The following is a 72,089-nucleotide window of genomic DNA, read 5'->3' as shown; positions in this document are numbered from 1 at the left end:
CCCCAGGCGGTACATCCTCTGACACTAAAAGTGTGAGAGCCTTCGATCGGCAACCTCCTAGCTGTCTGTTTCGATCAGGGGAGTCTTCAGGAATATGGCACAGCCATCTGACCTTGATCCAGTGCAACCACCTTGATCCAGCCATCTAATCTTGATCCAGTGCATCTGCCTTTGCCACTAGTGTTGCCCCCACCTTTATCGCCGCTAAGCTACGATGGTTGGAGCCCATATGGATACCCTTACTACGCGTACCTGGGTTACGCGTCAAACCAACCGAAGGTGTAAGGTGCAGTGGAAGTGAATGTTGAACTTTGCTCAAGATGAGTGCTCCGAGCTGTGCTCAGGGTTCCTTTTACTTACGGAAGGGAGAGCCTTCCGTTCCTTTAGTGAGAGAGTGCAAATGATCACAAACAAAATGGATAGACACTGTGAATGAAGGTGTTGAGACTGAGAGATAGAGAGAGAAGAATACGACACCATAATGTTGTCAAACCCTCCTCCAAGGGCCCCACTCTCTATGGCGAGAGCGGTCTACTATTGATTGAACAAATCTCTACAATGCATTGGTCTTGCCAACGACGATGAGGACGGTGACGAGACGGGATGAAAATTGAAAACACTAAGGACTGAAATCTGCAAATCTTGTATCTGCTGAGTTCTGACTCTATGTCAATGACGATGTCGATGGCAACGATGCAATGACAATGCGCTGAAAACGCAGATATTGAAATCTGCGAATAGCGGAGTGAATCGGCAAACTTTGGCTAATCTACCTGTGCGACAACGGTCTACTGCGGGAAGGTGAGATCTGCGAGGTTTGGGACTTTGTTATGTGGTGTCTATACGCTGAAAATGTAAAACGTTGATGCAAAGGTTGAATCTATCGCCAAGAAACTGCAAAACGCTAGGTGATCTGCAACTCCAAAAATGCTAGGACTGATTGTAATCTGCTGCAAAAACGTTATGGGATCTGCTGGTACCTGCTACCGCCAGGCTGATCTGCAAATGCAAAACGCTGGGGCTAAACTGCAATGCTGAAAAACGATGGTCCTTGTTGGCTAAAAACGCTAGGTTGCCTGTCGGGGGTCTTGTTGAGAAGGTGCTTTGTTGGACACTTGGTCCCTGCTGCCTCTTCTACTAGAAAACACCAGCACTAGCTTTTCTTATACACATCCTTAGCCAATTTGACCTACCCAGTTTCCCAACAAAGTCACTTATTAATAATAAGTAAAAAATGGCTAAAATAGTGAAAAAGAATCTTTACACTGTAAAAATTCTCCTGATGGGTTCTGATGGTAATCTGATAATCCTGTTGTGTGCAACCAGAGGATATGCATCTACTCTAAGTGCTTGGACATGCACGGTCTGCGAATAGACTCACAAAAGTACCAGAACACTTCCTAAGCTAGGCTAACTGAACCCATGTCATGAAGTAACTTGTCTACGTACACATAGGGTTAGATGTGCATGTGACATCGTCTCCTTTTCAAAGTGAGGTACTGGTACTGAACTGTATGGCGTCGAGAGAGATCGCCAACAGCGTCTGGAATCTTGGAAAGGACTCTTCATCGGCCCACTCTGATGCGTGGATCATGCGATACTTGAACTTCATAAAGGTTTGCAACGCTTGCTTCTCCGAGCCGCGCTGAAAGCGACACAAAATCATATGTGTCTCCTTCAATGCTTCAACTTCGTCTATAGTCATGCGTCTACCTTCTTCAAGAATCTCCAAGGATGAAAATTTCTGAAACCACTTCCAACACAAAAATATGAACATGCCCATTCCATGTAAAGTGACTGGAAAAATTCTAGTCTTCTTGAAAGACTGTGCATGCAATGTAGATGAACATATAGACGGAGTGCCAAACCGTTCATCAAACACACACAAACAATGGAATTGAAACTTGTCTTTTTGATATAAATCTATCAACTGTGGCAAATCACAATGGAAATGCCGATGCTTGATGCTCATTCCTTCTTGTGCTCTTTTGGATACTGTGTCATGCCAAGGAAGAGACATGGAATGTGAATTCCTTGATTGCAAACATTTCATCTTTTCATGAGTAATCTGCATACATCCGTGCTCATTCATGAGTGAATCGTGTTCATTGTACCATATGGCATGCCTATGAAAAGGGATCACATAAGGACGGCGACTAAAATACAGGAAACCATCTCAAATGAAACACTCAAACCATGCGTGCTGACTAATCATGCATACACATAATACTTCCTATGGGGGTTCTTTGGACCTTGACTCGAGAGCCAAGATCAGTTCTTCGTGAATGATCGAATTTGCAATGAGGTTAGCTTTACTAGAAAAAGTATCAACTAAACCATCATCCTTGTGAACAATCACATCTTTATCCTGCAAATCATCATGCTCGTGAATAATCACATCTTGATTATGCAAATCATCATGCTCGTGAATAATCATATCTTGATCATGCAAATCATGTGTATCGTGCTTTGGAGAAGAAAAGACTGAGAGAGTCTCCTTCTCCGGATTCTTTTCAATCTGCGCCTGCACATTAGAAAATAGTAGGACCAACTCTTGCATGCGTTGGTCTCTCTGCGCTTCACGCTCTAACCGTCTTTCTTCGCGCTCGCGATCCACTTCAACTTTTCTTTCTTTGTGCTCGCGATCCAATTCTGCTTTTCTTTCTTCGGCCGCCAAGCGTGCTTGTCACGCTCACGCTCTATGGCTGTCATTCTTTCTTTGTGTCACGATCAAATTCTGACTTTCTTTCCTCGTCCGCCAAGCGCGCTTTTTCACGCTCGCGATCCAAGGATGTCTATCTTTCTTCGCGCTCGTGCTCCAAGGCAGCGCATTGCGCTTCTTGTTGTAACTTCATATCCATCAATGTCTTTACCAAAGCCTCCATAGTATTTGGTTCAATCCTTGGCGTAGATGGGGAGGGGGGGGGGGGGGGGGGGGGGGGGGGGGGGGGGGGGGGGGGGGGGGGGGGGGGGGGGGGGGGGGGGGGGGGTTGGAAAAACCACCTAGTGGGGAAAATTCTTTTTTGCCACTTCCATGCAAAGTATCCATTCCGCTTCGGGTGATGACCATACACTGAGATCTTGGGTTCTTAAGTTCACGAGGAACTTGGGTTCTTGAGGGTCTTGGGTTCTTGAGTCCTTGATGTTCTTGAGTTCTTGACGTTCTTGAGGTTCTTGAGTCCTTGAGGGTCTTGAGTTCTTGAGGTGCTTGAGCTTCTTGAGTTCTTTCTTTAGCTTGCAATCTGTGTTAAAGGATCTTCTCTTACCCGAGCTCCACTCTTCCCTGCGGGCACACCCCTTGCTGGCCTGGCGCTCACACCAAGGTTGCTCTTCCCACCTCACGTCGATTGGCCGGCCGCTAAGTGCACGGTCCGCTCTCAATGAGTGAAAAGAGGAACAAGGGGAGGCTGGACAAGCCCTTCTTTCTTGGGTTTCCTGTCACTCTTCAAACACACAATTAGGAATCGACACGCCCAAGTGGACTTGGGTTACAAGCAAAACAAAATTATATGGTTCTTTCTTTGAGTAATACAGAACACTGCCAAAGCTCTGATACCAATGTAAGGTGCAACGGAATGAATGTTGAACTTTGTTTAAGATGAGTGCTCCGAGTTGTGCTCAAGGGTTCCTTTTACTTACGGAAGGGAGAGCCTTTCGTTCCTTTAGTGAGAGAGTGCAAATGATCACAAACAAAGTGGATAAACACTGTGAATGAAAGTGTTGAGACAGAGAGATAGAGAGAGAAGAATACAACACCAAAATGTTGTCAAACCCTCCAAGGGCCCCACTCTCTATGGCAAGAGCAGTCTACTATTGATTGCACAAATCTCTACAATGCAATGGCCTTGCCGACGATGTCGACGACGATGAGGATGGCTAAAAACTGAAAACGGTAAGGGTTGAAATCTGCAAATCTTGTATCTGTTGAATTCTAACTCTATGTCGGTGACGATGTCGATGACGACAATGCGCTGAAAACGCAGATGCTGAAATTTGCAAATAGCGGGCTGAATGTGCAAACTTTAGCTTATCTAACCGTGCGGCAAGGGTCTGTTGCGGGAAGGTGAGATCTGCGAGGTTTGGGACTTGTTCTATGGTGTCTATACGTTGAAAATGCAAAATGTTGATGCAAAGGTTGAATCTGTCGCCAAGGAACTGCAAAACGCTAGGTGATCTGCAACTCCAAAAACGCTAGGGCTGATTTTGATCTGCTGCAAAAACGCTATGAGATTTGTTGGGTCCTGCTAGGCTGATCTGCAAATGCAAAACGCCGCGGTTGATCTGCAATGCTGAAAAACGTTGGTCCTTGTTGGCTAAAGATGCTAGGTTGCCTGTCGGGGGTCTTGCTGAGAAGGTGCTTTGTTGGACACTTGGTCTCTGCTGCCTCTTCTGCCAGAAAACACTATTGCTAGCTTTTCTTATATACATCCTTAGCCAATTTGCCCTATCACTTATTAATAATAAGTGAAAAATGGCTAAAATAGGGAAAAAGGATCAGTGCACTGTAAAAATACTCCTGATGGGTTTTGATGGTAATCTGATGATCATGTTGTGTGCAACCAGAGGATATGCATCTACTCTAAGTGCTTGGACATGCACGGTCTACGAAGAGACTCACAAAAGTGCCAGAACACTTCCTAAGCTAGGCTAACTGAACCCATGTCATGAAGTAGCTTGTCCATGTACACATAGGGTTAGATGTGCACGTGACAGAAGGTTTCAAATATGGCGGCACGCCAATAGAAATTTTCACCTTTTCTAGGGTGAAAGATTGAAAGGAATCACTACAGTTCCTACAACAATTCGACAACATCTATGCTTTGGTAACTATACATAAGAATTCAAGATTTCTCGAGCAGGGATATCTTAAAGATAATGCGATGAAGTGGTGGAGTTCAATCGTGACACAACCGCATGCTCCACGGACCTGTCAAGCTTTCAAGACAATATTTACACACAATTACATGACTTCTCTCTTTGAAGTCCAGATCTTGTCAGAATGTTGCAACTTGAAAATGCTTGCCACGGAGACCATGGAAGACTATAACCAAAGGTTTCTTGACGCCTACCTTCCGTTGTCCTTCTTTAACTTCATTCCCTTGGAGGACCAGTGCGAGCGATACACCATTGGACTACCCTCACCATTGCAAGAATAATGTCTGTCCAAGCAAGTCTCAACCATGGAAGAGCTTATGGACCATGCCGCGGTCTCCTACAAACTGATGAAAGGAAAGCTTGAGTTTACCACACAAGCAACTCCAGCTACTAACCAAAACTCTCGGCAAAAACAAAAAAATCCTCAGGAGTCTCGTGAAACCCAACCTCAAACGCCTTGGGAGACAGTGTCAACAAGAAACCCTATTACAAGAAGGCAGATGCTTTGAATGTTTTCAAACAAGGTGTTCAATGCATGTCCTTAGCAAGCCTCAACATCTTCATAGCAACCTTCCGCTCCGACATCAAAAAGATCATCGGGGCCACAAGAGCTAGACCCGCAATTGGACTATTACGTGATACCCATGGCATAAACCTCGAGAGTACAAATGAATTGTGCAGAGCTTATGGCAAAGTTAACGGTTTAAAGACCGTGATCTTCTTTGACCCCGAAGCTATAGAGAACTTAATCCATCCAGACTTCCTCAAGCAGATGCAATTTGATTATGATGCAAAGGGTGGAGAACTTCAAGCAGAGCTAGCCACGGGGAAAACTCAAAACATGGTACCGCTCATTTGGGCTCTCCCACCAAAGATATCACGGAAAAGCCAATTTCCACATTATGAACTTGGGCAATTGCGACATTCTCTTAGGCATGTCTTGGCATGATAAGAATGATGCGGCTCTCTTGATCCGGAACCGAACCATTACCCTGATATATAGAAGGACAAGCCACTCGTCCTCAAAGTTCGATAATCAATAATCAATTTGATAAAAGTGGGGAGCTTAAAAGCCCACTTATTGTTTTGCTTAGTAACACACTTTTTTTTTTTTAATCTCTAGCGCTTCTAGTATTTTAACTCTAGCTTCACTAATGCTAGCCTTCATCATGGCTGAGTATGCCCATCACCTCCGGAGGGTGATAGAAACTCAGCTGGTTGGTTTCATAGAGTACGTTCAAAGCATGAATGACCTCTATACAAACCTGCACATACTCTTGGGGCACTGACGACGTGAGTAGGGATGTTGTTGTTGTTGTCCAAGATATGCATGATAAAGGTGATAATCTTATTCTTCCTGTTTGGACAAGCAGCGAAGTTGAGGTCACATTTTGTCAAGTTTGGATCTTTGTACTTCTTTGGTTATTTGCAGCCTCTTCTTCGTAGGTTTGTAGTAGTATTCATTTTTCGATTTCGTATTTAACTTTCGTTAAGACTTAAGAATTTGTTCCTTTAGAAGTTTTTGTGAGAAGTTTGGTTTCTAGGATTAAGGTTTTAAGGTGTCGTTTCCTTTTTTGTTTATAGTTGAGTACTTGTTTTAAGTTTTAGCCAAGTAAGCTGCATCAACTTATTTTACGTGTTGCTCTTCTAAAAACATTTTTACGTTAATAATATTTTGTTTTATCTAGTTTTGTTTCAAGCAAAGAAAGTGATTTTATTTTTTTTTCCCTTGAGTCCCTTGCTTTTATAGTTTTATGAGTGCTTTATTCCCTCTTATAATTCATGAGTTCATACTATTTTGAAGTTATGAAGATATACTTGTCCTCAAAGTTTGATTGTCGGAACAAAAAGCTGAATGAATTCTCTAGTTGTTTTCTAGTTCAATACTTTTGAACTCTGTTTGAGAAAGTACTATTTGCAGTTTGTTTGAAATGGATAGTATTTATTTTAAACCTGTCTTGGTGCGGAGTTGAATTTGGTTTTAATATTGGTTTTGATGCTTGGTGATTTACTCCTTGGTGGAGTAGTGAAAAAAATGTTGTTTTGATATTGTCTGAACCTCAGAACGACGCAGATGGGATGTCTGGGGAGCGTTTAGTTGTATGCTTGAAAACCTCAGAACGAAGTAGACGAGATGTTTGGGAAGTGTTTAGTTGTACACCGAAAAACCATCGAACGATGTTGATGGTATGTCTAGGGAGTGTTTGGTTGTATGCTTAAAACCTCCAAGCAACACGGGCTCTAGTTTAGGAATCATTTGGTTGTATCAGTCCTCTGAGCTCATGGCCCGAACCTTTTTGTGTGATTTGCAAGGAGGGTGATGAGGTAGCCACAAACCGTCCGCCTCGAGGGAATGCTTAGCGGCGCTGTTTGTTGTGTCTTGTAACATGCATATGTGAGCATTTGTGTTGCATTGTGGTGTGTCAACCACTTAATATTCCTAATTGGGTGGGATTGTCTGGGTATGTAATTTTAGTAGATTGAGACACCCGTTCAAGATCAGCGTTGTCTGGGTGTGATGGCTAATTTGGCTACGCCATAATCAAGAGCTCCACTTTGGAATGAGAATAGATTCCTTATTAAATGAGATTTTTTGGGAATTTAATGACACATGATATCAAGAGCTCATATCTGTAATGAGAAAATTGATTGTCCCTCTGAATGTCCCTCGAAATTTTTTGAGCTAACTTGAGTTGTTTTGCAGATATACGGTAATCACGGACGATTATTGTTCTTTCGAGACGGAGGGATGTCACAAACTACTGAACGTGTCAAGCCACTGAAGACCTGCACAAACTTGCACATCTAGGCCAAGGGACCTAAACCCTAACAAGTAGCAGTGCAAGAAGCAATAGAAGAAGCAGAAGTCTTACCAACTTACAGATCCTTGCCGAGTGGGGTTACACGTAAAAGAAGTCTTTACCAACTTATGCGACCCCATTCAATGGGACCCAAGTGACGGCCCAAGTGACTCAAAGACCATAAATAAGGCAGCCCAAACACACTAGCGATCAACTAATGACATGGCAAGCATGTATGGACTCCCCAATAAATTGCTAACATGCTGACATGTCATTGTACACCGAATTCCTATTTTTGCACTGGACAGCTTTTGGCGCAAGTGCTTTTGAGACCAGATGATTTTCAAGTGGAGATGCAGAGTAGAGACATGGGAGTTGTACCCTATTGAAGCAATATAAAGAAATACCGAAAGGGGTACCAAGGTTTGGGGTCATTGCTCGCTCTCGGGGTGGAACTCCGCCACTCCCCGTCTCGTGTGTTGTGCATCTCTTTGAGTTCAGTGTTATTTAAAGTGCTTAAAGTTATTCAGTTTGTTCTTTTCCATTGGCACATGGTGCCCTCCTGTCACATTTTCAATCATGGGCATAACTCTTAGGGACCCCAACAAAGTGGACCCACCCAACATATCATCATCAAAAGAATGAAGCCAGGTAAATCCACCTGAAATACATGTAACCCCTAGTGAATAAAGTAAGTTGTCACAAATGTTGTGTATTGATTTGTCTCTAGATGAGCGCATACAATATCTCAAGATGTTGAAGGGCTTTCCAAGGCTCTTCACAGATGTCTATGCTAAGATCGTACGTATCTCCGTGGTGGAACACCATATCCAACTCAAAGAAGGAAGGAAGCATGAAACACAAAAACTATAACGACTTAGGGTGATTTAACAAGAAGCTTTCCTTAGTGAGGTAAGGAAACTACTTGAGATAGGTTTCATTTATCTAGTAGAAGATTCAGTTCAACAGTAGTCACACCCAAAAAGAGTGGAAAATGGTGTATGTGTGTGGACTATAAGCCTCTTCATGTGGCAACCAAGAGGGACCACTTCTCTCTCCACTTTAGTAGATGTGCGACCACTTCTCTCTCCACTTCAGTAGATGTGTCAAGTGTCCAATACAAAAGATAATATAACTAGTGTTAAAAAATAAGAAATGGAACAAAAAGAAGAAACCAGCTCAAAGAAGAATATTCCAAGTTTGATCTTATGTGGCAACCATCACATGAAATCTCTCATGGGCCTCTGCATCATGGTGTCAATCTCCTTCTATGTAAATAACCTCGTAGGAACTACTCTATTCCTCTCAATAATGGCTTAAATACACCGATGGTAGATAAGACGTCGAGTGCAGTCTCCGAGAAGGACACGGGCGTCGAAATATTCTAATCTCTCTAGCTCGGACTAATAGAATTCCATATGATGAAGAGCACTATGTCTTGTGGTTAGCCATCTTAGATGTGCTACTGTGGAAGAAATATGTCACTAATCTCTGGGTGGGCCCTTGCCTAAAGCATGGCGCCTTGTGTAGTAGAACCTGTCTGTGTCTCAATACCTCAAGCAACAAAAGCGCGAGGCATCTCTGATCAATGTAATCCATCACCCTACACAAAGGTCCAAAGATATCTTTGAAGAGACGATGAATCTTCTACGGATCTCGTAATACACTAGGCATAAGCATAAGTAGTGCTCTAGCTTTAAAACACATAGCTCACAATTCCTCTTGTCACAAACTATTGACGTGTCAAACCACTGAAGAATGGAGCCGACCTTCAGATCCCGGCCAAGGGGCCAAAACTTGCTTACCTTGTTGTGGGTGCACTTAGTTCATACAAAATTTAACCATTGCCCAACACAAAGGGCACTTGTGGTTAAGGTGCAAAATAGATTTAATAGTTCATCCTGCATTAGGAGACATCAAGGTGATCAACACCATTCTTACCTTGAACTTGTTGTGAATGATGAAGAAATACTAGGTCAATAGGTTTAGAAGACTCATTGCTCCAAAGCACAGCCTTTACAAAGATGTGGACCATTTGCGTTGTTCACATTATCCACAACGATGTTCAAGTAAGGTTTGCCTCGCTTAGCCTAGAGCTCATCAGAAATCAAGATTAACCGATTTTAATGAGGATAAAATGAAGAAAATGAATTAAAAGTAGGATCAAGCATCCTACAAAGCTGCAAATTCTACAAGTATCTCCAGTTTGCATCTTTGCAAAATAAAGGAAGTTTGGCTTTCTAGAGAAAATACTTTCTGAAACATGGTCCACAATGATCAATTCAACCAATGAACCAAATGGACTTTGGACTTCTCAACAAAAGTGTGTAGGTCCCCAAAGAAAACACAACATATATAAATGCCTCAAGATCACACTTCAAGCCATGCTTGAAATAGCAAATGTATAGTACAAAACTGTGCAAGTGCCCCAAAGAAAACATAACATATCTAATTACACTTGCAAGACATGCTTGAAATAGAAAATGTATAGTGAAAAAAGTTAACAAGCATTAAGATTAGATGTGCCCTACAATTAGTTGATGTTTTAGTTGGTGCTTTTCTGTTCTGGATTGTCAAGACCCCCTCTTTCATGCAAATGAGAAAACTTTTGGTTATAGAAAGGGGGGTTATCTCTAGGGTAAATAACACGTAAATGTACTAGATATACTTATACATTAGGCAGTCCCCTGCCTCGAATCGTACCTAGCTAAGTATATGGTGCCGCCCTCACAGAAGCTCATGATGTTGAGGTAAGTCTCAATGTGGGAAATATTGTGAGAATTTGTCCAAAACTTCTTGTGCAACTAGCTATGACAAGTCTTCTTTTTTAAATGAGAGAAGAGGATAAGAAGAGTAACTCGCTCCTAATGTGCTTCAAACACCTTAGTCATTCAATCTCTAATCACCTTCACAATTCACTCAACCCCCTTAATACCAAGAATGTGTATTTTGTTGTAAGCTCCACCCTACATGAGCTAGGTGATGTAACACCCTCAAAAGCTTAGGGAGTCATACAGAGAATTCCTTTCAACCACGATGCTCAAATCCCTTAAGATTTCAACTTCAATCTATGCGCAGGGGTAGGGAAGATTTTTGTGTGAACAAGATCAAGAATGATGGGTTACTTTCCCAATACTTTAATAAACTTGATTTGAGTGTCTAGTACAAGGGTCTGTTTTGACCATGCCAAGTGTCCACGGGAGGACCTTATTGTTAGGTTGGGCTTTATAAGTTACGAGTACTGCCAGCCGCCTTCGGCGGCCTCTCTCTCTCTCTCTCTCTCTCTCTCTCTCTCTCTCTCTCTCTCTCTCTCTCTCTCTCGTGCTCCCCTTCATCTCACTTGGCGTTAGCCTTCATCTCGCAGAGAGAGACACGTGTCAAGGGTTATGTACTACACACACACACATATATATGTATACACACATATATATTTGTGTGTGTACGTACATATTTATATATGTGTCTGTGTGTATGCGCATGTCCCAACATGTGTATCATTGCATCAATTGATTATGCTTGGGAAATGAACCTAGATGGGATATGACAAATGCAGAAACTAGAGCAAGACTCAAAGATTGGTATGTACTTTATAATGGAAACTGGCAACAATTTGTTTATGTCTGTGATTTTGTAATAATGCCAGCTATAGACTACAAACTAAAACTCAATCGAATCCCCAATAATCCATTAGTGAATAAATCCATTCACATCTCACCCAATCCAAAACTCAGTACATAAGTTAAGAGTGAGATATGTCGAAGCCATACTACCCAAAGGAGACATCTATTATGTAGTAAAGAGGACATTCAAAATCCAATCCCAGACATATAATACCACGAAAACATCCAAGTAAGAACTGATCTCAAACAGAACTAATAGGCACAAACCTCACTTGATCCAAGCTCGGCAATAGCTTTTCCCTTCTCCATAGTGCAAAGTATCGTGGTTACCCTAAGCACTTAATCTTTTCCTCTCTCACACTACAGATACTTCTCCATAGTGCAAAGTATCATGGTTACTCTAAGCACTTAATCTTTCCCTCACTCACACTACAGAAACTGAAGACACACCAAGTGAGTACGCACCATCTCTTAAACAGTGGATGGAGTCATTTGGTTAACAATTATGGGAGACGCATATTATCCATCCACATGTAGAATCCAGATGCGATTGGGCCGTGTTGATAGCCCTTCTATAGCGTGCAAGTAAGCAGGCTGAAGGGAAGTGCATTAGTGCCACTTACACTGGTGCTTAGAAATAGTAAGGCCTCGTAACGGGGATGAGTAATTAGTACCACCCACTATGGTGCTATGAAATAGTAAGGCCACCCACTTGAGGATTGGTAGCACAGTAGACAGGAATAAAACTTTGTACATATAATAAAGGTTTTTTGGTTTTCTCACATTGTTGTCTAGTTTTGCAATTGATAGGTGAATAAAGCAGATTTTTGGTTGAACATGGATGTTAAACAAAGGGGTTGGACAATGATGGTGCAGCTAAAAAATATTGATGCCAAAAAGTGTGAAAAGCGATGTCAAAAGTGCTTACAGATATGTGCCTGAATGTCAAAACATATGTGAAGATCCGTTGTCGATGAAAGAGTTCCTGAAGTGTATGATTTATATGGCTATGTGGATCAAGGTAGAGGTTCGGTGCTTCAAAGAACGTTCCTCATGTGAAAAATATCTTAGGACATGCAAAGCAAGTGAAGAAATGAAGATCATGTGGTTAGTGATAAAAAAGGGAAGTGAATGTGTGGCTCAACTTTCTTGCATGAGGACAGTCGAAAAGTCATACTCTATAAATATTCTACAAATTTTATTTATTTTTTTAAATGGTCCGTGGTGGTTGAAGAAATGCATCGTTTCGACGCTTTTGCATCTCACGCACGTAAGCTAATTCAACACCATTTGAAAGATATTTTAATTGTCAAAATATGCTGCTTTTTCACGCCGCAAACAAGAAAGAGAAGGGGATATAGCTGTGAGAGAACCTTCTTGTGTATGTGCCACCATAACCAATCTCTTGAAAAAGAAAGCAAGCTTTGATTGCATCATCTCTGATGTATGTCTCCCCCATCCCTTCTTCTCTTCTCTTCTCTTGTGCAAAGGTGTCGATGTGTGTAGGCTATGTGTGAGCCCCACGAATCAATTGGTGTGTGCAAAGAGAGAGAGGGAGGGAGAGGTCTTGTGAGCGTGGTTGAGAGTTGGAAAGCAATTATGATGGTTGAGATGCAATAAGCTTTGCTTTTGTGTGTAATTCTGGGATTGGGTGTGTGCATACTTTTGTTGCTTGGTGTGTTTTTTAGAGTGGATCGGGGTGTTGTGATTCCATCTGAGCTATAGAGAGGCATCATCGGGGCTCTCATAGGGATACTTGGAGGCTAAGCAAAGCCAGAAAACAAGAGACCATCATACAAAAAGTTAGCAGAAAATAGAAAAAGGGAGTCAACAAAATTAGAAGTGGTTGCCCATGCTCCATATAGGGCCAGCTTTTTGCCAATTCGGGGGGATTTCTCAATAGGTCTTTTGGGAGAAGGAGAGCTCCAATGACGAAGGCTCTTTGGTGTTTCTGCAACGAGGCGAAAGGAGGAGGACTTTGAGACCGAGAGGCACCGTCAAGGGTTGTCGGGTGGGGCTCGTCGACGACGAAGCCGGTGGTAGCAGGTCGAATGGTGTTTGTAAGCGGTGTTTTTTGTCATAATTGGAGCAAACCATAGCCAAATCTTGTGCCGTTTTTTCCCCCTTCTCATCTTTGCTCTGCTCCAAGTGTTTGGTGCTGGTTGTGTGAGCGTGTGTGACCCCCGAGTCGTTAGTGTGTGAAAGAGAAAGAGAGGTGTGCGTTGTGGAATTGATAGAGTCGGACAAAATTGGTGTGGTATGTTGTCTGTTGATAGTGCGAAGCGGACGTGCGTTGGTATGCATGCAAACGGTGATGTCCTTTCCGAATTGCACGGTTCTAATAGTGATTTCTAGTGTACGGTGGTGTTGTAAGTACCCTGAGCTATAGAGAGGCATCTATGTTGTGTTTCCAAGTGTGTTCCCATTCCCTCTCTCCAACGTCATGGAGACGGAGCTCATCTACCATGGTGAGGAATTATATCCATTAGAGGTGCGTAAAGATACCTATTGAAAATCTTACTAAATATAAGCCCACCATGATGACCTCATAATTGAGGAGGCTATTGAGTCGTAATTGAGGATTGGCAAAAAAGTGGCTGTGCTTATCAATCTAGTCCTGCCATTAAGCCTAGAGGCTTTCCTACACATAGAGAAGTTTTATTCTTCAAGCTCTTCCTAAGAACACTGTTGTGTGATAGCTCTCTATATGTGTGTACAGATGTATGTATGTATGACAATCTGGTGATTGCTGGCTCAGAACAGAGTTTCTTTGGAATATTGACCTAAGTGAGCTTAATAGTGAGAGTGCTTTTGTACGCCTAGTCCAACCAGTACCCCAAGAGGCTTTCTCCTACTAAGGGTAGGTGAACAATTCAAGTCCTCACTGTTATGGTGATAGACTTCTAAATTACTCAAAGTGGTGTGTGTGTGTGTGTGTGTGTGTGTGTGCACACAAACACAGTTATTTATAGTTTCTTGAAAGTTACGATTTGTTTATTTACAATCATGGCCATGTTTAAAGAGATGATCCGTGAGCTCATCAATCGTATCCTTGTGTGACTGCTCGGAACAAAACCCCAATAAGCCCAAAGTGTATCATGAACGCAAGAATTTACCAAGGAGTAATCATTCAAAAGCAGCACATGCTCTGAGCAAACTTCCCTATGTTGTTTCAATAAACGTCGAAAATATCATAGCCGACCCAGTATGTAAAATTCCACGCATCTTTTCTTAAGCAAAATAGCACTATGGCTAAATGCACTGACATGTGAATTCCACGTCTGAGAATTCGAACACTGGAGTGGTACTGAAACACACTCAGATAAAGTGTGACCATAAGTTGAATTTGAGAAAATTCGTATACCTGTCATCTAGGACAGCAACCTTGCTTTAGGGTCCTGCAAAAAACAATGCATATGCTACCCCATGCCTATGGGATATAGAGAAATATAAGGCACAATTTTATTAAGCCAAGACAAGGAGTTTACGTGCATAATACTCATATATATGAATCGTAAATATCCAAGGCGGGAAGCAACTCCCCATAAAATTTAGACATACAGAAGGCTTGGATGAGGCAAAAGAAATCCTTAGCATGCCTTGTTATAGGAGGCATACTTACAAACACGACGCATAACAAAAATTTGCACAATCAGATATGCCCCCTTTATAGGTACAGCAATTCATCTGAGCATGATGCCTATTTCCTTCACTGATAGGGCAGTTTATCCGAGAACGATGTCTATATCCTCGTCACATGTAGCTTGAGGACGAACCAACCCACATATTTCACAGGAGTCGTCGAAACCTTTATAATTGTAGTCCCTATCATATGCAAGTAGAAGTTGGATCTACCATATAATGCATGGGAGTCAGCAATATAGTTATTAAACAACCATAATAGTTTATCAGCTGTAGGAAGACCCAACATAATCGCAAAAAACAGAAATGAACAAACTCCAAGTTGTTTATGCCGAAGCATCCTCATATGAGCAAGAAGAACAGGTCCAGAAAGGACTCTTGGGATGTATGTGTAAAATTCAAAAGTTGCACATAATACTCAAAGTAGGTAGGAATGCCAAAGAGGCCATTGAGAATTACTACGGATTTGTCAGAGAGTATAAGCAATGAGGAGAGAGAAGTGCCTTTGCTTTAAACTGCAACGTCAGTATTCAAATGCTTTATTCCACTTGTAAAACAAGATTGACCCTTGTATTCCACTTGTAAAACAAGATGGACCTTCGTTACCTATGCAGTAGGTGTGTGGATTTACCTTTAAAAAAACGTGCGCATGTGTGTGTGTATATCCAAAAAAAAATGTGTGCACAAGAGTGAGTGAGTGCGTGCGTGCGTGCGTGCGTGTGTGTGTGTGTGTGTGTGTGAGAGAGAGAGAGAGAGAGAGAGAGAGAGAGAGAGTCTTCCCTCACATGGATAGAAAAGTCAAAAAAAGAACAAAACACTTTTCTCAAAAAAAAAACTGCACTTTTTAGAGGGATATTTTCGTAGAGGGAAACTGCCCTACAGAGATAATCAACGGTATAGAGAGAGAGAGAGAGAGAGAGAGAGAGAGCACATGCACAGTATCCGATGTCAAAACGGTTGCCAGCACTGCCGACGGCTACCATCGCATATTGAGCACATGCAAGCGGCTTTGAGGTGTCGTAGTGAGAGAAAGCAAGAGCTGACGCTTGCATGAGGTGTCGTAGTGAGAGAAAGCGAGAGCGAAAGCCAATAAGATATGATCAACTGAAGAACAATCCGTGGAGCTCCCTAACACATCCCACAGAAGAAAGAAATGCCCCACCCACAGACAATTCTTTTATTGTGACCCATAGAGACATCATGATTTGTTCTTGTCTATGGGCATTCCTGCATGATGTGCATAAAAATCTCCATAATTAAGTCATCTCCGAAAGCCAAGTAAAAGAGAAGAAACACGATGGGATCCTTCATCAAAAAGGCACAATTACATATGTATTCAATCAGAAGATCCTGCTCTATTACAGCCCTTAATTTCACTCCTCAGGAAGACCAACCATAAAGAGGCATGTGGTTTCAAAGGACCTCCTCTCGCGCGTTTAAAACCCATAATGGAACCGAGAGTTTTAAAAACCGTATAAAGGTAACGGACAACAACGAACAAAGCAAATACCGATTCCTTCTCAAACTGCTAAAAATTACAAAGATCTTTTATAGACATTAAACATCATAGCATGAAAAGGGGCTGATGGCACACAAGCATCCTGCAAAACCTAAAAAATTCCACTCTACCATAACCACTTATACCTACTTGAATCAACAGCAAAACGTTAAATCAACACAGAAATAGAAGCACCAAACTAAAAGCATCCCCAAACAGAAAATTGATTACTCCCGACATTACACATAATCATACAGTCATTGTAAGACAGCTCACAAAAACGAGCATAAGCAAGGGGTGATCTTATTCGTTTCATCCACTGACGTAACTCCTTATGACTTGGGTTCGGCAGCTGCTGCAGTCGACGAAGTAGCTGCTGAGACCGTGATCTCGCGGATATCTGAGAGACAAAGTATAGTTATAATCTGTTGATTACAATTTGTTCGGTAAAAAATTCAAATCATAAAATCTTTTTCAGTAACAGACTTGTTCTGTGACCTCTAAGCATTCCTGGTATAATAAAGTTTACGACCCAAATCGTGGGTTGTACGTTTATTCAGTACTTCTGTATGTTTTCTTCGACTGCAAAACGTGAAATGGTTGTTAAACAGCAAGGTTGATTGAGTTCTCTCCATCTTGACAAAGATGCAAGATCTCTCTCTCTCTCTCTCTCTCTCTCTCTCTCTCTCTCTCTCTCTCTCTCTCTCCACATCGCCAAGCCTTGCCCCTAGGCGAGAGGCTCCGCTATGCCGCATGTCACAAGGCTTATTCCATAAGCCTCTTAACCCTAACCCTAAAATTAAGGGGGCTTTCCCACCCTCACAGTATGATGTCTTCTACGCCAATCTCTCGCACCTTTCTTGCGGTGGCAGCGGCACCAAAGGATTATACCTAGATGAATCCAGGCTAAGCCCAGATTCACCCTTGAAGGAAAGTGCAAGGTATAGACCCATGGTAGTCACCCACAAGACGATATAACCATCAACTCCATCATGCATAGTATTGACTAAATACCACGACATCTCCACTAACGTCGTAAGTGCCCAATAGTGGGTGTAGAACTAGGTACTAACATATACTCCCCAACACAACACACACCACACACACACACACACATGAGCATACATCAACACAAAGTTTAATGTACTGAGTTTCTGTCATGACTCCGGAGATCAAGGGCAGACTCAACCATAATGAAGCCTAGCACTAAAAGAAGCATGACCTCTAGTCAGCCCTCGGACATGAAATACTTGGCTCTCGCGATTAAACAACTTAATTGACCAGAGAAAATCGAGAAGCTTGCCCATGGTGTTCATAGTTGACCTCTAGTGTCTTTCGATCGTTAAATTACTGACCCCAAACTTCTTTAAGGACCCTATCCCTCGTCAAGATGCGAGGATCACAGTCTTAGAGGCCCACATTCAAGATCTCATCGAGGAGAATGCTCAACTCAAGCGACGCATGTGGAGCTAAATTCTACTTGCGAAAGCATAGGAGGTCGAAACCTGTAACAGACTTGGACACTCCAAGTCAAGAATCAATCGCGACGGCACAAAATAACCACTTCAAAACAGTTCACAGTTCACAATAGATTTGCACTGGCCCGGCGGAGTTCCGTGCCTAGAGATATTGGCCCCAAAGACTGGCGCCCCTTTCGGTATTTCTTTATGTATTATTCAATGTTCACAGTACAAGAGAGCGGTTAGGGTTTCACTCTCAGACTTTGCGTCCAGATGCTCTGCAGAGTGTGTGCCCAAACCGCTTATTTAAAATTTACAAGGGATGCCAAAAGCAGAGCCCCAAAAGCTTCCAATCAAAAGCAAAGTGTTCTCTCTCTATCTCACACAAGCTCTCTTGAGCTTTTAATAAAATAAAGCAATAGAGCTCTCTCTCTCTCTCTCTCTCTCTCTCTCTCTCTCTCTCTCTCATGCGTAGGAAAATAAGCAAAAGCTGGAAACATCTGCCGCAAATTCAGCCAGCGCAATTTTCGGGCACTGCCGTACGATGCCACATCAGCATGTCAATGCATTTCACTGATTTTCAGCCTGCTGCTAGGGTTAGGGTTTATGACAGTTTTTAGGGTTAGGGTTTCTAGCAGATTTTAGGGTTTACAGGTTTTAGGGTTAGGGTTTGCAGAATCAAGGTTTTCAGCAGCAATCATGGTTTCGGCTCCCGGACAGACACGTCATCACTTTGTGACATACCCCCCTCTTAAAAGCATTGTAATCACCCTCGATTACGCCTGCAAAACAGATAGAGGCCATAAACCGTCTTAGCAGACACTGACTGTTAGTACCTACGTTGTAGGAACACACATCTAGCACATGTACCATCGACGGTCACATCACACGACATCACAGGACATCACTAGACATCACAGGACATTCAACATTCATTCGGATCTTTGACCGTGATTTATCGGCAATGTAGCTAGCAATCGCATCGAGATCCAATCGGGACCTCATCGATGTCCGATTGACTAACCCCTATTGCAACCATGTCTATTTGAGATCAATCAGACCAAAATGTTGCAGTCATTTCGTCTATCAGTTCCAGCACTTAAAAGAAGTCAAGAACAAATCAGTATCATAATCACGAATTCCATTTCATAAAGTCATACAGCAGAATAATGTCAGCTTTCACTATCCCTGAAGCTCAAAGAGACATCAGTGACTCTGGTATCTAAATCAAGGCATCTGTTGACAAAGGAGCGGAGTGACTCCCCTCTTGTGCATCCCACTGCACCAGATCTCTGACCAAGCTGAATTCAGGGTTCCATTTGGTGTAGACTATGCTAAACCAAAAGCATCGAGGTAAAGTTTCACAATCTGAGGAGTATCTGCTAGGTCCTCCTCCTCCATCCACTTCGCATCCAATGCAGGATAGTTCTTGAACTTAACCAAGAACCGCCTTCGGACTTTACCTTTATTCTTCGTATCCTTATGTGCCAAAATCTGTTCAGGAACAAGGATCTCCTCGTTTTCTTCCACTTTGGGTTGCTCATCAGGCTCCCCATCATCAGGCACATCACCTTTGAAAGGTTTCAAGAGACTCACATGAAATGCATTGTGAATACTCCAACTATCAGGCAGTTTCAGTTGGAAGGAGACATCATTTATCTTTTCAGTGATCTGGAAAGGGCTATAGTATCGCATACTAAGCTTTCGAAAAAGCCTCTTCTTTCCCTTTTTCTTTCTTAGGCGTGCCCTCTCAAAACGTAAGAGCATCCATGTCACGTGACCCTATGTGTCCGTGAACAAGCTACAGCATGATCAGGGTTCAGTCAGTCGAGTCAATCTAGATTTAGAAGTGATATGGCACTTTTGTGAGTCTATTCGTAGACCGTGCATGCCTGGTCACTTAGTATAGATGCATATCCTCTGGTTGCACACAGCATGATCATCAGTATTCCCATCAGAATCCATCAGATTCCATCGGGGGAATTTTCCAGAGCATTTAGCTTATGTTACCTATTTTTGACATTTTTCACTTATTATTTTTAAGTAACTTTTGTTGGAAAGTAGATAGGGCAAATTGAGTAAGTTTGTATATAAGCAAACCTAGACTAGCACTATTTGGCAGAAGAGGCAACAGGAGCCAAGCAAGCAACTTCTCAACAAGAACTTGGTGGTCTCTCCTCCAAGCAAAGGACTCAGCACCTTGGCGTTTCCATCAAGGTGGTCATCACCATACCTCCCGGATCCTAGCGTTTTGCATCAGTTTTGCCATCGCCAGAAGACCCCAGTGCATAGCGTTTTTGCATCAGCATCATCGCCAGCAGAACTCCCCATGACTAGCGTTTTTGTTCCCATCAGCCTAGCGTTTTAGAGAAGCTTCATAGACCTAGCGTTTTTGGCAATTTCAACAGATACAAGGCAGCGTTTTCAGCAATGAAAGGCCTGCCAATTCAGCCCTAAAGAATAGCAGATTCAGCCCGGTAAGAACCTCAGTTTTCAGCCCTAAACCTGCAGATTTTCAACGACAAAGACCTACAAAAACAGCCCCCAAAATCAACATTTTTGGACTAGCCGCAGATTTCAGCCCATAGCGTTTTTGGACAGCAGATACCAGATTGCAGATTTTAGCCCTTAGGACGGTGCCGTCATCCCCATCGTCGTCGTCAACATAGCCTAGACTTGCATCAGTCACATGCATTCAGTTTGTACCAGTTTGTGCAATCATAAGTAGACGAGTGGGGCCTTCGGAGGAGGGTTTTACAACGTCTCTGGTGTCATATCTCTTTTCTCCCTCTATCTCTCAGTCTCATACACTAGCACGCACAGTGTCCATTCACTTTGTTTGTGATCATAGCATTCTCTCATTAAGAACGGAAGGCTCTACCTTCCATAAGAACAAAAGGAACCTTGAGCACAGTTCGGAGCACTCATCTTGAGCAAAGCGCAAACATTCATTCCGCTGCACCTAACATTGGTATCAGAGCTTTGGCAGTGTTCTATATAACTCAAGGAAAGGACCACAAGAATCACAAGAATTTTTTTTTTGCTTGTTGAGGTCGCACGAACCCAAGTTCGCTTGGGCGTGTCGATTCCTAATCGTGTTTTTGAAGAGTGACAGGAATCCCAAGAAAGAATGGCTTGTCCAGCCTCCCCTTGTGTCTCTTTTCACTCATTGAGAGCGGACTGTGCACTTAGCGCCCGGCCAATCGACGTGAGGTGGGAAAAAGCAACCTTGGTGTGAGCGCAAGGCCGCCAAGGGGTGCGCCCGCGGAAAGGAGTAGAACTCGAGTGAAGAGAAGATCTTTCTCAAACACGGTTTGCAAGCGAAAGAAAACCTCAAGAACTCAAGAACCCCAAGACCCAAGACCCCCACGAACCCAAGTTCCTCGTGAACTTAATTAAGAACCCAAGACCCCAAGAACCCACGACTTCAGAATGGTCATCACTCGAAGCGGAATGGATACTTCGCTTGGAGGTGATGAGCATGAGAGAGGCGAAGAAGAATTTTCCCCACCAGGAGGTTTCTCCGACCCTCCCCCTTCCCCATCTACGTCAAGGATTGCACTAACTCCTATGAAGGACTTGCCGCAGTTGTTTATGGACAAGAAGTTAGACCGAAAAGCAGAAATAGAGCGTGAACACGAAGAAAAGATGGCAGCCATAGAGCATCAATACACAGAAAGAGTGGCAGCCATACATCGCGAGAACAAAGCAAGACAAGCAGAATATGACCGCAAGACCAAAGCACGACAAGAGAAGAGCGATCAACACATGAAAGAATTCTTGCGACTCTTTTCTCAAGTTCAAGCACAAATGCAAGAGATTCGGGAAAAGGAGACTCTCTCAGTCTCTTTTTCTCCCAAGCATGACACATGATTTGCATGACAATGATTTGCATGAGGATTTGAATGATATTGCTAAGCATGATGATTTGCATGATCAAGATGTGATTTCTCACAAGCATGATGAGTTGCATGAAGATGATGTGATTGTTTACAAGGATGATGTGTTAGTTGATACTTTCTCTAGTGAAGCTAACCTCATTGCAGAGATGATCAATCACGAAGACCCGATCTTGGCGCTCGAGTCGAGGTCCAAAGAACCCCCACACGACGATTCGATCATTCAGGAAGAACCGGTCTTGGCTCTCGAGCCTAGGTCCAAAGAACCCTTACAAGAAGTACTACGTGTTCGCATGATTGGTAAGCACGCATTGTTCGAGTGTTTCATTCGTGATGTTCCTGTATTTTAGTCAGCGTCTTTATGTGATCCCTTTTACTAGGCATGACATATTGTACGTTGAGCATGTTTCACTCATGAATGAGCATGGATGTATGCGGATTGTTCATGAAAAGCTGAAAAGTATGCATTCAAGGAAGTCAATGAAAAGTTGAAAAGTATGCATTCAAGGAAGTCACCTTAGGACGGTGTCGTCATCCCTGTCGTCGTCGTCAACCTAGCCTAGACTTGCATCAGTCACATGCTTTCAGTTTGTACCAGTTTGTGCAATCATAAGTAGACCACTCTCGCCGACGAGAATGGGGCCTTCGGAGGAGGGTTTTACAACGTCTCTGGTGTCATATCTCTTTTCTCTCTCTATCTCTCAGTCTCATACACTTGCACGCACAGCGCCCATTCACTTTGTTTGTGATCATACCATTCTCTCATTAAGAACGGAAGGCTCTACCTTCCATAAGAACAAAAGGAACCTTGAGCACAGTTCGGAGCACTTATCTTGAGCAAAGCGCAAGCATTCATTCCGCTGCACCTATAACCCAATCATCCGCCTTCAATGTCAAGTCGCGACGATGGCGATCCGTTGCCTTTTTTTGTAGTTCTTGAGACTTCTGCAAAGTCTCGCGAACCTTCGCAAAAGCCGTATCTAAGTCTCGCGTATATTCATCCTCTTCAAAAATCTGATCTTTCGTGCTTAGGAAGGTGGAACCTTCGCAGCACCTTCAACAATCTCAAATGGCGCCTTTCCCGTCGAAGAGTATATCGTGTTATTGTAGGCAAATTCCACCAAAGGTAAGTACTTTTCCCATTGAGTCTTCTGATCTGAGATATAAGACTTCAATAAATCTAGAACCACTGAATTTGCAATCTTAGATTGCCCATCAATCTGCGGGTGGAACGATGCAAGAACTGCAACCGCGTGCCAATTTTCTCCCAAATTGCCTTCCAAAACAAACTCCTAAATATGGGGTCTCTGTCAGAGACAATCGTCTCAGGCATGCCATGTAATCTGAAGATCTGGGCCACAAACAGTCTCGCTAAGTGATCCGGCTTGACTGTTTTCTTCACTGGAATGAAATGAGTCTATTTGCTAAATCTGTCAATAACAGTCCAGATACCATCCTGACCACTCTTTGTTCTCGGGAGATCAAAAATGAAATCCATTGCAATACTTTCCTAGGGCGGGTGGGTATGGGTAAAGGCTGTAACAAACCTTGTGCTTTATGCCTGTCAAACTTGACCTTCTGGCATACTAAGCAACTGCGCACAAACTCTTCCACATCCTTTCTGAGTCTCGACCAATAGAAGTATCACTCTACCCCTTTCATGGTGGTAGCAATGCCGCAGTTACCTGTAAAAGGTGGACAGTGGCATTCAGTCATAACCTTTTCCCTCAACGGCTGTGTTACACGCAACATGGTTTTTCTCATCAAGTAGCCATCCCGAATGGAATATCCCGCTACTGTCTCCCCATCCCGTATCCGTGTGAAAACGTCTGCAAAATCTGTATCTATGGCATACTGGTCGACCATATCCTCGAAGCTCCTATGATGTATCGCGGAAATAGCAAGAACCAACGACTTCCGAGACACAGCATCTGCCACCACATCCTTCTGTCCCTGAACATGAATAATCTGGAAGTGAAACTGTGACAAGATGTTCGCCCACCGCATCTTCTTTTCCGAAAGCTGCTTCTGTGACAAGAAGTAGCGCAAACTCTGATAGTCTGTAAAGACAGTAAAATCCGCTCCGAGTAGGTAATGCCGCCACTGAGTAAGCATGGATAACCGCAAAAAGCTCTTTCTCATAAATCTATGCTATCATCTCCGGTCTTGAGAACAATCGGCTCTTGTAAGCAATGACATGGCCTTCTTGCATTAAGACCGCACCCACACTACGACCACAAGCATCACAATTACTTCAAATGAATTCTGCAAGTCCGACAAAGTCAAAACTCGTCCCGTAGTCAATTTCTCTTCCAATATCTGAAAGGCAGTCACCTTTGTGGGTCCCCACGAGAAAGAGACTCCTTTCTGTGTCAAGATATGCAAAGGGGAAGCAACCTCTACAAACTTTCGAATGAACCGCCTGTAGTACGAACACAGTCCCAAGAAGCTTCTAACTTCATGGACATTCTTCAAATTGGGCCAATCACGGATAGTCTCTATCTTGGCCGGATCCATTTGCACTCCAGCTGCTGCTGAGACAATGTGTCCCAAAAAGTGTATCTCTTATAGGAAAAATTCACTTTTCTTTGCATTAATCACTAACTTGTGATCTCGTAATGCTTGAAAGACCTGAAGCAGATGATCTCTGTGTTCTGTCTCATTCTTGGAGAAAACAATGATATCATCAAAGAAAGTGCCAACAAATAGCTTGTACTCTCGAAAAATCCTGTCCATCATCCGGTTAAATGTCGCAGGAGCATTGGTTAAACCAAAAGGCATCACCAAAAACTCAAATAACCCAAAAGTCATTCGAAAAGCTGGTAGGCGTCTCCCGGCGCGATCCTGATCTGATGATATCCACTCTTCAAATCAATCCTACTAAAGCACGAGGATCCCTGTAATCTGTCGAGTATATCATCGATCCTAGGAATCGGAAATCTGTTCTTGATGGTGATTTTGTTGAGAGCTCTATAATCGATGCACATTCTCCAAGATCCGTCTTTCTTCAAAGCCAACAACACTGGAGAGCAATACGGTGAAGTACTAGGCTGGACAAGACCCTTTTCCAAGAGGTCTTTCACTTGGTTCATAATCTCTTCATTCTGTGCTCGGCTTAAACGGTAAGGTGGCCGGTTCGGTAGTGTGCTTCCAGGTATCAGATCAATGGTATGATCTTCAGGACGACCAAGTGCTAACTCGCCTGGCAGGCCCTCTGAGAAGCAATCGACATGAGAGTGAAGAAAATCTTTATCAAGTTTAGACATATTTGTCCTATCCTTATCGCTCAATTCTTTCATAGAGATCGAGTAAACAAACAGACTAGATTTCATTAATTTAGAAATGGCCGAAGCCGATACAATAGGGACAGACTCGCCCTTCAGTTTAATATCAAGTACAATGGTTCTGCCCTTCTTTGTAGTCAATGTCGCTTTTCTCACTCGATAATCGACCACGTCGTTATTCTTGTGGTACAGGGAATCCCTAAGAGAACATCACAACCCTCCAAAGGCATTATGAAAAAGTCCTCATGTCCCAAATACCCCTGACAATGCAACCGAAGTTTGCCAATGAGAGGTGTAATGGCTATGTCCCTGCCGGGTGTCGCTAGAACTGCCTCCGCAAGTGGTCCCATCCGATCGGGAGTGATCTCGAGCCGCGCCGCCAATTCCGATGAAATGAAGTTGGCCTTGGCTCCTCCATCAAAGAAGATCAGGGCCTCTTGGTCTGACTTTGTCCCAAGCTCGGCAAAGTTCTGTACTCTCATCCATGGTGTTGGGATCAATACCCACGCAATTTCGAACCAGTCCTGTTTTCATCTTGCCTTTTCTTCCACGTTCCTCAGCTGCTCTCGAACTCTCAGTCATGTCATCGTCCTTATCATTCTGTTCTTTTTGTGCCTTTTTAGGGCACTTCGCAGAGATATGTCCATGTTCCCCGCATCCAAAACACTTCCCCTCCCTGATGAAGCGAGCTCGCTCCCGAGGAGTAAGCTTGGGTCGTGCATCCTTCTTCTCTGGGTTGCTCTTTCTCTTTCTACTTTCATTCCCAAAAGTCTGTTCGGCTCGTTGTGGCATGACCTCATCGGTGGGGTAGGTCAGACTGCAAGAGTGAATGGTAAAGCCCCGCTTCGCATGACTCATCAACTCCTCCTGAATAGAAGCTGACTTCTGTTTCAAGCAGTGATCTCGGATCTTTGTAAGTAGACCCAAGGTGAACCGCTCAATCTGTTCTCTGAACGAGATCTTCTTGAATGAAGAGGCGGGTAGAAAAGAGCTCCAAAATCTCAAAGTAAGCATCCACTGTATCTCTCTTGGTCATCCAAAGATGGTTCCAAGCAGCTCGTATATCGCGTTCATACTTTTGTGTCAACCAAGAAGAAATAAAAAGCTTCTTAAATTTCAGCCATTTAATTGGCACAGTCTTGTTTAAAAGAAGCGTGGACCACCAAGTTTGAGCATTCCCCTTAGAGTAAGGGGCAGCTCTCCGAATCTTGGAGTGCTCTGAGTAGCGTCCTCCCGCGAAAGCGATGTCAAACTGCTATATAAAAGACAAACCTTTCGAAGCATCTTTGTATCCTGAAAATTTGTCAAATTTGATGGACTGTCCACCTTCCTTAAACTCTCGGACTTTCTTGCTTTTATCTTCAAGAAAGTCATACTAGTTGGCTTCATAAAGATTCTTCTTCTTCACACAAAATTTTCCGTCATCGGAGTCTGAATTGTCTGTAGACGAGTCCTCTGTAGAACTGTCACTCACTGGGCAAGATTTAGACTTCTTTGCCTTTTTCTTGCCCTTTCCGAAGCGTTGTTTCTTGCTTCGCTTTTTGCCTTTCCTCTCTTCTTCGCTCAAATCTGAAGAGCTAGAAGAACTATCAAAAGAAGAAGAAGAAGAACTAGGTACTTCTTCAAATCGAACACACTTCCTCTGTTTCTTTGCTTTGTCAAATATCGACTGACGACCCAAATAACCCGGGAAGTCACTGCCTTTCTTCTGCTTTTTGCCGTGCTTTTCAGCTTTCTTCTGCACGTCAAAAAGCTGAGCAATCCGTGCATCAACCACCTCTTCTAATTCCTCCTCTGAATATTACTTGTGATCAGAAGGTTTCTTGAGATCGGGTTTCTAAGTGGCGTTGTGGTTTTCTGTCACCAGGAGGTGTATTTTTCCTGTTGCCTTCCGTAAATAAGTACTAGATATTTTTCTTTATTCTTATTTTTACTTGTTTTCCCCGGAACCCTTGAAAAGGTGCAAGTGGACATTGCATGGCCAGTGTGAAACCATTGCGGCCGAATAGGTTTCTCATAGCGGCAGTCTGGGTCGGTCTGTCTGGGACTGGTCGGGCCAGTTAGCACTGAATTCTGATGAGTATGGAAGCCTGTGTGCGCCAAATGAAGTCTAGGCCACTCGGAAAGTCGCCTATAACTTTATAAGTCAGTGGGAACTAGAGAATTAACTCAAAAGGGGCAAACTGCACACATGGTGGCTCTAGGCAGTTTTGCCACTTCCAGCATGAAGAGGGGGCGCCCAATTTGAGAGAGGAGGCTGATTTTTGAACACAAGTGACCTACAGTGTGTGTGTGAGTAGTGGGTACAGGTCTACAGCTTTAATGGAAAGCTTGCCTTCTCCTCTGTCTCACGTAGTGCGATGACTTGCTCTCGTGCATCTCTCTCTCCCCTTTGGCACATATGGTAATGCCCCACTAGTTGGGCTACTCAGATGAACATGTACAGTTCTGGGGGATTATGCGTGTTTGCCAAGGCAAGAGCCTTCTGAACAGGAACAGGATTAGCTAATTGCTAATCCCCCACAGGTACGCACAGTTCTGGGGGATTATGCGCGTTTGCCAAGGCAAGAGCCTTCTGAACAGGAACAGGATTAGCTAATTGCTAATCCCCCACAGGTACGCACAGTTCCATCGCGAAAGATTACGAGTTCGGAGAGTTTTCTCGCGTGAAAACTCGTCCAATTCACAGGGGAACTGTCTCATTGCGTGCGGGAGCCCTTGGGACACGCGTAGGCGTGTTCGCTCCGCTAAAAATGATCCGAAAAGCGAATTACAGCCTGCTGTGTTTTTCTGCAGGTTTAGGGTTTCGCACCTAAACTGCAAGGGAACCTCGGGGGAGCCTCGTGAGAGCCTTGGGATGCGTGTACAGGCTTTTGGGCACCTGACAGTGAAAAACAGGGAACTACAACCCGCTGAATTTCTGTGACAGCTCACCAGAAAGCTTCCAGATAGCAAGGGAATCCGTCCTAGACAGGTGCTTTTGACCTACAGGGGTTTTTGCGCCGTTACGCTGCCAAAATCAGGTCGAAAACCTGCGTTTTCAGCCCTCGCCAGGTTTGGCCAGCTTTGTGAAAGCTTGTGCTAAGTGGTCGGATTGTCTACCTTAATTTGAATAAAGAAATACCGAAAGGGGCGCCAGTCTTTGGGACCTATAGGGTGTCGGTCTCGTGTGCGCAGTGACATTCTAGTCGCTGGACCCAACTGTGTTTTCTTCCCTTCTCAGTGCTCTGTGTAAAGTTAACAGGTAATCAAAATAGTACCGCCCTCTACGTTGTACAGGCCAGTTATATGGTTCCATCGACGGGATAGTCACTTTTTCTTCAAAAAGTGCAGAGTGGATTGTTGTGGGTGAAAGCAACACAGAGCTTTTCGTTATGGCAGAGAAGAGAGACCAAGTACCTGAAGAGGGATCTTCCTCACATGGCATGGAGAAAGTTCCTTCAACTCTTCAAGAAGAGGACAGGTTGTTTAAACCTTAACTGCGTTGCTGCATGGACATGTTTCAGCAGTTGGCTAACAACCCAAGGATGCAGGAGTTCTTACAGGCTCCGATACAGGGTTTTCAGCCTCCTACACAGGGCATGACTGAGCCGTTGCAGAAAAAGGAAATTTCCAATGCGCAGAAGACTCATGATGCTTGAGGGAAAGCCCATGTGGTTGAGCAACTAGCGGTGTCCAATGATCCAAAGCAACTTGCTTTAGCGGGACAGGAACCGTTTGTGAATGGTCAAGGGAGTAATGAACACGCTATGTGTCAGACCCTTCCATTACCTAATACTTATCCTGGTTATTTTGGAGGTCGTTCAGTGTTTCAAGCTATGGTTGGACCTTCCACAGGTTATATGCCAGGGAATGTGTTCGAGACAATGGAAACAGGCATGGGTAACCCTATGTATGCGAACATGGGTGTCCAACCAGGTTTTTAGGGTGCCTACGGCCAGTTTCGAGTGCCTGGAACACAATTTGGTATGGCTGGTTTTTCGCAGCCATACGTACCAAATGTAGATACCACAGGTAAAACAGTTGATGCGAGGGCTGGAATGAACACTCATGGAGCACCATTGTTACAGGCACCTGTTTATGATAATGTGGCTCCTTTGAGTAAGCTAAAGGATTACAAGGAAGGTGGGCAAGGAGTGAAGTTTGAAACTTTCAGAGGAATTGAGGATCAATTGAAGGCTTTGACCTTCATACAGCAGTTCGATGCAGCTTATGCTGGAGGAAACTTCACGGAATCTTCAAAGATACGCAAGGCTGCCACTTTCTTGAAAGGGAATGCGCTTCAAGAGTGGACCGCATTGTTGAACCAGGGTCAAGCCCCAACAACGTGGGTCCAATTCAAACAGCTTTTTGCGCCTACATGGTTGACAAACACTTTCGAAGTGGATGTGAAGACAGAATGGCACGAGTTGAATGCTAAACAATGTGCGAATCTGGAAGAGTACAATAAAGAATTTTGGGCCGCATTGTTGCCAGTCACCTCTTACAGGTTTGTGCCATTGTCAGAACAAATTGAGAAGTACTGTTGCGGATTGCCCAAGAAAATCCGGGACTATTGCACAAAGACTACTGTCATGAATATGTTTCAGTTGATAGAGAATGCAAGAGTGGTCAGCAATCTGTGGAAGGGAGATTCCGATGGATTTAATAGCCACAAGAAAGGGTCCCTGGGCAAACAGTTTTCAGCCAAGGACAATGTTGCAGCAAAGCCTTCTGAGCCTCCTACAAAGAAGCCTTCCACTGAAGAAGGTGATACGTCCAAGAAGCAGTCTAAGTCTTCTTCGGGACCAGGACAAGGACAAAAAAGGCATTTTTGTGGCAAAACTTTTGAAGAACGGAAAGCTCTTAGGGAGGCCAAGAAATGCTATATTTGTGAACAAGAAGGACATTTTGCAAATGAATGCCCACAGAAGAAGTCACAGGATAAGGATGACAAGTCAGACCATAAAGGGAAGAAGCCAAAGCCAAGTGCAGGACTTGTTCCAGATTTGGTTGGAGACCAGCCAAACACAGATGCCACAGAGCTGTGCAGAGCTTGGGGCAAAGTTAGAGACCAGACAGTGCTGGTTTTCTTTGATCCAGGAGCCCGTGCGAATTTCATATCACCAAAATTGGCATCAAAGTTGGGCATTCGTGCAAAAAAGATGGGTATGACAGGGGAAGCAGGTTTGGCATGCCCAGGTCATTCAGAGCTCGTTACTCCCATTTTGGGGAAGCTTCGTCTGCACATTCAGAGCTATGTGGATGCGGAAGAATTTCATATTATGCCACTTGAGGGTTGTGATGTGTTACTGGGTATCCCATGGTGTTACAGGTTGCATGCTATGGTGGATACTTACAACAAAAAGATTACCCTTGTACATAGAGGAAAGACTCATGTCCTTGATGTAAAGCTTAAAGGCGAGTCTGTTCCAGTTGTTTCTGCTTCTGCTATTTCATCTGTAATAAAGAATCATCTTTCTGCGTACTTGATCTTTGCAAAAGAAGTACCTCAAGTTGTATCTAATTTGTCTACCTTAGATAAAGACAGGTCAACTTTTTTGAGTGGTTTGAGTGATTGTTTTTCGGACTCTTTGCCATGGGAGTTACCTCCTGAGAGACTTGAGGATCATACTATAGATCTTGTGCCACGTTCTAGTCCACCGAATAGACCACCATACAGGGTTAGTGCAGCCGAGCAGAAAGAGATTATGAGTCAGGTCAACGAGCTTTTACAGAAGGGGCTGATTCAGCCCAGTTCATCCCCTTTTTGTTCGCCTGTACTCTTAGTGCAGAAGAAGGATGGTTCATGGCGCATGTGCATTGACTATCGCGCCTTGAATAAGAATACTATCAAGAACAGGTTCCCCATACCGAGGATAGATGACATTCTTGATCGGCTTGAGGGAGCGTCATTGTTTACAAGAATAGACCTAGAGAGTGGGTACCATCAGATACGCATTACGCTAGAAGATGTCCATAAGACTCCGTTCAGGACAACATTTGGTCTCTATGAGTTTCTTGTCATGCCATTTGGTCTCACAAATGCTCCTGCCACGTTTAATAGAATGATGGACAGAATTTTTAAACCACATAGAAACTTCGTGGGTACCTTCTTTGACGACATGATTGTCTATTCGAAGTCTGAAGAGGAGCATAGGGATCACTTGACTGCAGTTTTCAATGAGTTACGTAAGAACATGCTACTCATTAATGCGAAGAAGAGTGAATTCTTTCTGCAAGAGATTCACTTCCTTGGGCACATTGTTTCAAAGGATGGGGTACCCATGGATCTCGCTGAAGTGGAAGCAATTAGGTCATGGCCAGACTTGAAGTCCGTACATGACATTCAAAGCTTTCTAGGCTTATGTTCCTACTACAGGAGGTTCATCCGAAATTTTGCTGAGATTGCTTCTCCACTCCATGCACTGCAAGGAAAAGGAGTTACTTTCAACTGGACAGCCAAGGAAATTTTAGCGTTCAAACACTTGAAAGAGAAGCTGACTTCAGATCCGGTAATCATTTTGCCAGATCTTTCAAAACCTTTTGTGGTTCAGTGTGATGCGTGTGGCCATAGTCTTGGTGCAATTCTAATGCAGAATGGCCGAGTAGTCGCATATGAGAGCAGAATTCTTTTGAGGACTGAAAGAAACTTGCAAGTCTATGAGAAAGAATTGCTGGCAGTAATTCATGCTCTCACTAGTTGGAAACACTATCTGCTAGGGGCTGATTTTGTTGTCCAAACGGATCATCAAACCTTGCGATATTTTCTCACACAGACGAAGTTGTCTGAGAAGCACATGCGATGGGCAAACATCTTGTCAATGTTCCATTTTCAGATTGTGCATGTGCAAGGGAAAAAGAACGTGGTGGCTGATGCGTTGTCACGAAAGCCCCAAATCTCAGAAGTGTCAATTCCGTACCATTGTGAACTAGAGGAAATGAAGACACAATATGCTGAAGATTCAGATTTTGCAAGGATCTATGACCAGCTTGTTGATGGGCAACATCATGAGCACTATATGCTTAACAATGACTTTCTCATGATGCATGGAAAGTTATGCGTTACTAAACAGTTACGGCCAAATATTTTGACGGAAAGTCATGCTCCACCTTATGCTGGGCATCGTGGAATTGATGCGACAGTGAAAGGGGTTGAGGCATTCTTCTATTGGCCAGCTTTGCGTCAAGATGTTGACACATTTGTAAGATCATGCTCAGTATGCCAAAAAGTCAAATTTGACAAACAAAAGCAACCGGGATTGTTGCAGCCATTGCCGATCCCAGATAGGCCATGGGAAAGCATAGCAATGGACTTTATCTTTGATCTTCCAAGGACGCAAACAGGCAATGATGGGATTTGGACTATCATTTGTAGGTTCAGTAAGCAGGCCCATTTCATTCTTGTGAGGAAGAAGATAAAGCCAGAACACATGGTCAAGATATTCATGAGCAATATCTTTAAATATCACGAGATGCCTCGGTCAATTGTCAGTGAGACAGGGATCCACGTATGACGAGTCTTTTCTGGAAGGCATTGTTTGAGAACATGGGCACTACGCGAAAGTTCTCTTCTTCGTTTCATCCGCAAACTGATGGACAGTCAGAAGAGGCAAATTCTATTGTTTTGGACCTGCTCAAATGTTATGTGTCAGAGCACAAGGCAATTTGGGAACACCATCTTCCATTGGTTGAATATGCTTACAATAACACTGTGCATACTTCAACAGGTAAGGCACCATTTGAGATAGTGGAAGGAGGGAAGACAGTCCCGCCCATTATGCAGACTAAGGACAAGATTTTTGAGGCAGACAAGTATGTGCAAGATATGGATGAAACATACAGAAAGATAAAGATTGCTCTTGAGAAGACTCATGCTAAGCAAAAGAAAGCTGCTGATCGTCACCGTCGTGCACTTGTATTTTCACTTGGTGATTGGGTGCTTTTGCGCTTTGAGAAGGCCAGGTTAAGGAAAAGGAAAGGCAAGGAACGCTTGTTTCCTAAGCTCAATATGCGATATTATGGTCCTTTTCAGATTTCAGAAAAGATCAACGATGTAGTTTACAGGTTGAAGCTACCCGAAGGCTGGAAAATACATAATGCTTTTCATGTCAGCCTTCTAAGACCCTTTGTTGGTGATGTGCCAAAGAATATGCTTGATGAGGAACAACCCAAAGTGGAAGAATTGGATGAAATCCTTGTTCCTGAACAAATATTGGCACATAAAGGGAGAAAGGTTAGAGGAAAGGTTGCAAGACGCTATTTGGTGAAGTTCAAGAACTATCCATCGTTGGATGCCAAATGGATGGAAGAGTCTGAATTGCTTGATTCACCTCAGCTACTGCAATTGTATCTTGAAGCCTTTCAAATGTAACCCAGGTCCCACAGTGACTTGATCTGGCCTTTTTGGAGCAAGGGAAGAGCATGGTTCATGATGCTCAAGAGAGTAGTTAAGCAATTGTATCTACTCTTTCCATACAGAATTTAGCTAGACAAGTTTGTGCTTCAGACTACACTAGAAGGCTTCTATGCTTGATATATGTGTCGTAGCCAGGTTGGTGGGATTGTTTAATCGTCCAACGCTACATTTCCGGAAGCATGTCTATTTTGGATTCCCATCATAGAATATATGTGGTATCATGAGATACTGCATGTATTATTGGCATGCAAGCGAGGTCGCTTGCAATATTTCAAGGGTGGGGTGTGTCACAAGGAGGTGATGCCTTCCGTAAATAAGTACTAGATATTTTTATTTATTTTTATTTTTACTTGTTTTCCCCGGAACCCTTGAAAAGGTGCAAGTGGACATTGCATGGCCAGTGTGAAACGGCTGCGGCCGAATAGGTTTCTCATAGCGAAAGTCTGGACCGGTCAGTCTGGGACTGGTCGGGCCAGTTAGCACTGAATTATTATGAGTATGGAAGCCTGTGTGCGCCAAATGAAGTCTAGGCCACTCGGAAAGTCGCTTATAACTTTATAAGTCAGTGGGAACAAGAGAATTAACTCAAAAGGGGCAAACTGCACACATGGCGGCTCCAAGCAATTTTGCCACTTCCAGCATGGAGAGGGGGCGCCGAATTTGAGAGAGGAGGCTGATTTTTGAACACAAGTGACCTACAGTGTGTGTGTGAGTAGTGGGTGCAGGTCTACACCTTTAATGGAAAGCTTGCCTTCTCCTCTGTCTCATGTAGCGCGATGACTTGCTCTCGTGCATCTCTTTCTCCCGTTTGGCACATATGGTAATGCCTCACTAGTTGGGCTACTCAGATGAACATGTACAGTTCTGCGGGTTTATGCGCGTTTGCCAGGGCAAGAGCCTTCTGAACAGGAACCGGATTAGCTAATTGCTAATCCCCCACAAGTACGCACAATTCCATCGCGAAAGATTGAGAGTTCGGAGAGTTTTCTCGCGTGAAAACTCGTCCAATTCATAGGGGAACTGTCCCATTGCGTGCGGGAGCCCTTGGGACACGCGTAGGCGTGTTCGTTCCGCTAAAAACGATCCGAAACAGCGAATTACAGCCTGCTGTGTTTTTCTGCAGGTTTAGGGTTTCACACCTAAACTGCATAGGAACCTCGGGGGAGCCTCGTGAGAGCCTTGGGATGCGTGTACAGGCTTTTGGGCACCCGGGAGTGAAAAACAGGAAATTACAGCCCGCTGAATTTCTGTGACAGCTCACCAGAAAGCTTCCAGATAGAGAGGGAATCTGTCCTGAACAGGTGATTTTGACCTACAGGAGGTTTTTGAGCTGTTATGCTGCCAAAATCAGGTCGAAAACCTGCGTTTTCAGCCCTCGCCAAGTTTGGCCAGCTATGTGAAAGCTTGTGCTAAGTGGTCGGATCGTCTACCTTAATTTCAATAAAGAAATACCGAAAGGGACGCCAGTCTTTGGGGCCTACAGGGTGTCGGTCTCGTATGCGCAGTGACATTCTAGTCGCTCGACGCATCTGTGTTCTCTTCCCTTCTCAGTGCTCTGTGTAAATTTAACAGGTAATCAAAATAGTGCCACCCTCTACGTTGTACAGGCCGCTTATATTTTCTGCTACAAAGAAGTCTCGCTCATATATTAGGCCAATTTCGGATCCTTCACAAAACTGAGCATCATCTTTGTTGCATTGCCGATCAATTGACGACGCTTCATCTCTCTTTGCTCCGCCAGAGTAGGCCGAGGCGGGCCATACTCTCTACCGGAATCTTCATTGTCATCCCTACCCGCATCTTCGGATGCAGAGGAAGTTGACTAATCCTTGCATGAAGCCATAGGTGCCGCGGAAGAAAAAATTGGGTATCGGATTTCCCGTAGAAGAGAAATCCACCGTGCTCTGATACCACTGTAACAGACTTAGACACTCCAAGTCAAGAATCAATCGCGACAGCAACAAATAACCACTTCAAAACAGTTTACAATTCACAATAGATTTGTACTGGCCCGGCGGAGTTCCGTGCCTAGAGATATTGGCCCCAGAGACTGGCGCCCCTTTCGGTATTTCTTTATGTATTAATAAATGTTCACAGTACAAGAGAGCGGTTAGGGTTTCACTCTCAGACTCTGCCTCCAGATGCTCTGCAGAGTGTGTGCCCAAACCGCTTATTTAAAGATTACAAGGGATGCCAAAAGCAGAGCCCCAAAAGCTTCCAATCAAAAGCAAAGTGTTCTCTCTCTATCTCACAAAAGCTCTCTTGAGCTTTTAATAAAATAAAGCAATAGTGCTCTCTCTCTATCTCCCATGCGTAGGAAAATAAAGCAAAAGCTGGAAAAATCTGCCGCAAATTCAGCCAGCACAGTTTTCGGGCCCTGTCCTACGATGTATAACCGGCCTGTACAACGTAGAGGGCGGTACTATTTCAATTACCTATTAACTTTACACAGAGCACTGAGAAGGAAAGAGAACACAGTTCCATCCAACGACTAGAATGTCACTGCGCGCAGGAGACCGACACCCTGTAGGTCCCAAAGACTGGCGCCCCTTTCGGTATTTCTTTATTCAAATTAAGGTAGACGATCCGACCACTTCGCACAAGCTTTCACAAAGCTGTCCAAACCTGGCGAGGGCTGAAAACGCAGGTTTTCGACCTGATTTTGGCAGCACAACGACGCAAAAACCCCTGTAGGTCAAAAGCACCCGTCTAGGACGGATTCCCACGCTATCTCCTAGACAGATTCCCTCGCTATCTGGAAGCTTTCTGGTGAGCTGTCACAGAAATTCAGCGGGCTGTAATTCCCTGTTTTACACTGCCGGGTGCCCAAAAGCCTGTACACGCATCCCAAGGCTCTCACGAGGCTCCCCCGGTGTTCCCTTGCAGTTTAGGTGCGAAACCCTAAACCTGCAGAAAAACACACCAGGCTGTAATTCGCTGTTTCGGATCCTTTTTAGCGGAGCGAACACGCCTACGCGTGTCCCAAGGGCTCCCGCACGGAATGGGACAATTCCCCTGTGAATTGGACGAGTTTTCACGCGAGAAAACTCTCCGAACTCTCAATCTTACGGGATGGAACTATGCATACCTGTGGGGGATTAGCAATTAGCTAATCCGGTTCCTGTTCAGAACGCTCTTGCCTTGGCAAACGCGCATAAACCCGCAGAACTGTACATGTTCAACTGAGTAGCCCAACTAGTGGGGCATTACCATATGTGCCAAAGGGGAGAGAGAGATGCACGAGAGCAAGTCATCGCGCTACATGAGACAGAGGAGAAGGCAAGCTTTCCATTAAAGCTGTAGACCTGCACCCACTACTCACACACACACAGTAGGTCACTTGTGTTCAAAAATAAGCCCCCAGTCTCTCCTGGGCGCCTCCTCCAGCTGAGGTGTCCTGCAGATGGCTCTACAACTGCCAAGTGTCCAGTTTGTCTCTTTGAGTTCATTCCATAGTTCCCACTGACTTATAAAGTTATAAGTGACTTTTCGAGTGGCCCAGACTTCATTTGGCGCACGCAGGCTTCCATACTCATCAGAATTCAGTGCTAACTGGCCCGACCAGTCCCAGACTGACCGACCCAGACTTCCGCTGTGAGAAACCTATTCGGCCGCAGTCGTTTCACACTGGCCATGCAATGTCCACTTGCACCTTTTCAAAGGTTCCGGGGAAAACAAGTAAAAATAAAATAAATAAAAAATATCTAGTACTTATTTACGGAAGGCAACAGGAAAAATACACCTCCTGGTGACACACCCCACCCTTGAAATACTGCAAGTGACCTCGCTTGCAGGCCAATAACACATGCAGTATCTGTTGATATCACATATATTCTATGATGGGAATCCAAGATATACATGCTTCCGGAAATGTAGCGTTGGACGATTAAACAATCCCACCAACCTGGCTACGACACATATATCAAGCATAAAAGCCTTCTAGTGTAGTCTGAAGCACAAACTTGTCTAGCTAAATTCTGTATGGAAAGAGTAGATACAATTGCTTAACTACTCTCTTGAGCATCATGAACCATGCTCTTCCCTTGCTCCAAAAAGGCTACATCAAGTCACTGTGGGTTCCATCTGAAAGGCTTCAAGATACAATTGCAATAGCTGAGGTGAATCAAGCAATTCAGACTCTTCCATCCATTTGGCATCCAACGATGGATAGTTCTTGAACTTCACCAAATAGCGTCTTGCAACCTTTCCTCTAACCTTTCTTTCTTTATGTGTCAATATTTGTTCAGGAACAAGGATTTCATCCAATTCTTCCACTTCGGGTTGTTCCTCATCAAGCATATTCTTTGGCACATCACCAACAAAGGGTCTTAGAAGGCTGACATGAAAAGCATTATGTATTTTCCAACCTTCGGGTAGCTTCAACCTGTAAGCTACATCGTTGGTCTTTTCTGAAATCTGAAAAGGACCATAATATCGCATATTGAGCTTAGGAAACAAGCGTTCCTTGCCTTTCCTTTTCCTTAACCTGGCCTTCTCAAAGCGCAAAAGCACCCAATCACCAAGTGAAAATACAAGTGCACGACGGTGACGATCAGCAGCTTTCTTTTGCTTAGCCTGAGTCTTCTCAAGAGCAATCTTTATCTTTCTGTAGGTTTCATCCATATCTTGCATATACTTGTCTGCCTAAAAAATCTTGTCCTTAGTCTGCATAATGGGCGGGACTGTCTTCCCTCCTTCCACTATCTCAAATGGTGCCTTACCTGTTGACGTATGCACAGTGTTATTGTAAGCATATTCAACCAATGGAAGATGGTGTTCCCAAATTGCCTTGTGCTCTGACACATAACATTTGAGCAGGTCCAAAACAATAGAATTTGCCTCTTCTGACTGTCCATCAGTTTGCGGATGAAACGAAGAAGAGAACTTTCGCGTAGTGCCCATGTTCTCAAACAATGCCTTCCAGAAAAGACTCGTCATACGTGGATCCCTGTCTCACTGACAATTGACCGAGGCATCTCGTGATATTTAAAGATATTGCTCATGAATATCTTGACCATGTGTTCTGGCTTTATCTTCTTCCTCACAAGAATGAAATGGGCTTGCTTACTCAACCTACAAATGATAGTCCAAATCCCATCATTGCCTGTTTGCGTCCTTGGAAGATCAAAGATAAAGTCCATTGCTATGCTTTCCCATGGCCTATCTTGGATCGGCAATGGCTGCAACAATCCCGGTTGCTTTTGTCTGTCAAATTTGACTTTTTGGCATACTGAGCATGATCTTACAAATGTGTCAACATCTTGACGCAAAGCTGGCCAATAGAAGAATGCCTCAACCCCTTTCACTGTCGCATCAATTCCACGATGCCCAGCATAAGGTGGAGCATGACTTTCCGTCAAAATATTTGGCCGTAACTGTTTAGTAACGCATAACTTTCCATGCATCATGAGAAAGTCATTGTTAAGCATATAGTGCTCATGATGTTGCCCATCAACAAGCTGGTCATAGATCCTTGCAAAATCTGAATCTTCAGCATATTGTGTCTTCATTTCCTCTAGTTCACAATGGTACGGAATTGACACTTCTGAGATTTGGGGCTTTCGTGACAACGCATCAGCCACCACGTTCTTTTTCCCTTGCACATGCACAATCTGAAAATGGAACATTGACAAGATGTTTGCCCATCGCATGTACTTCTCAGACAACTTCGTCTGTGTGAGAAAATATCGCAAGGTTTGATGATCCGTTTGGACAACAAAATCAGCCCCTAGCAGATAGTGTTTCCAACTAGTGAGAGCATGAATTACTGCCAGCAATTCTTTCTCATAGACTTGCAAGTTTCTTTCAGTCCTCAAAAGAATTCTGCTCTCATATGCGACTACTCGGCCATTCTGCATTAGAATTGCACCAAGACTATGGCCACACGCATCACACTGAACCACAAAAGGTTTTGAAAGATCTGGCAAAATGATTACCGGATCTGAAGTCAGCTTCTCTTTCAAGTGTTTGAACGCTAAAATTTCCTTGGCTGTCCAGTTGAAAGTAACTCCTTTTCCTTGCAGTGCATGGAGTGGAGAAGCAATCTCAGCAAAATTTCGGATGAACCTCCTGTAGTAGGAACATAAGCCTAGAAAGCTTTGAATGTCATGTACGGACTTCAAGTCTGGCCATGACCTAATTGCTTCCACTTCAGCGAGATCCATGGGTACCCCATCCTTTGAAACAATGTGCCCAAGGAAGTGAATCTCTTGCAGAAAGAATTCACTCTTCTTCGCATTAATGAGTAGCCTGTTCTTACGTAACTCATTGAAAACTGCAGTCAAGTGATCCCTATGCTCCTCTTCAGACTTCGAATAGACAATCATGTCGTCAAAGAAGGTACCCACGAAGTTTCTATGTGGTTTAAAAATTCTGTCCATCATTCTATTAAACGTGGCAGGAGCATTTGTGAGACCAAATGGCATGACAAGAAACTCATAGAGACCAAATGTTGTCCTGAACGGAGTCTTATGGACATCTTCTAGCCTAATGCGTATCTGATGGTACCCACTCTTTAGGTCTATTCTTGTAAACAATGACGCTCCCTCAAGCCGATCAAGAATGTCATCTATCCTCGGTATGGGGAACCTGTTCTTGATAGTATTCTTATTCAAGGCACGATAGTCAATGCACATGCGCCATGAACCATCCTTCTTCTGCACTAAGAGTACAGGCAAACAAAAAGGGGATGAACTGGGCCGAATCAGCCCCTTCTGTAAAAGCTCGTTGACCTGACTCATAATCTCTTTCTGCTCGGCTGCACTAACCCTGTATGGTGGTCTATTCGGTGGACTAGAACGTGGCACAAGATCTATAGTATGATCCTCAAGTCTCTCAGGAGGTAACTCCCATGGCAAAGAGTCCGAAAAACAATCACTCAAACCACTCAAAAAAGTTGACCTGTCTTTATCTAAGGTAGACAAATTAGATACAACTTGAGGTACTTCTTTTGCAAAGATCAAGTACGCAGAAAGATGATTCTTTATTACAGATGAAATAGCAGAAGCAGAAACAACTGGAACAGACTCGCCTTTAAGCTTTACATCAAGGACATGAGTCTTTCCTCTATGTACAAGGGTAATCTTTTTGTTGTAAGTATCCACCATAGCATGCAACCTGTAACACCATGGGATACCCAGTAACACATCACAACCCTCAAGTGGCATAATATGAAATTCTTCCGCATCCACATAGCTCTGAATGTGCAGACGAAGCTTCCCCAAAATGGGAGTAACGAGCTCTGAATGACCTGGGCATGCCAAACCTGCTTCCCCTGTCATACCCATCTTTTTTGCACGAATGCCCAACTTTGATGCCAATTTTGGTGATATGAAATTCGCACGGGCTCCTGGATCAAAGAAAACCAGCACTGTCTGGTCTCTAACTTTGCCCCAAGCTCTGCACAGCTCTGTGGCATCTGTGTTTGGCTGGTCTCCAACCAAATCTGGAACAAGTCCTGCACTTGGCTTTGGCTTCTTCCCTTTATGGTCTGACTTGTCATCCTTATCCTGTGACTTCTTCTGTGGGCATTCATTTGCAAAATGTCCTTCCTGTTCACAAATATAGCATTTCTTGGCCTCCCTAAGAGCTTTCCGTTCTTCAAAAGTTTTGCCACAAAAATGCCTTTTTTGTCCTTGTCCTGGTCCCGAAGAAGACTTAGACTGCTTCTTGGACGTATCACCTTCTTCAGTGGAAGGCTTCTTTGTAGGAGGCTCAGAAGGCTTTGCTGCAACATTGTCCTTGGCTGAAAACTGTTTGCCCAGGGACCCTTTCTTGTGGCTATTAAATCCATCGGAATCTCCCTTCCACAGATTGCTGACCACTCTTGCATTCTCTATCAACTGAAACATATTCATGACAGTAGTCTTTGTGCAATAGTCCCGGATTTTCTTGGGCAATCCGCAACAGTACTTCTCAATTTGTTCTGACAATGGCACAAACCTGTAAGAGGTGACTGGCAACAATGCGGCCCAAAATTCTTTATTGTACTCTTCCAGATTCGCACATTGTTTAGCATTCAACTCGTGCCATTCTGTCTTCACATCCACTTCGAAAGTGTTTGTCAACCATGTAGGCGCAAAAAGCTGTTTGAATTGGACCCACGTTGTTGGGGCTTGACCCTGGTTCAACAATGCGGTCCACTCTTGAAGCGCATTCCCTTTCAAGAAAGTGGCAGCCTTGCGTATCTTTGAAGATTCCGTGAAGTTTCCTCCAGCATAAGCTGCATCGAACTGCTGTATGAAGGTCAAAGCCTTCAATTGATCCTCAATTCCTCTGAAAGTTTCAAACTTCACTCCTTGCCCACCTTCCTTGTAATCCTTTAGCTTACTCAAAGGAGCCACATTATCATAAACAGGTGCCTGTAACAATGGTGCTCCATGAGTGTTCATTCCAGCCCTCGCATCAACTGTTTTACCTGTGGTATCTACATTTGGTACGTATGGCTGCGAAAAACCAGCCATACCAAATTGTGTTCCAGGCACTCGAAACTGGCCGTAGGCACCCTAAAAACCTGGTTGGACACCCATGTTCGCATACATAGGGTTACCCATGCCTGTTTCCATTGTCTCGAACACATTCCCTGGCATATAACCTGTGGAAGGTCCAACCATAGCTTGAAACACTGAACCACCTCCAAAATAACCAGGATAAGTATTAGGTAATGGAAGGGTCTGACGCATAGCGTGTTCATTACTCCCTTGACCATTCACAAACGGTTCCTGTCCAGCTAAAGCAAGTTGCTTTGGATCACTGGACACCGCTAGTTGCTCAACCACATGGGCTTTCCCTCGAGCATCATGAGTCTTCTGCGCATTGGAAATCTCCTTTTCCTGCAACAGCTCAATCATGCCCTGTGTAGGAGGCTGAAAACCTTGTGTCAGAGCCTGTAAGAACTCCTGCATCCTTGGGTTGTTAGCCAACTGCTGAAACATGTCCATGCAGCAACGCAGTTAAGGTCTAAACAACCTGTCCTCTTCTTGAAGAGTTGAAGGAACTTTCTCCGTGCCATGTGAGGAAGAGCCCTCTTCAGGTACTTGGTCTCTCTTCTCTGCCATATCGACAAGCTCTGTGTTGCTTTCACCCACAACAATCCACGCAGCACTTTTTGAAGAAAAAGTGACTATCACGTCGATGGAACCATATAACCGGCCTGTACAACGTAGAGGGCGGTACTATTTCAATTACCTATTAACTTTACACAGAGCACTGAGAAGGAAAGAGAACACGGTTGCATCCAGCGCGCACACGAGACCGACACCCTATAGGCCCCAAAGACTGGTGCCCCTTTCGGTATTTCTTTATTCATATTAAGGTAGACGATCCGACCACTTCCCACAAGCTTTCACAAAGCTGTCCAAACCCGGCGAGGGCTGAAAACGCAGGTTTTCGACCTGATTTTGGTAGCATAACCGCGCAAAAACCCCTGTAGGTCAAAAGCACCTGTCTAGGACGGATTCCCTCGCTATCTCCTAGACAGATTCCCTCGCTATTTGGAAGCTTTCTAGTGAGCTGTCACAGAAATTCAGCGGGCTGTAATTCCCTGTTTTTCACTGCCGGATGCCCAAAAGCCTGTACACCATAGTTACCGGGGGACGCCCCCTAGCCCCCGTTCCGGCATTCCGGGGGGGCAGTTCCCTTCCCGAACGTTCCGAAACGTCCGGAAACGTTTGACGTTCCGGGTGGCCAGTGCAAACCGGAACGGCCGTTCCGGAACATTCCGAACGCCCCCAAAACGTTCCGGAATGCCCCTGGAACGGCCAACGGCTACAAACAAATTTGGCAAAAATTGAAAAAATTGAAGTAAATGTTTGGGCTTCTTTTTAAAGTGTGCAAGGCCTCAAGGACTCATAAAATGCACCACCCTCCCCCTTTCTCTCCACAAGCTAATCCTCAAGGCTCAAGCTCTCTCCCTCTCACACTCTCAAGATCTCTCCCTCTCAAGACTCACTCTCTCAAGGCTCAAGGCTTTAAGCCTTCAAGCTCTCTTCCTCTCCCTCCCACTCTCTCAAATCTCTCCCTCTCTCTCTCTCTCTCTCTCTCTCTCTCTCTCATCATCTAGTCATAGCAAGATTGAATGGTCTTCAAAACGAGTTTTTTGTGAGTATTAGAGTCAAAGCACTCTAATACTCCTTGTATTTAAACACAAGAAGCTAAAAAATGCACTATTTGGGTGTTTTTTATACCTCCCGTTCCGCGCCGTTCTCGTTCCGAACCCCTAGCCGTTCCCCCTTTCCGTGGGGATCCCGTCGCCATTCCCGTTCCGCGTTCCGGGTAACTATGCTGTACACGCATCCCAAGGCTCTCACGAGGCTCCCCCGGTGTTCCCTTGCAGTTTAGGTGCGAAACCCTAAGCCTGCAGAAAAATACACCAGGCTGTAATTCGTTGTTTCGGATCGTTTTTAGCGGAGCGAACACGCCTACGCGTGTCCTAAGGGCTCCCGCACGCAATGGGACCCTTGTGAATTGGACGAGTTTTCACGCGAGAAAACTCTCCGAACTCGCAATCTTTCGCGATGGAACTGTGCGTACCTGTGGGGGATTAGCAATTAGCTAATCCGGTTCCTATTCAGAAGGCTCTTGCCTTGGCAAACGCGCATAAACCCGCAGAACTGTACATGTTCATCTGAGTAGTCCAACTAGTGGGGCATTACCATATGTGCCAAAGGGGAGAGATGAATGAGAGCAAGTCATCGCGCTACATGAGACGGAGGAGAAGGCAAGCTTTCCATTAAAGCTGTAGACCTGCACCCACTACTCACACACACACAGTAGGTCACTTGTGTTCAAAAATCAGCCCCCTCTCTCTCTTGGGCGCCTCCTCCAGCTGAGGTGTCCTGCAGATGGCTCTACAACTGCCAAGTGTCCAGTTTGCCCCTTTGAGTTAATTCCCTAGTTCCCACTGACTTATAAAGTTATAAGTGACTTTTCGAGTGGCCCAGACTTCATTTGGCGCACACACGCTTCCATACTCATCAGAATTCAGTGCTAACTGGCCCGACCAATCCCAGACTGACCGACCCAGACTCTCGCTGTGAGAAACCTATTCGGCCGCAACCGTTTCACATTGGCCATGCAATGTCCACTTGCACCTTTTCAAAGGTTCCGAGGAAAACAAGTAAAAATAAAATAAATAAAACATATCTAGTACTTATTTACAGAAGGCAACAGGAAAAATACACCTCCTGGTGACACGATGCCACGTCAACATGTCAATGCATTTCATTGATTTTCAGCCTGCTGCTAGGGTCAAGGTTTATGACAGTTTTTAGGGTTAGGGTTAGGGTTTTTGGCAGATTTAAGGGTTTGCACGTTTTAGGGTTAGGGTTTGCAGAATTAGGGTTTTGAGCAACAATCATGGTTTTGACTCCCCGGCACACACGTCATCACTTTGTGACAAAACCTCTCTTACCGAGACTGTCGAAGCAGTTCAGAAAGAAGTTAACAAGCAACACATAAAAAGATCGACAGCAAAATTCAAGCTGCCTTACAAGAAAACCCACTACAAGAATCTACTGGCCTCAAGGTCCGGATTGGGGGACTCCACTCACCATGGTGCACAGACAAGGACACTCTTGAGGAAGTAATGCCAAGCTCAACGACATACTCCAACCCGTCTCCTAAATTAATCACACACAAGAATGTGCCACCCGAGCATTGTATCCTTACTCTCAAGGACAAAGAAGAGCGATGGAAGCTACTATGCCAGTGTCATCTCATGAAGGGAAAACAGCTTTGGATCACCAAAGAATTTACTCCAAATCAGCTCAAGGCCAAAGCCAGTGAACTCAAGAAGATGCACGAAGCTCGTAAACAAGGTAAATGGGTAGTCTATCGAGGTGGTAATGCAACAGACTTGGACACTCCAAGTCAAGAATCAACCGCGACAGCACCAAATAACCACTTCAAAACAATTCACAGATCACAATAGATTTGCACTGGCCCGGCGGAGTTCCATGCCTAGAGATATTGGCCCCAAAGATTGGCGCTCCTTTCGGTATTTCTTTTTGTATTAATCAATCATCAAAGTACAAGAGAGCAGTTAGGGTTTCACTCTCAGACTCTCCGTCCAAATGCTCTGAGAAGTGAGACCCTCACCACTTATTTAAAGGTTACAAGGGATGCCGAAAAGCACAGCCCCAAAAGCTTGAAAGCAAAAGCTCTTTTCCCTCTCTCACAGAGAGCTTCTGAAAGCAAAAGCAAATTCTCTCTCTCTCTCTCAATGAGAGCAACAAAAAGCAATTATGCCTTTTTGGCCAAAAGCTGAGATTTGCGTCGCTCGAAAATATCCCCCAAAAAAAAAAAAAAAAAAAAAAGCTTTTTTCACCTCCGCGATTTCCGGAAAGTAGGGTTTTTGGCAGATATTAGGGTTTGCAGGAATTTTTAGGGTTTCTGGCAGAAATTAGGGTTTCTGTTGTCCGCCACGTCATCACTTTGTGACATACGCCCCTCTTGAAAGCATTGTAATCGACCGCGATTACGCCTGCAAAACCGACAAAAGCCATAAACCGTCTTAGCAAACACTGACTGTTAGTACCTACGTACTAGGAACACACATCTAGCACATGTACAAAATCGACAGTCACATCACACGACATCACAAGACATCACATGACAATTAACATTCATTCGGATCTTAGACCATGATTTATCGGCAATGTAGCTAGCAATCACATCTAGGTCCAATCGGGACCTCATCGATGTCCGATTGACTAACCCCTATTGCAACCATGTCTATTCGAGATCAATCAGACCAAAATGCTGCAGCCATTTCGTCTATCAGTTCCTGCACTCACAAGAAGTCAAGAACAAATCAGTATCATAATCATGAAATGGACAGCCATTTCGTCTATCAGTTCCTGCACTCACAAGAAGTCAAGAACAAATCAGTATCATAATCACGAATTCCATTTCATAAAGTCATCCAACAGAATACTGTCAGCTCTCAGTATCCCTGAAGCTCAAAGAGACATCAGTGACTTTAGTATCAAAATCAAGGCATCTGTTGACACTGCACCAGATCTTCGGCCAAGCTGAGTTTCTGGGTTCCGTTTGGAGTAGACTATGCTAAACCAAAACATCGAGGTAAAGTTTCAGAATCCGAGGAGTATCTGCTAGGTCCTCCTCCTCCATCCACTTCGCATCAAATGCAGGAAAGTTCTTGAACTAAACCAAGAACCGCCTTCGGACTTTACCTTTCTTCGTATCATTATGTGCCAAAATCTGTTCAGGAACAAGGATCTCCTCGTTTTCTTCCACTGCGGGTTGCTCATCAGGCTCCCCATCATCAGGCACATCACCCTTAACAGAGTTCAAGAGACTCACATGCAATGCATTGTGAATCCTCCAAGTATCTGGCAGTTTCAATCGGAAGGAGACATCATTTATCTTTTCAGTAATCTGGAAAGGTCCGTAGTATCACATACTAAGGAAAAAGCCTCTCCTTTCCCTTTTTCTTTCTTAGGCGTGCCTTCTCAAAAGTAAAGAGCACCCAATCATCCTCCTTCAATTTCAAGTCGCGACGATGGCGATCCGCTGCCTTTTTCTGTCGTTCTTGAGACTTCTGCAAAGTCTCGCGAACCTTGGCAAAAGCCGTATCCAAATCTCACGAATATTCATCCGCTTCCAATATCTAATCTTTCGTGCTCAGGAAGGATGGAACCTTCGCAGCACTTTCAACAATCTCACATGGCGTCTTCCCTGTCGAAGAGTGTATCGTGTTACTGTAGGCAAATTCCACCAAAGATAGCTTCTATTCCCATTGAGTCTACTGATCCGAGATACAAGACTTCAATAAATCTAAAATCACTGAATTGGCAATCTCAAATTGCCCGTCAGTCTACAAGCGGAACGATGACGAGAACTACAACTGCGTGCCAATGTTCTCCCAAATTGCCTTCCAAAACAAACTCATAAATCTGGGGTCTCTGTCGGAGACAATCATCTCAAACTGCCATGTAATCGGAAAATCATCGTGATCATTCGGTGTTCTCGGGAGCTCAAAAAAATGAAATCCATTCAATATTTTCCCGGGGGCGGGTGGGTATGTGTAAAGGGTATAACAATCCCTGTGCCTGTCAAACTTGACCTTCTGGCATACTGCGCACAACTCTTCCACGTCCTTTTTGAGTCACGGCCAAAAGAAATATCTCTCTACCCCTTTCATGGTGGTGGCAATGCCGCGGTGACCCGTAAAAGGTGGACAGTGGCATTCAATCATAACCTTTTCCCTCAACTACTGTGTAACGCACAACGTGTCAGGAGCTAGCATACGAATCACTGGTATGTTTCTTATCCTTATTTCTTGTCTCTTGGAAATCAAAGTGAAGTGTTTCTTACAAGTTACAACTTACAAGATTCGAATCCCAAATGTGCAGGAGAGCTTATTTTTTAGCACATTCGAGATGCTATCGAGGAGGTTGGGCCATAACATGTGGTGCAAGTGGTGACAGACAATGCAAGCAATTGCAAGCTTATGGGCGAAATGGTCGAAGCTGCATATCCACACATAGTATGGAGTCCTTGTGCAGCACACTCCATTGATCTTATGATGGAAGATATTGGTGCACTACCATGGGTGACTACACTAGTTGATGAAGCTCTACAACTTATCAACTTCATTCATCGAAAATCATTTGCTCTAGGGTTGTTCACTGCCCATTGCAAATGGGCTCTCAAGAAGCCGGCAAAGACCCGATTTTGCTACATCTTTATTGTCTTGTGCCGGTGAGCTTCTCAAAGGTTTCCTATTCTTTGAATGCCCATTGTTTTATGTACAACTTGATGAAATGCAAAGATGACTTGCGTCGTATGGTGGTAGATGAAAGGTGGTTAAATTGGCCAGACTCCACCACTCGTACTGCCGTGGCGATCTTTGATGGGGTGATTTGCAACAACACGTTTTGGAGGGAGATTGATGGCCTTCAAGCAGCTCTTCAGCCGATAGTTAGCGTTTTACGCTGGTGTGATAGTGAGGGATCCACCCTCGGTCTCCTCTACGAGTTCATGACAAAGTTGAGGGTAGCCATACTTGATTGCACGTCATTGAGCTCGGACAGGTAAGGTTTTTGAAATATTTATCTTTCTTTCAAGTCTTAACTCTTATGGCATTACATGATTACACATATCGTAGTTCACACGGGATTATGTGAACTTGTGACATGTAGAGTAAGCATCATGCTTAACATATTTGATGTATGATGGAATTGGTTTCGCCGTCCTATACATTGTGTAGCCCACATGCTACATCCGGCTTGGAGAAGTGAGACTCAGAGATCCGATCGGGTGCTTTTGACCGGATGGAATGAATATGTGGAGAGAATCTATCGAAACAATGGTCATGCGCAAAATCGACTAGAAGAGGATCTTTTGGAGTATAGAGGTAAAGATCTCTAAAGTCTATACGTATAAGGTCTTAAAGCACAATCATAAATAGCATATTCTAAAGTCTTTAGAGCTTGTAAATTGTGTCTTGATTCTTGTGAGAAATTATACATATAGGTGGCAAGGGAAATTTTTCTCGTGCAATTGCCAAAGATGTTGAAAACCAAGCACTTCCAGTTTCATGGTGGGAAAAATTTGGGGGTTTGACACCCATGTTGTAGTCTTTGGCTTTGCGAGTCCTCTCCCAAGAGGTGAGCTCATCCGGTGCGGAGAGGCTATGGAGCATAATGGGGGACATACATACAAAAGATCGAAATAGGTGAGCTTCTCAATGAGAATTTAACTTTGGTCATACGTTCATTGCAGTGACTAGTTTATGCATTTTGCCTAACTTGTGGTGTCTTAACTTTTTTGTAGGCTCAATACTCCCCAGCTTGATAGGTTGGCATTTGTTAATGCCAATCTTCGGGTATTGGAGAAGACGGGCGGATTGGATAGTGCCGGCCCTGTTAGTTGGCTACCAAAGCAAGTGGATCATCGACAGATTTTAGTTGAGGCAGCCGACATCTCACATCTCCAGCCACATACACCTGAGGACGATGTGTATGATTTCATCCGTGAGGACATGATGAGGTTCTCACGACAGACTCGTTCGACTACACGTCGCCGGCGTGGGGAGTCCACGGTTGCTACTACTAGTGCTCGTCCTGAGAGAGCTACTCGAGCACGTAGGCCTAGACGTAGTGTTGCAGAGCTTACTTCTACTGCTAGGCGACTTACTTCGACTCCTTCAGAGTGTGAGAGTGATGAGGGGAGTCAGTCAGATGGATCTCAGTAGTCTCTTTTTGAGTCTAGAGGAGCGACTCACTAGCGCTCAGATTTGCATATTTTGTCATGCTACTCTATCATTTTATCATGGGACAGCTTTTTTTGTGTTTGCCGTATGGGTTTTGACACCATCACTGCAATCTTGACTCTTTACAGTCTTGTGCTATGTAGTCTGTCGAGTCTCGACAAGTTTATGGTTTGGATTTCATCTTATTTACATGGAGATTTGACTTATGTGCTTGACATTCTATGTGCATTGTGTTCAAACTTCACTATCTGATCCATTGTTTTGTTTAGTTCTACTAGTAATGTTCGATGAATCAGAAATCTTGAGACTTCTTTGCAAGTAGTTACTAGTTGTAACTTGTAACTTGTAACATTGTAAGTTGTAATTTATGTCGCTTTGAGGTTTACATTTTGCTCACTTTCAGTTTGTTACAGTTTAAATTATGCAACGGTCTATATCTTGGAAAGTAGAGGTAATGTAATCGATATTGATCACATTATCATATATGATGATATCTCCCTCTCTCAAGCATCTAGATTCTAGATTTGGCACAAATGTGTGCAAATGTGTATCGCATTGTGCACACCTATTATGTATATATATAATACTATATATATACCCAAAATTGGCGTTTCAGTCATACGTTTCACCGAGGCTCCTCTCAAAGGTGAAACGTTTCGGGGTGAAACGCCCCATTTCGGGAGTAACGTTTCGGGTCTGAAACGTTTCGCGGTTACGCTGGCCTGCGCACAGGACCACAAAGGTGTCAGAACACTCTCTAAGCTGACCTGAACCCTAGACCTGAAGTAGCTTGTCCACTTGCATATAGGGTTAGATTTGCACGTGACATCCCCTCCTTTTCAAAGTGAGGTACTGGTATCGAGCTGCATGGCTTCCTTATAGACTACCAACAACTCTAGGTAATCATTGAAAAACTCTTCTTCGACGCACACTGCCTCGTGGGTTCCTCGATCCTTAAACTTCAAAAAGTTGGCGAAACCAATGCAGCAACACTTGCTTCGGCTCCATGACTTCTGCTTCATCGATGATCTCGGGCTCTTCTTCTTCGGGGAAATGTCCTTCGGAGGTGTTCCCTGAAACACTTTCAACCAAGAAACATGGAAAACGATGTGCATTGACCATGAGTTAGGCAATTGCAATTTCATAGAAACCTCATTTATCTTTTTAATGACAGGAAATGGACCATACATTCTGAAAGACAATTTAGGATAATTCTTTCCAACTTGCTTAAGACGTTGCTTCATGATTCTTAAATAAACCCAATCCCCTTCCTTGATAGAAACATCCTGCTTGTTAGCCTCTTGTGAGTAAGACTCCTGAGCCTTGCTTAGCCGAAGCTTCACTCACAGAAATCCCATCCAACGACGGACTTTCAGCATTAGCATCAGGCATTTGACTGACCGAGCGAGTCAAAAGTGACTGGAACGAACGGCCAAAAGCTGCCTCATACGGAGTTCAACCAATGGCAGAGGCAAAAGAGTCATTCAAAATAGCCTGAACCAATGGGAGATAGAGTTCCCAATGAGACTGTTGATCGTGCACATATGACTTTAAAGCATCAAAAGCCAACTAATTGTAAATCTCTCTTTGACCATCTGACTGTGGATGAAAAGCCGATGAAAAATTCAACTTAGTGCCAAAATTTTCAAAGAGTGCGCACCAAAAATTGGGCGTGAACTTAACATCCCTATCTGAAACAATCGACTTTGGCAAACCACAGAGGGGATACCAATGCTTTATGAACAACCCTTCTACATCTTGTGCGATGACTATGACCTTACAAGAAATCAACATGCAAACTTGCTGAAACGGTCAACAATTGTCAAACATCGAGTGTTCCTTGAATGCAAACTAGGTGAAAGGTTAGTCACAAAATCCATGGAAATATCCTGAAAAGGTCCATCGGGAATAGGCAGCGGAAGCAAGAGGCCTTGTTGCTTACCCCGAGGAGCTTTTACCTATTGACAAATAGTCCACTGTGTGACATAACAAAACACATCCTTTCGCATTTTGGGCCAATAAAAGAATCTTTCTATTTTTTTCAGTCTGGCTAGCCTCTAGGCGGGCTCTCTCTACAAAGAGGCACCAATCACATCATGCATACTACCTGAATCAAACAATATGACAAAACGCTGACCATGTAACCGGCCTGTTAACTTCAAAAAGGGCGGTAGACTTTACTTCAAACCTTGATTTAGCTTTCACCCATTATTAGTCGTCTATTCTACCTGTGCTATAATGTCACAAGAGAGGGGAATGGGATACAGATGCTAGAATGCATCTGTATGCGAGTCAGACACTAGATTGGCCCCTAAATAGGTGCCCCTTTCGGTATTTCTTTATTCTTTTACAGTCAAGAGGAAGTACAAAGAGTGCTTATAGCACTAAACCTGTATCTCGCAGTTCTTAACCTGTATCCCGCAGTTTCTATCCTGTTTGGAGGAATTTGGGCAACATAACGACGCAGAACCCTGCCAAAAACAGTCTGCAAGTAGGGAATCCTAAGAGACCACTATCCTTGTCCCGATTCCACCTTTAATTGACCAAAACAGAGCATAACCAGCCTCTGTAATTTCTGGTTATTGACTGGTTTTTCTCTGTTTTCAGCTCCCTGTAGCCCCTGCACTGTTCCCTGCACCTTGGACTAGTTGCCCCTTGAATCTGGAAGGATTTAGGGCATCGAAACAGCCCCAAACCTGCAAAAATCAGAGTTCCGGGAATCCTAATCTGTATCCAGCAATACAACACCTGTTTTGGCTAAATTTTGGCAGCACGACCACTCCAAAATTGACCCCAAACAATTCCCAACACTGGAACTTGATTCAACTGACAAAAACCCTCTGATTCCAACTCAAAAAAAGCAATTACAGCTCACTGGAATTTTTGGTTTTTCACTTCTTTTGAGCCCCAACACTTCTCAGAAGTGTTCTCTGACAATTGGGCACTGTTCCCAATGCATCTGACATCCATACGGCTACAAAACAGTAAATTTCAGACCGCTGTATTTTCTGGTTAGGACCTGTTTTTGACCTAATTTCAGCTGTCAACTGTCCCTGCACTATTCCCAATGCCTTGGACTACGTGCACCTTGATTCTTACATGATTCCGAGCACAAAACAGTCCCAAAACAGCCCAAAATCAGCAATAAAACAGTGCTGATTTTTGTGTGTTTAGTTGAGAGGTTATCACCCTCTCGTTTCCCTGCTTTGGAGTAGCAGTTAGCTACTCTTGTTCCTGTTCAAGGAGGCTCTTGCCTCAACAATAGAGCATCAAACCACAAGATTGTACATGGTCAATCTGATGAGCCCACTAGAAGGGCATAACCATAAAGAATAGAGGAGAGAGAGAAGTGAGAGGTGTGCAGGTCATGACATCCTACACCTCACTGTACATAGAGGGTAAGCCAGCACTCCATTGAAGCTCTCCCACCTGTGACAGCACTCAAAAACGAGCTCACAGCTGAAAATCACGTTTTTGCCTTCTCTTTAAGTAGTAAACTGGCCTCAGTGTGCCAAGTGTCACTCATTTGTGCATTTTCCCGCTTTAGACCCTCGGGTCTAAAAATATCTCACCTGCAGCCTCTGTTGACTTGGCCACAGAGTAACAAAATGATCCCCATGTCAAACTGCACGTAATGACGCGAAGACATTTTGCCGTCCAAAATTAGCAGTCCCTCAAATTTAGGAGTTTCTGCCATTACATTCTTCTAGGTCATCTGACCCTCTTTGTACACTGCAGCCACACCCAGAACTGAAATGTAGCCTATGTAACAAAGGATTCCGCTTTGGCTGGCCAATGACCCCACTTTGGCTAACCATAGTCCTTGTCCAACCTTAGTGCTCTTTAGCCCTCAGGCCTGGACTCTCTTTGAACAGTTCCACATTGGCTATGCAATGCAGGGCAGTTAGATTTCTAGAGGGGTGTTTCCAAAAGGTAAAACAAACGAAATTCCCCAAAGAAAGAGAAAATAAACAAAAATGGAATTGCCACTGGCTGGTGACACTGGCCTTTCACATGACCGTAACATTTAAAGAGAGACTCGTCAATGTGTGTGTCAGAAACATGTGAAGACTCAGATTGGTTCATTAAAGTGCTTGTGGTAGCTGTTGGTGCTTTGAGCTCTTTAGGTGGGGCTGTCTTAAAACAAGCCTTCTTAATGTGACCCTCGACGTGACATTGATAACATCTACCTTCCTTGGCGTAAATCGCTTGTTCTTCAGCCCTTATGTATCCTCCTATAATTCCTTCTGCAGCTTTTTCATCCGAGGTTAGCTTAGGTTTAGCAGTTTTTTTAGCTTTACCCTTCAATTCATTTTGAGAGTTCTTTTTCCAAAAGGAGGAAAATTGGCCAGAAGAGTTACCATTCTTATCGTTCTGTGGGTTCTAAGGAGTCTGAGAGATACTGTGAGAAGACATGTTCTCCTTAGGCTTTCCTTTGTTGTGCTTCATCTCCTGTGCGAGAGCGATCGCTACCGCCTTGTTGAGATCGACGGGGTCGAAGACTTCGATATCAAACCTGATATAGTCGTCCAACCCTAAAATAAAAGCTTCTTTGCGCTTCGTATCCGATTTGCGTAATTGGATGCCAAGCTACAAAATACGGTTACAAAAGGACATAATTGGGATACCATTTTGCTTGAGATTGCGCCAATCTTTCTTTAACCGCGCTAGGTACTGAGGTGGCAAGAACCGCGCCTTGAGCTTGTCTTTGAAGTCAACCCAATTGAAAGAAAAAGGGACACGTCTTCCTCGGCTTCCTCTAGGTGTGCGGCCAACTGCTCCTCTTGCCACGCTTGATACCAATTAATGACATCACCGACAAGATACATGGCTGCCGTCAAAACTTTGCTATTTCCCGTCTTCTTAGTTGTCGCAAAATAAGCATTAAATTGATGCAACCAAGAATGAATAACATTAGCATCCATCTTACCGTCATACTTACTGAATGTCAACTTCTCCGTGACGGGGTTGTTGGAATCCGCTTCTCGACTTGTGCTACGAACCTATAGGACCAACTCTTGAATGCGTTGGTCTCTCTGTGCCTCACGTTCTAATTCCAAGGCCGCTCGTCTTTCTTTGGCTGCCATGCACCCGTGCTCACGCTCACGCTCCAAGGCTATCCTTCTTTCTTCAGCCGCCAAGCGCACTTGCTCACGCTCGCGATCAAAGGTAACGCGTTGCGCCTCTTGTTGTAGCATCATGTCCATCATCGTCTTGACAAAAGCCTCCATAGGATTTGGTGCAACCCTTGACGTAGATAGGGAAGGGGGAGGGTCGGAAAAACTTCCTGGTGGGGAAAATTCTTCTTCGCAACATCCATGCTCATCACCTCCACGCAAAGTATCCATTCCGCTTCGGGTGATGACCATACACTGAGATTTTGGGTACTTAAGTTCACGGGGAACTTGGGTTCTTGTGGTTCTTGGGTTCTTAAGGTTCTTGAGTCCTTGAGATTCTTGAGGTTCTTAAGGTTCTTTAGCTTACAATCTGTGTTAGAGAAGGCTTTTCTCTTACCCGAGCTCAACTTTTCCCTGCGCTATGGAGAGTGCTATGATCACGAACAAAGTGAGTGGATATTGTGCATGCAAGTGTATGAGACTGAGAGAAAGAGAGAAGAGAGATACGACACCCGAGAGTTTGTAAAACCCTCCTCCGAAGGCCCCACTCTCGTCAGCGAGAGTGGTCTACTTTAGATTGCACAAAGGTGTACAACAATATTGCATGGACTGATGCAAACGAGGACTATGCCGATGACAACGATGATGACTTCAGGGCTGAATTCGATGCTCTTTTATCTGCTGTCCACAAAGGGGTAATGGCTGCGAATCTGGAAGAACTTGGGGCTGGTTCCTATGGCTGAATTTTGTCGAGGGGCTTATGGCTGATAAAAACGCTGGAGACTTGCAGGACAAGGTTGCGTTTTTATGGCTGCTTTCGTAGTCTGAAAACGCTGAAGATTTGCAGGGCAAAGCTGCGTTTTTAATCACTGTTGTACATGCTAATAAACGCTGGTTCCTATGGCTGAATTTTGTCGAGGGGCTTATGGCTGATAAAAACGCTGGAGACTTGCAGGACAAGGCTGCGTTTTTATGGCTGCTTTCGTAGTCTGAAAACGCTGAAGATTTGCAGGGCAAAGCTGCGTTTTTAATCACTGTTGTACCTGCTAATCAACGCTGTTTTTCTGCGTTTTCCAATGCTGAAAACTGAAGTAAAAAACGTTGAATTCTGCTGCTTTGCTGGCGACCAAAAACGCTAAGGGTTAGGGCTGCTGCAGGTGAGGAAAACGCCAAGGGGGAGAGAGAGTATGGCGATCCCAAAAACGCTAGGGGACTGAAGGGGGTGGCCTCACCAAGCGAGCTTGAAGAGGTTCTTGTTGAGAGAGAAAGAGAGTACCTGTTGCTTGGAAAAGCCTGTTGTGCTCCTTGCTCATCTGCCCAATTGTGCTAACTTGGGTTTGCTTATATGTTAACTTACCCAATTTGCCCTACTTAGTTCCCAACAAGTCACTTAATAAATAAGTGAAAAATGTTAAAAATAGGAAAAAATAGGATAAAGTCACTTGAAAAATCCCAAATCTGACTCTGATGGAATCTTATGGAAATGCTTATGCTTATACGGTGTGCAACCAGAGGATATGCATCTACACTAAGTGTCTGGGCATGCACGGTCTACGAATAGACTCACAAAAGTGCCAGATCACTTCTAATCTAGACTGACTCGATTGACGGGAACCCTGTTATGGTGTAGCTTGTCCACGGACACATAGGGTTGGCTGTGTCAAGTGAAATGAAGCTTCTTTGACGAAAAGAAAAATGAGAGAGGTTCTTTGGGTTCTTGGTTCTACTTAGGTTCTTGGTTCTTCCCTTGAATTTGCAAAGCCGAAGCACGCACAGAGCTTTGATACCAATGTCAAGTGCAACATAAGCGTTTAAGAATTTAGCTGAAATCTAGTACTCCGCACAAACACAAGGTTACTTTACTTCACTTGAAAAGAGAAACTGAACTCAACACAATGAAGAGGAGAGAGAGAGAGGACGGCATGTCGGGTCCCAACCACCCTCAAGGGCCCCCTTGCTCTGTTGCCAGAGCAAGTACTTGCACAATGCTGTTACAATGATCCGAGATGTTGAGACGTTGATGCGTACCTGATGCTTGGAAGGGCTGGAACCAGTAATGGGCTGGCGATGAAGGGTTAAAACCTTATGGCTGAAAACGCTTGGGACTGTGGGTTGAAAACGCTGGTCCGCTACGATGGAGTGCTGCTGAAAAAATGCCATGGGTGCGGATGGCGGAACTGCTAGCAAAAACGCTAGAGGTGTTGAGGTACTGTGGGTACTGGTGTTGGTGCTGAGGTAGTGACTTATGCTTGAGAAGTGACCCTTAGGGTCACTTATATATGGGGCAAGAGCTGGGTCGGGCAATCCAACTTAAAAATGATGCAAAAATGTCACTTATTAATAAGTTGGTGGACTATTGATAAGAGGTGATTCACATGCAGAAAAATACCTATCCTGGGTACTAATGCAATTGTATGGAAACACTCCCCAATGCTTACACGTAGCAAACATTGGCTATGCTCATGTGCAATCAGAGGGTATGCAACTAATCTAAAGTGCATGGCCATGCACGTCCTGCTAGAGGCTCACAAAGTGCCAGGCAAGATTGATAGTCTAATTGGTGACTTTCTATAGCACCTTGTCCTTCTCTTGCAGACCTTGGGGTGCAAGGTCTCTTGATCTTGCCGTGTTAGCTCCAATCTCAATCTTGATGTGTGTTCCTTTCTATTGGATGTTTGTTCTTGATTCACTCTTAAGAGTGGGTTGATATTCCCTCGAGCTATGTTCTAAAGAGATGAAGATCAGTAGCAAGTTCAGACAAAGTTCCTTCAGATACAATTTGCAGCTCATCATTCTATATGGTGGTTGGTGAAATAGGCATGTAGCCTCACTAAAGGGCAATAAACTTTAACTATCACCCAAAAATATGTTGTCTAACTTTCCCTGTACGTTATGACACAAGGTAACTTCACAAATAAATCTACAACTGCAATTCACCACTTCAGTAATTTCCTGTTTCAGTCACTGTCAGATGCCCAAAGCCCTATATAAGCACCCCAAGGCTTCGTCGAGGCTCTCATGGTGTTAAATTGCAGTTTAGGTGTAAAACCGTAAACCTACAAATAAACACAGCAGGCTGTAATTCTCTGTTTTGAATCGTTTTTAAGCAGAGTAAACACGTCTATGCATGTCTCAAGAGCTCCCGCACGAAATGGGACAGTTCCCCTTTGATTTTGATGAGTTTTCACACGAGAAAACTCTGTTCTCGCAATTTTTCGCGATGGAACTATGTATACCCCGTGGGGGATTAGGAATTAGCTAATCTCGTTCCTATTCAAAAGCCTCTTGCCTTGGCAAACGTGCACAAAACCCATTGAATTGGGCATGGCCATCTAAGTAGCTCAACTCGTGGGGCATTACAATGCGTACCACCACTTCATTGCTCTTCTTCTCCACAAGAGCACGCCAATTCTTGAAAAGATCAAATGCCTCTGACTTGGGTATATTTGAAAATATACCCAAAGTAAAGCGGCTGAAATCATCCACTAGCAACATGAAGTAAAGAGCTTTGTCTAAAGACGGGGGTCTGTATGAGTCCACAAAGGTCGGTGTGAACCAAATCTAAAACCATGGTAGCTCAGCGTGGAGAGTGCTTCTCAGTGCACCTAGATGAATCCAGGATAAGCCTAGATTCACTTTTAAAGGAAACGGCAAGGTAGATAGACCCATGGTAGTCACCCACGAGACATTATAACCATCAGCTCCATCATGCATAGTGTAACAGACTTGGACACTCCAAGTCAAGAATCAATCGCGACAGCACCAAATAACCACTTCAAAACAATTCACAGATCACAATAGATTTGCACTGGCCCGGCGGAGTTCCGTGCCTAGAGATATTGGCCCCAAAGACTGGCGCCTCTTTCGGTATTTCTTTATGTATTAATCAATCATCAAAGTACAAGAGTGTGGTTAGGGTTTCACTCTCAAACTCTGCGTCCAGATGCTCTGAGAAGTGAGCCCTAATCCACTAATTTAAAAGTTACAAGGGATGCCCAAAAAAGCAGTCTCTCTCTCTCTCAATGAGAGCAAAATAAAGCAGAGCAAATCTCTCTCTCTCTCTCTCTTTTTCTCAAAGAGTAGCCAAAAAGCATTTGTAGCGTCGCTAGCTGCTTTTCTCAGCTTCCGCAAAATCCGGGATTTCGTACCTGCTGCCACGTGGCACTGGCGCCAACCTTTTTAGGGTTTCAGCCATCAGTTAGGGTTAGGGTTTCCAAAAATTAGGGTTTCTACTGCCGATAGCCACGTCATCACTTTGTGACACATAGTACTCACAAAATACCACAACCACCCCACTAACGTCGTCAATGCCCAACAGTGGGTGTAGAACTAGGTACTAACATATGCTCCCAAGCACAACATACACCACACACACACACACACACATGAGCATACATCAACATAGAGTTCAGCGGACTGAGTTTTTATCATGACTCCAAAGATCAAGGGCAGACTCAGCCATAATGAAGCCTAGCACAAAAAGAAGCATTAAATCAAAAATGAGATAGTTGACAGGGCATACTATCACAAGTTAGAGACGTGGCATGCCCAACTGGAAGAAATTGGCCGAGAAGACAAGGGAATAAGGATCTAAACCCCGAAGATGTGGTCAAGAGGCCTAAGGGATTAAGAATTAAAAAAACTAAACCCCTGCCAACTTATAAACACCGGCCAAGGGGCCTAAACCCTAACTGACGAACGCATAAGGGCTCCCAGAGTTTCCAAAATTTACGCTGACACATGGCACTGTTGTACGGATTTCTACGTTTTGCGTCAGCTCGTGTTGACATGGCAAGGTTGTGCGGATGTTGGTTTTGCACAATCTTTTGAGGGCAAGAGCTTTAAGATTCGATAGCTTTTAGAACTGAGCTCTGCTTTTGGGTATCCCTTGTACTATTTTAAGTGCCTAGAGGGCCACTCTCAGAGAGCATCTGGATGCAGTCCCTGGAGAGTTGGACCCTTACCTTTGCAAAGCAATAATAAAGAAATATTGAAAAGGGCACCAGTCTTTAGGGCCAGTGCAACTGTAACAAACTTCGGCACCCCAAGTCTAGATTATGTCGCGACACGAGAGAGAATCACTTAAAATACTTCACAATTTTAAATTCACAATTCAATTTGGTCGACACAGCCCGACATACTTCCGTGCCCAGAGTGATTTGCCCCATGGACTAGCGCCCCTTTCGGTATTTCTTTTATATAAATCTTTGAGCAAAGTACAACTCCCGCAGGGTCCTCTGCTCTCAAACTCTACGTCCAGATGCTCTGAAGAGTGAGGCTCGGAGGGCTCTTTTATTCTTACAAGGGATGCAAAAAGCAAAGCCCCCCAAAGCAGTTAAACTCAACAGCATTCAAACTTTAAAAGCTTTTACAATTAAGCAATGAGCCCAAAAGCAAACTAATCCCAAAATCTTTCCAAAAAGCATTAGCGTGATTTGCAAAAATCCGTACAGTAGCCAGCACAATTTCGGCCCTGCCACGTCAGCACCGTACGGACTGTCACGCCAGCATGTCAATGTGATTTCCGAGGATTTGTACTACCACGTCAGCAACTGTCCGTACTGGACTGCCACGTCAGCATCTATGTGTGTTTGTTCGGAGACCTGCCACGTCACCAGTTTGTGACATACTCCCCTCTTGAAAGAACTGTAATCACCCTTCATTACGCCTGCAAAACAGACAGAGGCCATAAACTGTCTTATTAGACACTGACTGTTAGTACCGACGCACTAGACACGACATATCTAACACATGTACAAAAGCGACAGTCACATTACTGCACATGACATCAAACGACATCACATGACAAATCACATTCAGAAATCATTCCAGATCACAGACCATGACTACCAGCAACGTATTTAGTAACCACATCTAGATCCATTCTGGAATTCATTGATGTCGGGTTAACTAATCCCATATTGCGATCATGTCTATAGAGATTTTTATTTTTATTTTAATTTCCGACTCAAGCACTATCGTCTGCAAGTAGTCATTCACCTCGAGCACTATTGTCTGCAAGAAATCTTTCACCTCAAGCACTGTCATGTGCAAGAATTTGTCGCCTCAAGCATTGTCGTGTGCGAGAATCGTTTTCGAGGATCCGAAATTATCACTAAGTTAATTCTGAACTGAGTGGTCCAATCATTCATTCCATGGAATCACTCATGATTCATGATTCGTTATCAGGTTCATTCAAGAGTTGTCACTGCTCCATCTCATTCTTAATCCTATTCTTAATCCTGCTCTTATTTCAAGATTCTTTCAGAAAACATCAGTTTTAAAATCATCTTCCAAAAGTCTTGTTTCATAAATCCATAAAACCAAATAATGCTAATTCAAAAAGATATTCTAGAACGAGTATCACCTCATTCTGATGTTCTGTCAATGTGCCGGTCATTATAATTCTTGTGTCCTTATTGGACACTTTGTAGCGATATGTCCTTGTTCTCCACATTAAAAACACTTCCCTGCTTTGAAATATTCATCTCTTTGATCTTCTGTCACTGAAGGTCGTCTATCTCTTCGTCAATTGTTTCTGCTATGACTTGTTGAAGGTTCATCTGATGGGTAAGCCAATTTACCCGAATGTATAGCAAATCCGCGCTTCGCATGTCCCATCAATTGTTGTATAGACTTGAACTTCTGTTCGAGACAGTAGTCTCAAATTTCTTTGGGAAGCCCACAACTAAGTCGTTCAATCTGCTCCCTAAAACTGATCTTCTTACAGGATGAATGTTAGGTGCAGCGGAATGAATGTTGTATTTTCTCAAGATTAGTGATCTTTATTGCTCAAGGTTCCTTTTAGTTCTTAGGGAAAGAGAGAGCTTTCCGTCTTGTAGAGTGGTGTGATCACGAACAAAGGGAGTGGATATTATGCGTGCCAGTGAATGAGACTGAGAGAAGGAGAGAGAGAAGAGATACGACACCAAGAGGTTGTAAAACCCTCCTCCGAAGGCCCCACTCTCATCGGCGAGAGTGGTCTACTTTGATTGCACAAAGGTGTACAATGCGAATGCAATGGACTGATGCAATGGGACTATGCCGATGACGACGACGGTGATGACGACGACGACGACGACTCGATGGCTGAAATCTGTAGGCTTCTAATCGCTGAATTCGGGGACTGTTTCGATGGCTGAAAATGACTGTTTTGGGCTGTGTTTTTATGGCTGAAAATGGGGAACCATCTACAACCTTCTTGGGGGGAATCTGCTACGGAGTCTGAGGCTCAAAATCTGTGTTTCTTCAAGGGACTGAACTCCATATAAAAAACGCTGAGATGCTGAAAACAAACGCTGAAAATCTGCTCCCTTTGGCTGCGTTTTTAGGTTGAATTGCACCTGTTGAAAACGCTGCCCAAGTTGAGGAACATCTGCCGAAAACGCTGCCCTGGAAGGGGCTGAATTTGGCTAATCCGATGCAAAGGCCTAGCGTTAGTAAAAACGCTGCATAGGCCAGGCTATAGGTGAGCAAAACGCTATTCTGCTGATGGTCTTGGCGATGATGCAAGGGGGGAAAGATGCGGGAAATCTGGGGTTGCCGCGGTACTACAGGAGGACTCACCGGCGGAGGTCTTTATCCAAAACGCTAGGCTCTGGAGGGTACTGCTGAGAAGGGACCTGTTGAGCGGGAAGCTCCTGCTGCCTCTTCTGCCAGAAACTGTGAACTTTGGTTTGCTTATATATTAACTTAGCAAATTGCCCTACCTACTTTTGTAGGAAAGTCACTTAAAAATAATAAGTGAAAATCCCAATAAATAGGAAAATAGGCTAAATGCACTGGAAAATTCCCCTAACTGATGCTAATGGATTCTGATGGGAATTCCGATGATCATGCTGTGTGCAACCGAAGGATATGCATCTATGCTAAGTGACAGGGCATGCACGGTCTACGAATAGACTCACAAAAGTGCCAAACTAAACCCTGCTGTGGTGTAGCTTGTCCACGAACACATAGGGTTGGGATGTGTCACGTGACATCCCCTCCTTTTCAAAGTGAAGTACTGGTACCGAACTGTATGGCGTCGAGGGAGATCGCCAAGAGCATCCGGAATCTTGGAAGGGACTCTTCGCCGGCCCACTCTGCTGTGTGGGTTGTGCGGTACTTGAACTTCATAAAGGTCTGCAACTCTTGCTTCTTTGGGCCGCGCCGAAAGCGACTCAAAGTCTTCTGAATCTCCTTTCTTGCTTCAACTTCGTCTAGAGTCCTACTTCTTTCGTCCTCAAGAATCTCCATAGCTGAAAATTCCTGAAACTATCTCCAACACAAAACCATGAACATACCCATTCCATGTAAAGTGAAGGAAAACAATCTTGTCTTCTCTAAAGACTGTGTACACAATGTCGATGAACATAGAGACAGAGTGACAACCCGTTCATCAAACATATGCAAACAATGCGTTCGAATCTTTTCTATTTGATCGAAATCAATCAACTGTGGCAAATCACAATGGAAATGCCCATGCTTGGTACTCATACAATCATGTGCTCGTTCAGAAACTGTGTCATGCCAAGGAAGAGACATGGAATGTGACTTCTTGACATACAAACTTTTCAATTTTTCATGCACAATCCGCATACATTCGTGCTCATCCATGAGAGAAACGTGCTCAACATACAATATGTCATGCCTGGGAAAAGGGATCAAATAACGATGCTGACTAAAATACAGGAAACGATCACGAATGAAACATTCGAACAATGCGTGCGTATCACTCATGCGAACACATAATACTTCCTGTGATGCCGAGGCTCGAGAGCCAAGATCGGTTCGTCCTGAATGATCGAATCGTCCTGTGGGGGTTCTTTGGACCTCGACTCGAAAGCCAAGATCAGATCTTCGTGACTGCTCGAATCTACAACGAGGTTAGCTTCGCTAGTAAAAGCATCCACTAACACATCATCCTTGTGAACAATCACATCATCAACATGCAAATCATCATGCTTGTCATTGTCCAAATCCTCATGCAAATCATTATCCTTCAAATCATCATGCTTCTCACAATCCTGCAAATCCTGTGTGTCATGCTCTGGAGAAAAAGAGACTGAGAGAATCTCCTTATCCCGAATCCTTTCAACCTTCTCCTGCATAGTGGCAATGAGAGATGGAGAAGGAGCAATGTCCTCTCCATGAAAGACAATAGGAGAATCATTGTCGGCATTGAGAGTTATAGTGTTAGCCGCAAATTTTATGATAGCATTAGTCTCACGAAACCACTTAATGTCTAAAATCATCACATCCTGAGAGAGAAGAAACAACAAATCTTCTAGTGAAGGCAGTCTATTGGATTGCAAACAACACATCAAGGCATTCCTCGGTGATGAAACCACTTAATGTCTAAAATCATCACATCCTGAGAGAGAAGAAACAACAAATCTTCTAGTGAAGGCAGTCTATTGGATTGCAAACAACACATCAAGGCATTCCTCGGTGATGAGAGCGTCCATACCAGGACGAAAGCCAGAGAGCTCGATAGGAGATCTCGGACTAACTTTGAGGCGGGCTCTCTCAACAAGAGAGGAACTGATCACATCATGCATACTAATTGGGTCAAACAATATTACAAAACGGGGCCCCGACGTACGACCATAACATTTAATGAGAGAATCATCAATGGGAGGGTCCTGAGAAACTTTGGACACAATCGTGTTATCATTCATTGCATTGACAGACGTAGTGGGTGCTGTGGGTTCTTTAGATTCATTCGATTCAAGCTTAGGACATGTTCTTTTTATGTGACCCTTAATGTGACAATGAAAACAACGACCTTCTTTAGAATAATAAGTGCTTTGTTCTTTCGACGTGATGTAACCTCCTACAATTCCTTGTGCTACCTTTTCATCTGGAGTAAGCTTAGGTTTAGCAGGTGTGTTAGCCTTACCCTTAGATTCATTCGAAGAATTCTTTGATGAGATACTGTTGGTAGATTGGTTAGAAGAGTGATCATTCTTACCGTCATACTTACTGAAAATCAACTTTTCTGTAACTGGGTTGCTGGAATCCGCATTGTGGCTTGCGCCACCTGACGAACTTCCACGATCTTTGGGTGGTTCGTTCTTCGAGGCGAGAACTTGAGCAAGCAATTCTTGAGTGCGTAGCTCTGGTCGAGCTTCGTGCTCGGCCTCCAATGCTCCGTTTCTTGCTGCCGCTTCTTCCTTCCTTAGTTCTTTCTTTCTTTTCTTGCGTCGGGCTCGCGTTCTAAAGCAAGGCGCTTGTCTTCCTGTCTATCCATCATGGCCATCATTTGCTTCATCATTGCCTCCATAGGGTCTGGCGTAGATGGCGAAGGGGGAGGGTTGGAAAAATCTCCTGGTGGGGAAAATCCTTTGTCGCCTATCTCATGCTCATCACCTGAATGCAAAGTATCCATGCCGCTTCGGGTGACGACCATGCACTATGATCTTGGGGTCTTAAGCTCGCAAGGAACTTGGGTTCTTGAGGGTCTGGACTCTGGAGGTTCTTGAGGTTCTTGATTCATGAGAATATTGGGTTCTTGAGGTTCTTGAGGGGTTCTTTCTCTTGCAAATCGCGTTGGAGAAGGATCTTCTCTTCACCCGAGTTCTACCCTTTTCTACGGACGCACCCCTTGGCGGCCTTGCGCTCACACCAAGATTGTTTTTTCCCACCTCACGTCGATTGGCCGGCCGCTAAGTGCACGGTCCGCTCTCAATGAGTGAAAAGAGATACAAGGGGAGGCTGGACAAGCCCTTCTTTCTTGGGATTCCTGTCACTGTTCAACAAAACACGATTAGAAATCGCCACGCCCAAGTAAACTTGGGTTCGTGCGATCGCAACAAGCAAAAAAAATTCTTGTGGTTCTTGTGGTTCTTTCGTTGAGTAATGCAAAACACTTCCAAAGCTCTGATACCAATGTTAGGTGCAACGGAATGAATGTTGTATTTTCTCAAGATTAGTGACTCAAGGTTCCTTTTAGTTCTTAGGGAAAGAGAGAGCTTTCCGTCTTGTAGAGTGGTGTGATCACGAACAAAGGGAGTGGATATTATGCGTGCCAGTGAATGAGACTGAGAGAAGGAGAGAGAAGAGATACGACACCGAGAGGTTGTAAAACCCTCCTCCGAAGGCCCCACTCTCGTCAAAGAGAGTGGTCTACTTTGATTGCACAAAGGTGTACAATGCGAATGCAATGGACTGATGCAATGGGACTATGCCGATGACGACGACGGTGGTGACGACGACGACTCGATGGCTGAAATCTGTAGGCTTCTAATCGCTGAATTCGGGGACTGTTTCGATGGCTGAAAATGACTGTTTTGGGCTGTGTTTTTATGGCTGAAAATGGGGAACCATCTGCAACCTTCTTGGGGGGAATCTGCTACGGAGTCTTGAGGCTGAAAATCTGTGTTTCTTCAAGGGACTGAACTGCAGATAAAAAACGCTGAGATGCTGAAAACAAACGCTGAAAATCTGCTCCCTTTGACTGCGTTTTTAGGTTGAATTGCACCTGCTAAAAACGCTGCCCAAGTTGAGGAGCATCGCTGAAAACGCTGCCCTGGAAGGGGCTAATCCGATGCAAAGGCCTAGCGTTAGTAAAAACGCTGCATAGGCCAGGCTGTAGGTGAGCAAAACGCTATTCTGCTGATGGTCTTGGCGATGATGCAAGGGGGGAAAGATGCGGGAAATCTGGGGTTGCCGCGGTACTACAGGAGGACTCACCGGCGGAGGTCTTTATCCAAAACGCTAGGCTCTCCAGGGTACTGCTGAGAAGGGACCTGTTGAGCGGGAAGCTCCTGCTGCCTCTTCTGCCAGAAAGTGTGAACTTTGGTTTGCTTATATATTAACTTAGCAAAATTGCCCTACCTACTTTTGTAGGAAAGTCACTTAAAAATAATAAGTGAAAATCCCAATAAATAGGAAAATAGGTTAAATGCACTGGAAAATTCCCCTAACTGATGCTAATGGATTCTGATGGGAATTCCGATGATCATGCTGTGTGCAACCAGAGGATATGCATCTATGCTAAGTGACTGGGCATGCACAGTCTACGAATAGACTCACAAAAGTGCCAGATCACTGCTAATCTAACTTGACGGGACTGACTGAACCCTGCTGTGGTGTAGCTTGTCCACGGACACATAGGGTTGGGATGTGTCACGTGACAATGAAACGGGTAGAAAAATTTCCCAAAATCTTTCACAGTAAGAATCCAATGATTCTATCTTGATCATCCGAACATGGTTCCAGTCAGTAATCACGTCTCGTTCATATTCTTGTATGAGCCATGAAGAAATAAAGAGTTTCTTAAATTTCAACCACTTTGTTGGTGCTTGTTTCCTTAACAACAGAGTGGACCACCAAGTCCTTGCATTGCATTTCAGAAAGGATGTCGCCCGTCTGATCTTGGAGTGCTCTGTTTAGCAGCCTCCAAAGAATGCTATATCAAACTGTTGGATAAAGGCTAAAGTCTTGGGAGCATCACGAAAGCCTGAAAAGTGCTCAAACTTTATTGCATGTTCTCCTTCCTTGAATTCTTTGGGCTTTTTGCCCCTGTTGTCGAGGAAATCATATTGATTTGCTCTGTAAAAATGCTTTCTTTTGGCATAAAACCTGTGATCATCAGAGTCCGAACTGTCGGAGGATGAGTCGTCGGTAGAACTGTTAGAAACTGGGCAAAATTTAGTCTTCTTTGCTTTTTCTTGCCCTTTCCGAAGCTTTGCTTTTTGCTTCGCTTTTTCACTTTTCTGTCTTCTTCGCTCGAATCAGAAGAGCTAGAAGAACTGTCTGAAGAAGAAGAGGAAGAAGAATTGGGTAGTCCTTCAAATCGAACACGCTTCTTCTGCTTTTTCGCCGATGTAAAAGTAGATTGACGATCCAAATAACCCGAGAAGTCAATTCCTTTCTTCTGCTTTTTGTCATGCTTTTTGGCTTTATTGTTCGCGTCCAAAAGCTGATTGATCCGTGTATCAACCACCTCTTCCAATTCTTGCTTTGTAAACATCCTCGGAGCAGGAGGTTTCTTGAGTACCGGTTTGATGGGTGGCTCTGTGGCTTTCTGCCACTTGGTGTGCACTTCGTCGAAGGATTGTTGAGTCAAAAATTTTGCAAATTTCGGATCCTTCGCAATGTTAACCATCATTTTTGTCGCGTCGTCAACCAATTGTCGACGTTCCATCTCTTCAATCTCTCCCTGAGTAGGGCGAGGTGGGCCGTACTCTTCCTCTGATTGCTCATGAGAATCTTCTTCGCGATCTCCCGCATTCCCAGATGCAGAAGAAGTCGATTGATCTCCGTTAGAATCCATAAGTGTCGCGAGAAAAGGATCGGATTTCCCGATAGAAGAGAAATCGGCCGCGCTCTGATACAACTCTAACAAACTTAGGCACCCCAAGTCTAGATTGTGTCGCGACACGAGAGAGAATCACTTAAAATACTTCACAACTTTAAATTCACAGTTCAATTTGGTCGACACGGCCCGGCGTAGTTCCGTGCCCAAAGAGATTGGCCCCAAAGACTGGTGCCCCTTTCGGTATTTCTTTTATATTAATCTTTGAGCAAAGTACAACTCCCGCAGGGTCCTCTGCTCTCAGACTCTGCGTCCAGATGCTCTAAAGAGTAAAGCCCGGAGGGCTCTTTTATTCTTACAAGGGATGCCAAAAGCAGAGCCCCAAAAGCAGTTAAACTCAAAAGCATTCAAACTTTAAAAGCTTTTAAAATAAAGCAATGAGCCCAAAAGCAAACTAATCCCAAAATCTTCCCAAAAAGCATCAGTGTGATTTGCGAAAATCCGTACAACAACCAGCGCAATTTCCAACCCTGCCACGTCAACACCGTACGGGCTGCCACGTCAGCATGTCAATGTGATTTCCGAGGATCCGTACTGCCACGTCAACAATTGTCCGTACTGAACTGCCACGTCAGCATCTGTGTGTGCTTGTCCAAGGACCTGCCACGTCACCAATTTGTGACAGCAAGTTTGTGACAGCAACTAGGGACAAAACACTCTCTCTCTCTCTCTCTCTCTCTCTCTCTCTCTCTCCCCCCCCTCAAGTTCAGTTATTTGCCGATTTTGTTTGTATGTTGCTATTGGTTTCTCGCTTGGAGTGTCCAAGCTTGTAACAATGGTGTCAGAGCTCAAAACGATTCTTCTTCCACGAAGGATCCGATCCTTTCTGCAACGCACATGGGTTCTCACGCAGAGTTAGACAAAGAAAACACCCCTCTGAAGGTTGGTTTGCAGAAGATGAAGAAAAGTTGAATCACAACATGAGACCAACAGGGATTTTGAATATTTTCCAAGCAGTCAAGAGCTTTTGGCAATTTTCCACTGGGGAATCTCAACAAAGGAGTACAAACGTCAACTACAGGTTGACACGTGCATGAGAATTGATCAAGTACTCCAAAGACCCGAAATATGTGAATCACTTGACGAATTACCTACTTCACGAGGTTCACTCTAGATGGTGAGAGACCGTCCATCTTTCTGTCTAGTCGGTAATGAAACAGAAAACAAGGCCCAATGCAAAAAAGCAGAAATTGTACTTGCAGAAAGAGTTTTACAAACCTCTCGAAATCCGATCCTTTCTGCAACGCACATGGGTTCTCACGCAGAGTTAGACAAAGAAAACGCCCCTCCGAAGGTTGGTTTGCAGAAGATGAAGAAAAGTTGAATCACAACATGAGACCAACAGGGATTTTGAATATTTTCCAAGCAGTCAAGAGATTTTGGTAATTTTCCAGTGGGAAATCTCAACAAAGGAGTACAAACGTCAACTACAGGTTGACACATGCATGAGAATTGATCAAGTACTCGAAAGACCCGAAATATGTGAATCACTTGACGAATTACCAACTTGACAAGGTTCACTCTAGATGGTGAGAGACCGTCCATCTTTCTGTCTAGTCGGTAATGAAACAGAAAGCAAGGCCCAATGCAAAAAAGCAGAAATTGTACTTGCAGAAAGAGTTTTACAAACCTCTCGAAAGGAAGACAAACCAATAGATGAAAAGCTTAAAACACTCGGAAGAAGAAAAAATCAGCTGATTTCCTCGGCTATTTGAGCGGAAAATCGACTTTCGAGGTGGTATGCAGATCCAAGAAGCGTGTGCGTTTCGAGGATGACCCAACTTTTTGTTGTCTTCAAATAGTTCCACTAGTTCGTCTTTCTCTAGTTCCAAAGAGGATGAGAAAAAGTAGAAGAAGCAGAGAAAAAGCAAGAAAAGCAGTTTCTTGAAAAAGTTTGTAAGGCTGAGGGAGTCATCTAGCAATTCAAAGGAGGAGACCTCACCCTCTGTTGACAGTTCAAACAATGAGAAATAGAACAAGAAGACCAAGGAGTTAAAGGATGGGGTCCGGCCAATCAAGTTTTACACGTTTTCAGGCTACCAAGATACTCATCGAGATAAAAAATAATCAAAGAATGGCTTGATCTTCGGTGATGTGCATGAGGTGCGATCTTTTCTTGGTTTATGCTCTTTATTACCGTTGCTTCATCACGCCTTTTTCCCATCAAGCTAGAAGTGGTTACACTTCTTCTCCTCTCTCTCTCTCTCTCTCTCTCTCTCTCTCTCTCTCTCTCTCTCTCTCCAAAAATTAGGCACTCGTTTTTAAATGCAATCTCCCTCCCCACACATTTTTGGCTGCCCTCAACTATGTCCTGCAGAGTTGGCTGGCTGCTGATGCAGACAAAAGTGAGGTTGTAGGCATCCGCTACAACAATTGCTACTTCTTAATACAGCTGCAAGGATCCCTCCACTTAATGATATTTAGGAACATCTTTGAAAAAATTAAAACAACAGCACTTTCTCACACCTGTGCAATCAGTCAAAGATGGGCTGCTGCCTCCCTGCCTAAACTTAATCCAGTGATTCCAAAAAGAAACTGCCTATAGACAAGGCTAAGAAAAGCTAACTTCGGGATTGAGCTGCAAAGCTTCAGATAAAAGAAACCCCAAACTGAAGTGAGGCTTTTACGAGTTCAAACACTATGCTGCTTTTAAGATTGAAATAATGACAATCTCTCAAATGATGTGTTTCCATCCCTTGTAAGCTACTATTACCATCCCCATCTTCTGGTCCCCGGCGGAGGGGGGATATGATAGGAGGAGGGCGAAGGGCAGAAGGCCAAGAGGGCGACTACACAAGAAGAAGAGACTAGACGAATCTATCGACTAATTGATTGTATTTTCAAACGACCCAATATGCATCTATGTTATACATCCCAGAAATGCAGAGTCTATCACACACAAGAATCAAAAATACATCAAAATGTGCATTAGAATGCCAAAAAAAAGCGTGGCATGTGCACACATGCTCAAAATGCACTTGATCTGATGCTTGATCACTTTGATCTCTCTCGAACAATGTCTCTCTTCACAGAACCCTGAGAGAAGAAAGGAGTCACCTGATTTCTGCGGGATCCCCTCTTCCCACATGGAGACCTTGTAAAAAACCTGTTCGCGAGTGGCTGCTTCCGATTTGTGGGGCTCTTTGAGGCACTTTCGGACCAGGGAAGAGCAAGTATTGACATAGGCAACGTAGGTCATCCCCGCTGCTCTCCAAAAGGGCCCCGATGCTTGATTTGCCACTGCTGCAGACATGGCTGCTGTTGCTTCGCCCTCCCTCTCCTTTTTCCGCTGCTGCTCTTTCGCCCTTCAGAACCTAAGCTGTTCGGTGTGAACTGTGAAGACTTGTCCGGACGCTATCCTTCAACATAACGTCCGGACAAGTGTGAAGATTCCATGACCATGACAATTCTTAGGAGCAACTAGTAAAACGGCGGCGCGCCGCATGGCCTCTCTTACCTTCAAACCCCTTGCTCTTACTTAGAATCTGTGTGTGTGTGTGTGTGCCGCGCGCGCATTGTTCCTTAATGAGTCCCTCAATTGCACAAAGCCTACAACTTTGCCTTGTTGCCAAAGGCTACTCACCGGTATTATTTCTGTTTGGAGAAATAAATTTTCCCGAATACTGTCCGACCCCCTATGCTCAACCATCTCGACTTTGCCACCCTCTTGCATGCCTGGACAGTGGGCCGACGACAAATTCTCTCTTTTTTGGTGTTCGCATGTCTGAGTCTGGACAGTCGACAGCTCTCTCTCTCTCTCTCTCTCCATTCGCATGCCTTGCTACTGCTCTACAGGAGACACTGGCATGAGCAAGGAAATCATGCCAAGTGTCAAAAGGGGGGGGTCCCTTTCCCTTTTATAATATTATAGATTTAGATAGACTCATCCAAGAAAGGGTACATGTACTGCCCACGTGCCTCATTAAGCTTTCTTGCAAGCTAATCTCCGCCATCA

The 72,089-nt window shown here is 44.1% G+C and overlaps 1 protein-coding gene and 1 pseudogene across 2 annotated transcripts; one reads left to right on the top strand and one right to left on the bottom strand.

Annotated features, from left to right (window-relative positions):
* Positions 1-16,644: 16,644 nt before the first annotated feature.
* LOC147434110 (ATP synthase epsilon chain) lies at positions 16,645-71,466 on the bottom strand. Of its 2 annotated transcripts, XR_015185340.1 has the most exons (3): positions 71,192-71,466; positions 16,935-17,018; positions 16,645-16,836 (listed from the first exon to the last, which is right to left on the bottom strand). XR_015185340.1 is itself a non-coding variant. In XM_086490709.1 (2 exons), the coding sequence occupies exons 1-2, from the start codon at positions 71,385-71,387 to the stop codon at positions 16,769-16,771; spliced, it is 264 nt and encodes an 87-aa protein (XP_086346835.1). In that variant the 5' UTR covers positions 71,388-71,454; the 3' UTR covers positions 16,645-16,768. The 2 variants fall into 2 exon arrangements, 1 of the variants encoding a protein (XP_086346835.1); XM_086490709.1 differs by lacking the exon at positions 16,935-17,018 and having other exon boundaries at positions 71,192-71,454.
* LOC147434111 (uncharacterized) lies at positions 47,521-49,729 on the top strand (annotated as a pseudogene).
* Positions 71,467-72,089: the final 623 nt, after the last annotated feature.

This window comes from Adiantum capillus-veneris, chromosome 19, assembly GCF_014529385.1.
Source record: "Adiantum capillus-veneris isolate H3 chromosome 19, ASM1452938v2, whole genome shotgun sequence".
Lineage (NCBI taxonomy): Eukaryota > Viridiplantae > Streptophyta > Polypodiopsida > Polypodiales > Pteridaceae > Adiantum > Adiantum capillus-veneris.
This window is presented reverse-complemented; position numbering and strand designations above follow the sequence as displayed.

Bases quoted from the DNA above. Each gene is read 5' to 3' on its own strand.
- LOC147434110 (XM_086490709.1), bottom strand. From the start codon at position 71,387: ATGTCTGCAGCAGTGGCAAATCAAGCATCGGGGCCCTTTTGGAGAGCA. The intron at 16,837-71,191 runs GTGACTCCTTTC...TTTGTCTCTCAG, and splicing joins GGGGATCCCGCAGAAATCAG to ATATCCGCGAGATCACGGTC.